Consider the following 72,089-nt stretch of genomic DNA (forward strand, 5'->3'; position numbering starts at 1 on the left):
AGTCTTTTATCATATCATTTAACCCTTTCTCTAAATATGAACAGGCACTACACCTAAATCACCAAGCTTTTGTTTCATCAGCATCCAGTAAAATCAAAACTTGATCTTGGTAAAAATTTAGCAAGCTCACTCAGGCATAGCAATGAGTCTTGAGGTCCAACAGAATGGCCATGGGGACACAACAGGGATAAGGGAATTAGGTAATCCCTTCTCATTGACAGTTATCAGGTGGTTTACAGACATCTACAATGTACAAGTACACGTATGTCAATCAGCAATCAGAGTGCTCCGAGTCTGTGCCAATCAGTGGAAAAAAAAAAAAAACTTAACTAAAAAAACAGTAAGGGATAAGCAACTTGGTCATAGATTCACACACTGAAGTTACACAGTCTGATACACAAACATGCAAAAATTATGCTTAGGTCTTACAGAGCTGTGAGCATTATACACTGGTACAGTTATCAGACATTTGAGACCATAAGAGCTTCTTACACTCTTTAGGTTGCATCAGGTTTTTGTACATGTACTTGTACTTGCCTGACAACTAACAACCTCATTTGATACTCATACACGGGACCCTCATTATGAGGAGAACCTAAAACCATGACAATTACTTGTACCTTGTTATATCAGGTCTCTAACTATCTAAGGGTACAAAAACAAAGCAATAAGGAGTTGGGCCTTACAAAATCACAATTCTATAGGAGGGCTCTGTTAAATCAGACCTCTCTTTAATGAAGTTTCGCTTTAAAATGCACGCAACTTTGCTTAAATTTTGCATTTCCCTCAGAAATGTTTTGTCAATAATTTATGTTCAGTAGAATGATCTTCCCATTCCTCCAAGTGAAATAAAAAGTGCAGCAGATCCTTCCAGCACCAGTCTTCAAAGAGTTCCATCTTGGATGAATACTTCTGCCAAACTCTCCGGGCTCCCAGTAGCAACAAACAGGGAACACTGGGGTTACACTCAAACAACCAAGGTCTGGATTGGTTACTGGTTGATCAGAATACAGGCATGTTTACAGCTGATCTGACAGGGGGCTGAGGCACTACTCATCTTGTGTTTGTGGGGTTGCAGGAAAGCAAACCAGAAGGTACAGCCATAAATAAACTTGAGGTTGGGGAGTGTCATACAGACACTGTATCCTCAAAACACCACACAGAGCTTTCACAACACAGTAGAGACATGACATACGATGTGAGTGCTTCACACAGTTGCATTCGGGCTGGTCACAGTTAGTGGCTTACTATAACTCAGATCTCAGTTGAACATTTGGTGTGGTGCATACGAAAGAAGAATATTACAGGTCATTAAATGATGACAGTGATGACAGTCTCTGTCACGCAGCCAAGCAAGTTACTCTCTCACCGAACGTCTGAAGTCACGAGCAGAGTCACACTGAATGTCGCTGCCATGCCGGAGTGCCGGAGACTCCCCCGCCCGCGGGATCAGCAGGAGAGTTCGCATTCACACTTGCATTGATCAGCATGCATTTTCATATGAGTAATGATAATCTGCAATTAATCAATGAGACCATCATGATTCACTTCCTCGAAACTCCCCGATTCGATGCGATGTAGTCGGAACTGGTCTCGGATCAAATCCAATCCTCGCTCTGATTCTCTCATCCCGGGCGCGTGGATCAGCGATTTCTCCAGCGGGCACCACGGTTTCCTGCCCGGCTGCGGCCCCGTTGGATGTGTTCGACTGTGCTCCCTTTTCCGTGGGACTCAACCCGACGACTTGCTCCACTCTCCGTTTCTGTTCGAGTTCTTTTTTGATATTATCAAACTCCTCCAAGTCCTCTAACTTTAGCACGATCCTCGTAGGTCCTCGCTTGATCATTGTCCCCAGGTAGTCGACAATCCTAGTCCCGGATTCTGTGACAATTAGATATTTGCTTACCCAGCTAACTGCCGACAGTGACACTTTGAAATCGCGCCTCACGTGTAAAGTACGCGAAGGTAGCAGAGTGACTGATGAAGAGGTCGAGTAGATATCAAAATCTATAGTGTCTGTCTTGAATTGGTTGGGTACGGGCTAAAGAACTTTATTTATTTTTCCTTTTTTAGATAATAAACTAAAAAAGTGTAAAATAAAATCAATTCTTTAAAAAATTTTAAGTTTAAAATATTAAATGATGGATTCTAAAATGTTTATTTATAATATACCTATCTTATTAGTATGGTAATTCCAAGAGTTAAATGAGTTTTACAATGAAAAATTGCCTCCTCGTTTCAGTTCTATAATGCGAAATGTTGTGTGCTGCATGCCGCATTGTGTTTCGTGTGGTGACACTGCAAATCTAGGTATTCAATGGATATCAACAAAATGACTGAACTTTGGCGCCATCTATTTTGAGGTAAATACGTATATAATCGGCAGTATTTGGTGGAGTGAGTGTCCAGTCACGTAATCAGACAAAAGTGTTCATGTTCTAGTTGTTGATCGCCTTGACCCTTGTGGTCCCATATGTTGATTTTTGTGCTGTGCCAGGCCATGACACTACTATTCATCTCAGTGCGCGATCTGTTAGTATTGCTGTATAGTGAGGTGCCCGCACCTCGTCAGGGGCCCGAATACCGTCACCCCGCTTAAAATTGTTTTAAGCGCACTAAACAAAAATTTATGCCCAGGACTGTGTTCAATACGCTTGAAACTTGGCAGGGCTACCACAACCAAGCAAATTTTGGTGAAAACCGAACAGTTTTTCGCGAAAATCTGAAATTTTAATCGGAATAGGACACTACGTGTAAAGTATCACCACTGTCCCCGCACGCATCTTTTACGTGTATGTCTATGGGAGCATCACGGTCACCCGCACACGTCTTTCACGTGCTTTGTCTATGGGAGCGCAGGTGACGAGTTGCGGGCCCCTCCCCTAGCGCGCAACTTTTTCGCATCGTTCGCGTTTGAGGACGATAGCTGCAAATTTTCGATATCGATCAGTGAGCTTGTGATTCCATTGGAAATTTCAGCATTTTTCCTGTATGTGAGATGAATTTCAAAGAATTTCAGTGGCGAAATGTGATTCAAATATGCGCAAACATTAACTATGACGAGGTGCGGGTCACCCAAGTATACTGTAACGTAGTCGGTAGTACTAAGATTTACTGTGGTTCTAACGTTGCAGCGACAGGGCTGAGGTCTATGTGCGATCTAATTCCCCCTTTTAAAAAAAATCAGTCTGTATTGCATAAAGACAATAACTTGAATAAGTTTAGTTATGTGCAGGATGTGACAGCATGCAGCAATCAAGTAAATTTATCAATTCTTAAATGATCAAGAGTACAAGACAACAATGGTATATAAGGTCTAGACCTCTCGAACATCACAGAATATGAATACAATGAAATAAAGATAGACTTCTAACAATTGGGTCTAATAAGAGAAAGAAAAAAAGAGCAGCATGATACTTTCATACATAATGTATGATTCCAGAAGATAACCCTAATTAACCATTCACATGATTCACAAGAAAATTACAACTCAAATCTCTATTTGTGGAAATGAACAGACTGTAGTTTACCTTGTTTTTTTTTTTTGCTTGTTTTTGTTTGTTTGTTTTTTTTTTTTGCAATCCTAAACTCTGTTTCTTTATTTACCTTAACTTCAGGTACTTTTTAAAGGCTTGGTCTTGGTAGGTGGGAGAGTTATTTTGAAATCTAAAAATATATTATCAATAAAATATTTAAGTAAATTTACTGAGGGCACTGACATGGTCAGCCGTAGATGATATTTTCGTGGTACCACCATTAAACCAGGGCTGCCAACACTGGAAACTAGTTGAGAGTGAGACTCCTGATCCCATAGGCCAATGCTGAGTGAGTAAATGCATGCAAATGAAATAAAGTTTTAGAGTGAGAAAGGACCAAAGTGCGTGAGTCTCACGCTCAATGCGTGAGAGTTGGCAGCCCTGTTAAACCGTTCTTTTACTAGAAGAATTGGGTAGAAATATAATTCTCTCTCTCTCTCAAAAAAAAAGGAGATGCCCACAAGGAGCATGCATTGCACATGGTTTGAAAGATGTTGTTACAATTTGTGATGTATAGACCCTATACCTATTAATTAGCTTGCTACAGCCCCTCATGCCTCATGGACCATTCTGGTTTACATACTGAGATAAGTGTATATAAGTGCCAAGGGTAACCATATTGTCAACCTTTCTCCATATATGCCACAGGAGAAATCTGTTATGAGCCTGCAAGATGTCTGCCAGTAGCAAAGGGTTCCAGCATGCACACAAGGCATGGCAGGCTCTCAATGGCATGTTTGCTGTCTACAAGCCAGCAGGTCACACTATCAAAGGAGTGAGAAACAAAATCAAGACAACTCTCCTAGAAGGTACATTGTAATCCAGCCACCACTGATGTCTGTTTGTGTGACAGATTCCACCAACTTTTCACCATGTTTTGAAACTTCCAGACTCTCAGATTAATTTTGAGGACACCCAAAATAAATATGATGTGTTGTATCACACATATGTAATGTTCAAGGTTTAAACTTTTATTTTTCTACTCTTCTCCAGGGGATATTTCAGAAGTGCAATCAAACTTTTTTTGTGTGTCTTGACCACAAGGTTTCTGATCAATACCATTCAATTGTTTTGTTGTGGGATGAATTTGCTTAAAATACCGGTACATTGCGAATGTAATGATGATGCCTGAAATACTGAGGCATTAGAGTCCCACACATGTGACACTATATCTTTGTATTTTTTTTTTTTTTACTTTTTGAGTTTGTTTTATTTTGTTTTTTCTCTGTCATCAGAGCTGAATAGCCTCAAGCAAAGGCCACAAAAGACCCTTGTCAAATTCGTGCCAGAGGGTGAGTCTGAAGTAGCCGCCATGGCTACAAGTCCAGGCGCGCTGAAGGTGGTGGAAGTGCCTAGCTTTGCTGACCACCCCCTAGTGAAGGGTCTATCATACAGCAACATCAGTGTGTCTGTTGTGTCCCGTGGCCTTGACTGGAAGTCCTGTGGAGTTATGGGTGAGAGTACTGTTTTTTGGTGCTTGTTGTAGATCAGCAACGTTGATACAGTTCAATCTCTGTCACCCTGCCATGTCGGTAGATAGCGTACACCGCAACTGTTTTAAGTCTACGCTAGCCTACCTAAAATTATCGTCAATTTTAGTTACAGAAATTGAAACATTCAGTGTAAAATTCAGAATATGTTTTTGTTGGGAATATTATAGGTAAATCTTGTGAGTTTTCAAGGGGTTTAAGTGAGTTTGAAATCATTTTCATCTTCACAGTGTGAATGCACCCTGTTGATAGAGAATTCCAGATAAGAGAGGGCTGGAAAATCGTGGTCGGACTGTGTTATCAATGTTAAGAGCCACCTCTAATTTAATTATTTCAGCATTCCTATGTAATTTCACAGAAAAAAAAAGGAAAAAACACAATGAGATATTAAAGTTTATTGTGTGTAACATTGAATTAGTTTGATAATGTCCTCTTTTCTTTTCTTTTTTATCTTGATGATATGGACATTGGACTCTGCATGACACTAAACTCTTTCTCATGATATTCTAAATAAGACCTTGTGTGAGATGAATGAATATTTATTCATTCTTGTCTCCAGGTTACATAACTGTAGCATTCATCAGTACGTGTGTGTGTCCGTGTGTGTGTCCGTCCGTGTGTCCGTCCATGTGTCCGTGTGTGCGTCCGTGTGTGATCAAAATCTTCAATTTGCTACTTGTCTGTCATTTATGAGCCAATTTTGATTCTGTTTGCTTTATATGATAGCACTATGTGGGAGCTTTGAAACTTCTACACAGAATTGTACAGTACAAAATGTGACCTTTCGACGTTTGCTTTATTGACACTTTGAGGGACCTATATTGTACATTTTTTTGACATACACTACAAAATGCTACTCCTTCGCCATTTCTAACCCGATTTCGATTCCGTTTGCTTTATGTGATGGCACTAGTTGAGGGCTTCAAAACTTCTACACAGAATTTTGACCTTTGACTTCTTTGACCTTTGACCTTGATTTTTGACCTATATTGTACATTGGCTACAAAATGCTACTCCTTCACCATTTCTAACCCGATTTTCATTCTGTTTGCTTTATGTGATGGCAATAGGTAAGGGCTTCAAAACTTCTTTACAGAATTTTGACCTTTGACTTCTTTGACCTTTGACCTTGATTTTTGACCTGTATTGTACATTTTGCTACAAAATGCTACTCCTTCGCCATTTCTAACCCGATTTCGATTCTGTTTGCTTTATGTGATGGCACTAGGTGAGGGCTTCAAAACATCTACATAGAATTTTGACCTTTGACTTCTTTGACCTTTGACCTTGATTTTTGACCTATATTGTACAATGGCTACAAAATGCTACTCCTTCGCCATTTCTAACCCGATTTCGATTCCGTTTGCTTTATGTGATGGCAGCAGGTGAGGGCTTCAAAACTTCTACACAGAATTTTGACCTTTGATTTCTTTGACCTTTGACCTTGATTTGTGACCTGTATTGTACATTTTGCTACAAAATGCTACTTCCGGCGGGGACATATATTACGCACCGCGTAAATTCTACTTTTCCTTGTTCATCTTGAAATGTTTTACATATATTCCATATTGCTCAAAAATGTTCAACTTATCATAAAGTGAAGCTATTCCCTGAGGAAAAAATACAATACATTAGGATGCATTTCATTCAGAGCTTTTGCACAAATTTTATTAAATATCAAACCCTAAATAGTTTCCTGTCATTGCCTTTTCTGTTTGGACGGTTATTCTCCAAAGTTCTTGCTGTGAGAGATGGGAACAAGCTTGTCAGTCAGTACCAGGATGCCCGGTTACCACGGCAATACACAGTAAGAGGTTGCTTTGGAGTAGCTACAGATTCCCACGATGACAAGGGCAAGATTTGGCAGAAGACAACCTATGGTAAGTGACGCAAAAGTCACCAGGCATACCGGTATATACTTTTAATCTTTCCAGTCCATGATTATTATGTTTTCAAGATACATGTAATTTGGAAACATTCTTTGGATCCAGTTGTGCTGGCGAATGGTCTCTTTATTTGACCTATTTTTGTGTGAACCGTATATGCATGCGTTGTAATCAGCGACGTAAAAATCATCTTTTCTCATTATTTCATTTGCGCATGTGGTGCTCATCTGGGAGATAGGAAAAACAGAGAGTGAAATTCCACACATTGACTATTTCTGATGAGAAACCTGTTTTCAGTATATTAACCCGTTGAGGACGGACTGACTTTGCTACAACACATATTTCCCTCAGACCCCTGCCCGAGTATACTCAGTTCTCGTCCTCAACGGGTTAAATTTTGATACCATTGTACATCCTGTCTGTGGCTAGTGCCACTTGTTTGTCGAGATCAAAGATGTTTAATAGCTTGTTTCTTCATTTGCATGAGCATTCTAGAGGAGCGGTTGCTTCAACATTCTGTAGATGTGTATGTTACATTTGTCCCACCACAGACCACATCACTTTGGAGAGGCTGGACTGGGTCATATCCAACATCTGCCGCAGCTACCAGCGGGAGCTGATCAGGCATTCTGGGGTAGACATGCAGAGTCAGGAGGCCTACGAGCTGGCAGTGAGGGGCCTCTTACACCCTGTCGGGGAGACAAACCCTCTACTCACAGACATTAGTTGCACCATGTTTGAACCTCCCTACTTTGAGTTAGGTAAGCCCAAGCTGTGAATTAAGCCATCCGATCCTTAGGTGCCTTGTTCACTGTCTTTTGTGTGCAATTTTTTTTATATGCTTTGAAGATGGAAATTTTCATGGGATTATTATTTTTTTTTTTTGCTCATGATCTTGTTAGACGAAATTTGTGTGCTTTTAGATTTGCTGAATGATGGGGCTTTCTTTTGTACTGGCAATAATATACATTTATGTAGACATGTAATAATGAATTTAATGCTGTGATTTTTACATAGTTTTTATTTTGCAGTGGTATCTCACAAAGTGCAATGAAGATGAAAAGTCCCACACTGCAAAAATTTCCACAGGTAATGTAATTTTGAATTTTTTTCTTTCCTTTTATATTTTTGCCAGAAATACACAGCTATGCTGACTCTGCTCAGTACCTTCGGAAAGTTGTTCACGACATTGGCCAGGAGCTCAAGTCATCAGCCGTAGCACTCCAGGTCCGGAGGATACGCGACGGTCCATTCAGTCTCGACCACACCCTGCTGAAGAAGCATTGGAAACTTGACCACATTGCCGCGGCCATCGAGGCCTGCAAGCCCCTGGTGAGACCTTCGGAGCTAATACCGGTCAGCCAGGGGAGGGAGGCGGTCCGATTGATGCAGGAGGTGGACCCTAATTTACGCCTTTTACAGAGAGAATGAACTGGGGAATTTCTTTTCCATCTGTAGAAGCCGAGCGGACCACCCATCAGAATGCATGCAGGGTTGATTCCATCGCAAATGTCTGCTGCTAGTGGTTGATACCACTGACGAGTGCAGCATGAGAAGCACTGGCCAAAGAGAGGACCCGCAACTCATTTCTGTTGACCATCTCAATCTTTGAGGATGAGTTGTCACAAGCTTTCGAGCACAGCGTCATGTCCATCTAAGCATGGCATTGCATGTGAGTGGCGTAACATACTCTCGTGCTGTAACCATTAAGCTACAGGTGCAGTTTCAGAATGGCCTTCATGATTCATCCACACATGATGGTGTTCATCCACAGGAATGCAGTCAAGGGAGTCTCCCTTGATAGGCACAGAAAATCCTAAAGTGCAGAACATACTGTCCAAAGTCCCTGGCACAGAAAGGGTCAGTGTGAGGAGGGACTGAAGAATGGAGTCCAACAATGATGCAATTTTGTGTTGGAGCCGAGGATAGTGTAATGGTACAGTGGCCTAGTGCAATGGGAATGAACGAACTCCCCCACCTGTAGCGTACTCTAAACAAGATTCTGTACTCCTTGTGAGAGCTAAAGATTGCCGTGCAGTTTTTATGTACCGTGCAAGTTGATAATGTCAAAATGGCAAAAGTGGGGAGCACCAGGCAGTCAATATGTCTATTGACCCATGTTGCTTTGTACTTGTTGTTATACCACACAGCAAAATTTCTCTAGCTTGTGTATAGAATCAATCTCTCCTGTAGAGGGAAAAAAAAAAAAAAAAAAAAAAGCTCAAAGATGAATGAAGTGCTGTGTAATCCAACAAGTCAGAAATGGCATTTTTAAGGAACATAATGGAGCTTCTCATTGAAAACAATACTTCCTTTAAGAAATCGCAGGTTAAAAATGTTAACAAATTACCCTGTCTCGTAAACTTTTTACATGGAAGGTGAACTTGTGATACTTAGGTGTCTATTGTTCATTTGTTTATTTTGTATGCTTTACCCAGGGTAGCCCCTACAGGGGTCACTGTAAAAGTGGAAATTTTCGCGCAAACTAGCGCAAAAATAGAAGCACGCGAATATTTTTGCTTGCTATATGTTCCAGTAGTTGATATCTTGATTCCGCGGAATTAAAAACAAACGAAAATCTTCTTACCGCGCTGAGTGCGAAAAATTAGTCATGCGAAAATATCCACTTGTACAGTATTCTTTGATGTTCTAATGGGCCCTGCAACGTGGTAACAATTAATTCAACAAAGACAAAATAACAAATCAAAAATATCCAGACACTGGTATACATTGCATACAAGTAACCATACACCAATCATTGTGAAATTGTGTGTAAAAGTAATGCAAAGTAAGGAGCCATTGAAACTAAGAGAAAGTATGTTATCATGAAAAGAAGTGTGATACCCTAAGATGATGAAGGGATATAGATTTTACCAGCTTCATCTTTAAGAGTGATAGGTATCCTCTTATGAGTGTTTGAAGGCAGGTGGCATTTTGACTTTAGCAGAGAGCTGATTCCAAGGACATACAGTTTCGTGTGGGAACAATTTTTTCGTGCTTGAATTTGAGCTTGTGTAGGATGGTGTGGCCATTGATAGTTGTGCCTCACGTACATTTATATTTATAAGTGTGTATCACTTAGTACTGGTTGATATGATGTTAACCAGCTTCTTATGCTGTATTAGAGAGAAATTAGTATCCTCTTATGAATATTTGAAGGGAAGTGGCATTTCAGCTTAAGCAAGGAGTTGATTCTTAAGACATGCAGCATAGTATGAAAACATTTTTCTTTTCATGCTTAAATTTTAGATTGTGGGATTATGAAACAAGTTTGTTGTGGTTACTGTATGATGTGTTCTTGGACCTATGCAGACATGCTGCCATGAAGTGTCTTATACAACTAGATTTACATAAAATCGTCTTCAAAGGCCACCTCTCTTCAAGCATCATCCATTGTAGACTTCCAAGCACCTGGTTGGTTGGCACTAAGTCATCCGATCTTAAAACCACTCTAGCAGGTTTCTTATGCTCTTTAACAGTTTCAAGGCTTTGTGAAATATTTACCATGTTCAAAAATAGTAGTCAAATTACAGTAGGATGAGTGAATTTGCCCTGGATTTGGCACTGCTTAGTACCACATTAATTGTCTCAGCAATGCAATTCGTGTGGCAATATCACTGTTAAGTTTTTGAACTTGTTTATGGCATTTCATAGTCTCATCCATCCAAACACTTAAGTGTGCTTTTGTGTTTATATCCCTTTATCCCTGTCATCTGCATTTATATTACATTGCTTATTCATTTACACTTGCTTACTGCATGGGGCAGATCATTCATGCAGGGTTACTCCATGTATTTGCAAAAATATTAGACGAATAGTAATCTTTATTAGTGTAAACTGAAAGATGTACTGTATTGTGGTTGCTTCATGAATAATAGCATTTTAGACATTCAGACAGCCCACTAATGTTCTCTTTTCTGCTTCAAAATGTGAAGCTGATATGTACCCAGTATTCATTCTTAACAATGTGTATTTATTCCTCTCATTCCATTGTAACAAAAGGAGCATGCTTGTTACAAAGCGTCTGTTTCCGTAAAGTTTCATTGCCGGTCCATATCATTCTGTTAATCAAAACAATCTCCTAGTATGTAGGAATTTCAAAGTTCTTGTTAAGAAAGTTTTTGCATCAAATCATTCAAAGGAATAAAAATTTGCCATTTTTTACTGGTTTGGGGGCTAATAACAGCTTCCATACAACGTACGCCAAATTATGTTTGCAAAAAGCCTCGGACATAGTATTTTGCCCACAAATGTTGTTTGATGTGTTTGTTGATGCAGTAGCAGTCAAGCTCTTACTGGTCTCTGTTACTCTCATGGGTTCTTCTATGACCTATTTTAAATCAGGAGTTAGACGATGCTTCCGTACAAACCAGCATTTTGTTTTACAAAGCATGTCATAGTTTATATTCCTACGACATACCGTTCTTTTCAAACAGACAGCGCTCTCGAGACTGAGTCTTCAATCAATATTTGACAGTGTACATCCGAAATGGGAGAGGGTTGCAACAATACTGAGTCGGAGAGCGAGGTAGTTAACCCGTTGAGGACGAGTCCCGAGTATACACGGGCAGGTGTCTATGGGAAATGCGTGTTGTAGCAAAATCAAACCGTCCTCAACGGGTTAAATTTCAGTCGATATTGCCTCTAGTCCATTAAGTTTTATGTGTAGGTCTTATCTTACCGTGCTCATACATCCAAGAGTTTGAGATGTATCCTGCCATGCCTCTTCCATGTCTATTTCAGTCATGTCTTTTTTGGTCACGCCTCTCTTCTGACAAGCCAATAAATCAAATCTCAACATCAATATTGGTGTCATCCGAGAGTGTTTCTGACTGAATGAAAATAGCAGATGATGTCTTAATTAGCTTGTCATCAGATCATAATTATATATTTACCTTTTGCAATACCATACCTATTTACGTATGTTCAAATGTGCAAGTTTCAGTCCCTTCCCATTCTAACATCAGCAGGGCTAATGTTATATGTATGTATCACGGAGGGTCTCATCCTGTTGGCTGAATGTAGTCTTCCTCCAAGTCTGCACCTTGCCAAAACTGAGTAATCCTCCTGGTCCAACCCCCCCCCCCTTGCCCCTTGGATCTGTTCCCTTCAGCAAGTGATCCCCAAGTTGGCAATCCTTTGCCTCACCGTCTGTAGAAGCTCCTAATGTACTCACGAGGGGGGTGGTGGTGAGTGCAGAATTTTGTCCTTCCATATGGCAATACAGCATTATGTTAATAGGTGTCTGATGTAAGACTACCACTGTGCAGGTCTGCAACTCCCTTACCTGGGCCGTGATTTGAGTTTATCTCCAGCGCAAAGAAGCAGAGATTGAAAGGAATCAAGAGTTCAGACAGTAACAAATCCTTCCTCCGTAATACACATTGTACGTACTTCCATCCAATGTCCTTGAAAATAAACTGGTAAGGTGCAGTGTTCAAGAGGTATGTGACAAGTCTATAGCAGGGCTGCCAACTCTCACGCATTGAGCGTGAGACTCACGCAATTCAACAAATTTTGATTGTCTCACTCTGATAAACGAAATCTCACGCTAAACCCCCAAAATGGAATGTACATGACTACAAAAATACATATATCTCTAAATTCTCTGATATTCCGAATATCGATATGCCCAAGCCCAAAATTTCGAAATTTTCCCGCGCGGGTGTAAAGCTTAACCAATCATAATAATTTTCAGTTCATGCGCAAAGACGAGCTATTGGATTACGATTCGTTTCTACCTACACCACGTGAGCGTAGCTTGTACTTTTGGCAAATTACAGTACATGTATGGCTATGACGTGTGCTTTACATCGCTTTACATACACTGACTGTACGTACGGCCGCACAGCAGGCCGTCAGGCGCTAGCCAGGAGGTCGCTCCGCTCCCTCGCAGTGTCTCACGCCAAACTCTCACTCAAGGTTGGCAGCCCTGCTATCGCCAAAACATGTCCCCGCGCTGCATAGAATTGCTATGAAGAAGATCATACACTCATTTGCCTGAAGAGTCCATTGTGATTGACAGATGTTTAACATTCACAACAAAAAGATGACCATTATCTTGGTTCAAGGATGAGTGGTTGCAGTAGCCTGGATGACCGTGCCATGTGTATGTTCAAGTGTCCAATTAATGATTGGCTTTGAGTCATGACAAAATCTGTGCGCAAGTCATAAGGCATACTTGCTCACTGTTTAGCCATTTTTCTTTCCGTACATGAAACATTTAAGTGTAGCTTACTTTTCTTTTTCTTTTTTTTTTCTTTTTTTTTTTGGGGGGGGTGGGGGGAGTCCCGATCACTATGTCTTGATCATACAATCATGAAGCAGTTAATTTCCAGCGGAATCATGTTTGATTGTTTTTCTGTGATCCTCTTCACTAAATTTAGACGATAATTATAATGTGAAGTTGGAGGAAGTATTTGTAAGACTCAGCTCTTACTGAGGCCCTGGCTCATATTGTATTATTTTTGTCAAAACATTTAAAGATGTAAAGTGCATTGTTGTTATTTGAACCTTGGAGTACACTGCAGTGAATTCACAACAATAATAGAGGTAGTATTAACTTGCAAGAACACTGCAATTTTGGAGAAAAACAAATGGCCAAACAGTGCACCTGTTACTACATGTGTATTAAGTATCAAATACCTCCTTTCTTAAAACTGATTTATACATAGCAGCAGGTAATAAACTGTAGACAGAAACCCGCACTTCAGACTGGGCTATTTAGCTTGGATTTGGCAGGTTCTCATTACATTTGAGTTTGTTATGTTGAGAGTTTAACAATGACATGGTTTCACTCGTCATTCAAAATATCGCTCCCCATTAGCAGGCACTTTCATATTTACTTTCACAGACTGATAAAACATTTCTCCTATTTCTATCTGTCTTCTTCCTGTTTCAATTGAAATTGTTCCCATTCCACCATCCTTGTTTCTTTTGGCCCTTTCTGATATTGACTAGTGAGATAGTGTTGTGATTTCAAATCATATAGTTGCATGGCAACACTGTATGAGAATGTATCATTTTTTTTGATGGATGCAACTGTACCCTGTCACTTCCAACAAACTATCTGAAGCAAGGTTTAGTTGCGTAATCTCGGTTTTTAAAGGGGAATTCCATTCTGATATGTTGCTTTGTATGAAAACAAAAATCATTGAAGTAGATCAGTGAAAATTTGAGAATAAAAAATAGACACAGTCAAAAAAAGTTTTTAAATGTTAAGTCTAGAGAGAGCAGGGCATATTGGCAACTCTGTGTGATGTAGACATTGAGCAGCTCTGTTTTCCATTTGTACATGAAAAATCACAAATGATTCACAGAGAAATATTTTCTTCATGTCTGTTCTTGGTATATAATAAGAATAATTATAAATTTTTGCATGTCCTAAGTGGACAAATACTGTCTGTGCCAAATATTTGAGGAAATTAAAACTTAGTAAAATTTTGTGTGAAAAACAAATGTGTAGAATTGAATAAAGTGTATACTAGTTGAAGACGGAGTCTCCCTGAAATAAACGTTATTTGGATTTGGTGAATGCAGAAAGATTTGTAAACATTTGTTAGATATACAGTGGACTGCCGTTATAACAAAGTGCTCGGGACCGGCAGTTTTCTTTTGTTATATCGAAATTTTGTTATAACTAAACAAATAAACAATAGAAATACATAGAGCGGATAATGTTGCAGCCTGAATTTTTACTTTGTTGTAATCGGAATTTCTTTAAAACCGTGTTCATTTTAACGGGAGTGCACTGTAGCTGTGACCAATATGCAGTATGTCATGAGGAAAGTAAGGCAGTTTTGTAAGTCATAATTTCCTTATTTAAGTCCAATTTTAACTTTCTGCCATTCTATTTGATTAGTTTATACATAACTCTAGGTCAAATCGAAACTTCAATGGCATTTCACTTCCACTTTCCATTTTCATATACCAGTACATTTAGTAGCACACGTCATCAGAGACTCCAACTCTCCCACTTGAGATTTAATTTCTCCCGCCCTGCATCTGTGTCCCCCGCTTGAAATGATTTCTTAATACTTGGTGCCATCGTATGTTGAAAAATAAGCCTTAGATAGCTGGAGAGAGCATCTGATCTAGAACCCTAGAGCTTTCAGGGCCCTTAAGCGGGCCCTGGACCCCGGCCACAAGGAACTTCGCGCGAGTGATGTGCGCTTCATGCACATCAAGTTGGAGTTTCCCGTTGCTAGGGGTTTCAGGCGGGAGGATTTCCAGATCAGAAGGTGCTTTGGGTTGAGAGTCTCTGCATCATACTGGTCTATACAAAACATTGGACAAGATGATATCAATCAAAATCTTTAAGTGAATAAGACTTTATTGCAATCCCCAATATTATTCTTTTAAAAATGATGATAATTGGCAGATGATTAAAAATGTAGTACAAATAAAGTACAAAGGTGACTAAACTGCACATTGAAGAGTATAAAATCTTGCATGAAAGACTATCATACAGTCAACATTATCATGTAATATTCACAGAAAACAATTGCATCCATCAACAGGAAAATTATACCAGTACAGTGTAATAATATCTGATGTCTTGATAGTTAATCACCTCTGGCCCACTGAGTGTCGATTCTAGGAACATAAAATCAAAATCACATTTGATATGTTTCTGACATGTACCCTTCTTCTTGAACTCAAAGCCTTTCATAGTGTGACACAGATATTTCATTCATGATTCCAGTACAAATAGAACAGACACACACTACAAACTCCCAAGCAGATTATTTTCAGGCATGCTTAAAATTTGTACAGATTTTGCAGAGCTGTAGAGATGATTTGTTAAAATGGTCGCTTTGTATAATGCTCAGAGAAAATTAACAGTTTATCTCGAAATCCTGGGAAATAAAGATGAACATACCACTGTACACAGTGAGCGCTTTAATCGGTGTAAACACCATTACAAGACTGGAATGATCTTGACCAAGCACACAACAGGGAGCTTGTATTACAGCATACTCATTATGACAAACTCTTTGCACTGTAATCTTTAAGGTGGTTTACATTCAAAATCCATGGTTAATGCAAATTTCTTGTATGTACAATGAATGCATGTGGCAGGTCACTTATGCCAACAGGCATTAAATGTAATATTAAACCACATTCTGACACTCGCCTGTTTTTTCGTGCTTATTTTGGTTAGCTCATAGACTAAAATTTAAACCATGGTTTTCACTTAAATCACCTTTGTGAATATGGGCCACTGTGAGGAAGAAGCATGTATGCCATACAGGGTATCATGTTATAACGAGGTTGCTGGAACCACTGATTTTACCTCATTATAAATGGTACTTCATTGTAAATGTACTAAAAAGAGAGTTCAGCTAAATACAGTACAATAGAAACTTAGACTGCTGAATTCACCTTGTTAAAAGCGGTACTTCGTAAGCGAGCTCATTTTGAACAGGTTTCCCTGTATCAAGACCTTGTATTACCAGAGTGGCCAAAACAATTAAACAGAAAATCATTCATCGCAGAACAAGATAAATAAAACTAGACACAATTATGTCACATATTTTTTGTTCTCATCCATCAATGTTCTTCTATTCAGCATAAGTTTAGTGGAAGATGGTGCCAAATAACATGTACACTATTAACCCTGTTTTCAACTAGATTTTGTATCCCAGTACAAGTGTACACTGCATTTGACCCATTTTACTACAGAATCTCTTCTCTGTCTGAGTTGCTTAATACTGTTTATCTTTCATCTAGTGCAAGAAAATAGAGCATTTTTGAAATAAAAAAGATAAGGTGTTGTTTTCTTCTGAATATCTAATATAAAATGCCTAGGTATATGTACACTTCCCATCTTTGATCCAAAGTATGATTTTTGCCTTCAAAAAGCATTTTTTTTTTTTGACTGTGCATCTGTATGTCTTTTGGTATGCTATGTACCAAGGTACAGAGATTGGCCACCTTGCTCTGTATCACTCACTATGTATAATGTGCCTTCCAAAGCCTTGCGCAACATTGAAAGTGCCTGCGATGCTGTACTACATGCATGACTGCATTGCAGATATTTAAAAGGTATTTTGTGATAGTGCTATAAGGCAAGGGATGTTTATAAAAATAATCATGATGAATTCAAATTCAAAGGAACTGTGACGTTGTGAAGGGAATTAAGGGATGCATTCACCCATCAACAGCTGCATGTACCTAGAAGCAAAATGCACCCTTATCAGAGTTGAATTCACGCAGCAAAGGAACAAAGCTTCTTGTCCAGCATTCAGTGAAACGGATACATCAAAGCAACAAATGAAACACATTCATGTTGTGGTAGGCCTATAATTATACAGGTTGGATACTGGTCCATAACATGGCCAACAACAGAGTCTGTGGATGAATGTCTTTTCCCATTCTATGTGCACTCGTTTGTCAATGTCGCTGACTTTTGTACAACTCTTAACCCTAACTGTGCCTGGGACTTTGGACAATGTGTTTAAAGGCATAATTTATCATTTGCAGATAAAACAAAAACCCAGCATTAGTGCTTTAAAATAGTTCTAAAATGTGAGTTTGGGATAGAAACAACCACTGTAAAAATTTGAATCCGTATAATCGATATTAAGTATCGTTAAATACACAAAATGTGAACAACAATTATATAAAAGTGTCTCAAGACTAAATCGTCTACAGTTATGGTTTGATGAGAAAAATACTGATATTTCCTTTTCTTTTAGACTTTATTGTGAAAATTTTAATATGGTAGGATGTTTTGTGATACAACAGACCTACACATACATGTATGCATCAAATGTGATATCTTGAACATTTTTTAAATCACTGTTTCCAAAGGTAAACAGGACCTTTAATGCTACATAGTTTTTGTGCCAGTGGACTTTCGAAACACACAAAGGGTTACGCAACATACTGGATTGCAAAACGGCTTTCTTCTCTACTGCTCTAAAGCTATGAAACAGGCTCCCTCCTCATCTGTAATCTTCACCAACAGTCAAAGAAGTCTAGAACAATTTCAAGACATATGTATCTAATCTGATCCTAATGAACTCACTGAACTTGTACTGTAACTGTTTGGTAGTTTGTTCATACAATAATACATTTGTATTTTGATTCCAATGCTGACCAAGGGATAACATAGCAAATGCTTCATACCCGGTGGAAAAGACACAACATAAATATCAACTGTTATCACTCTTTTTCTTTCATTCATATTTCAAATATTTTGCCCGCAAATTTTATAAAATTGACAGTTTATTGAAATACTTATGTTTTGCTGTTTTATTTTGGTGGGAATCAATCTCTCTTTTTTCCTCAGAGCACAAAACATTTTAAACATAAAGAATCAGGTTTAAAAAAAAATTAATGTGCAAACTGAGAGCAGGCTCTATAAACTGCACACAAAGGATATTCTGGTACATGTTTTATGTCATGACATCTTTAAAATTGAATAATTCTGCAGCTTCAAACAGTACTTTTACCACAAAATATTCCTAGTGCACATATTTTGTATATTTTGTAATGTATATACAGTTTGTACTCTTCAGTCAGAGACAGATTTGAAAGAATTCCTGCTTAGGAATGAATGTGAAGGGTTGAAATCAGTAAAATATACTTATATAAATATACAACAAAAATAACATTTAAACGGTCATTGTATGAAAATAATAACAACAACAAATCAAACTGAGGGAAAACATGAGATCATGGGGTGTTTCATAAAGCTGTTCTTAAAGATATGAATGACTTAAGAACGACTGGTGATCAGTTCTTGTGCCGAATTACTGAAATTCTGATAAGTACAGCACATCAGAACTGATCACCAGTCATTCTTAAGTCGTTCTTAACTTTAAGAACAGCTTTATGAAACACCCCCAGGTCAGTCTACAGTAGATATACCCTCACAATGATGCATGAGCTGTGGTAATTATTTACATGTAAATGAAGCCAGTTTGGCAAAGCAAAGAAAACAGCTGGAGTTGAAGTGGAGAAAACAAGCAATTAACAAAACAGAACACACCTGAGGCTTACATTTTCTAGACATGAAGGGCAAAATGAATCCTTGGTGAACATAACATAGAGTAAACGACAGATGAAAAAGATTCAGACAATTACACACAAACACGAATATTACACAGAATTTGGTCTGTCAGTTGTTTTCTTTACATTGCAATGCTTGGATGTAATGACACATAATTCTTGCTGGCCTGGCCAGTCACATAATAAAATGTAGCATTTTACTTCTACAACACAAAAAAAACTGCATGAGGAAAGAGTAAAATAAAATCTTTGTTCTTTTCAACTGTGAGCAAACACTACACACACATATTGAAAGACTAGAATATTCTACATATATTTGGTCATCCTTGGGACTTCTATGAGTTTTGCTCAATAAGTAAAATATGCAAATTGTAAAAAGTGTACATGCTAATAACAAATCAAATAATTGTTTTTCTCTAAAATCTTGAATGGATGTGTGCTTGTAATCCAGTGCAAAAAACAAAAACAAAAACACAAATTGAACAGAACTGTTACGTGTAGTACTCTTTAGATTGAAAAACAAAATCATAAATGGTTATCTTGCCACAATTTGTTTTCCACTATTAAAGAGGAGGAGATCGATACACAACTGCTAAAAATCCAGCAGAGCATGTTGGTTCTACAGTACGGAATATCACTAGTAATCTGAGCAGCATCTGAACCAGACTGGTGCTAGGATTGCCTGGCTAGAAAATATCACAAATTGAAAGTTGCTCTTCTTCGTAATCATCTTCTCCACTGGACAAGGCACAAGAGGATACGAATCAATGTCCAAGTGCGTCAATCGATCATAAAATATGTAAGACTAATTTAGTGTACAAGATATTACACACACATAATACATTTTTTGTCTCCTGGGTCTTGCTTACGGACAGGGTGAACACAATTCTGGCACAATGAATTCACATATATGACTACGAAAGTGAAGATGGGGAATTTGTGCCATTAGAGGTTTAAGCTTGGCTTGTGGAAACCTTTGACACAGGACTTTGGCAGACGACCAGAATGACCCTTGATCTCCACCTTCAGCCAGTCCCCATCTGCAAAACAAAAACAAATACGATCAAGAAATAGGACCTCATCACTTTCCGGAACTAACTGCTAAAAATGTGTGGAGGATATGAACGAATGTAACAGCATTTATCTGCTGTAGTTACCTAAACTGTTTTTCAAGTTATCACACCTTTATGAGTAATGACGCTGCGGCCCTAAACATACTGCTTGGTGATTTCTGATTGGCTGCTAAACTGGGCAACCACTCGGTTGGTTCAGTTCACTTTCTTTCCCAAGCATGCGTGTGGGTGCAGCCATTTTCAATGATTATTCTATCACCCCACTGATACTGTCTGTTTCTGCGTCTGTGATAATAAAGAGCAGAGTACTTTTTTTTCCCCTCTCATCACAACAGCTTGTATGTCAAAACATCATTTGGAATACAGACCTTAAATTGTCGTCCACACTGCTAGCACAGGTCAAGGGATTACTTGTTTGGGAAGCTCCACTTTTGGAGAGAAAGCGACATAGTGCATTTGTTTTCACAGGTCACCCCTTGACGGAGCTGTTCCGCAAAAGTTGATCAACCTACCTTCATTTAATACTGTGACTAAATCTCCCTCGGAGACAGAAATTTCTCCTTCCACATCGCTATCGTAGCTCTGAATCACCAGCGCCGTCTTCCTGTGCCCTTTGGGGCCCGATCCGCCGCCCGGGGCCTGGTTGGACTTGATGTCGGGACGGAAGGCCAGAATGGGCGGCTTGCCACCAAGGCCAGAGTTGGAGGAGGGTTTACCATTGCCCTCTGGTCTCTTTGGCAAGGACGGTTTCTCCTGAAACACAGTTAGTCAATGAAGGTAATCACATGGTGCTCAAGAGTATAAAGTAGTCAAGAGAGTCAAACAAGATCACAGAGCAATACTTCATTGTGACAAAACATTATTGTATGTCAAAGGAGCCGCCTGAATGTGTCACTGAGCACCAAAAGTGATATCCAGTGCATAATAGTTTAGCAGGTACTCATCTTTTTTTCTTCCAATTGTCATTTTTAAATACATTTCCCCTTATTTCAAGCACTTATCTATCTCTTCTCTTTTTCTTTGTTTCCTTTTTTTTATCAACCTGGGGCCCGTTGCATAAAACTTACCGTTGAATTTCAATGGTAACTGCCGTCAAAAATAGGTGTCACGGCCAATCAGCATCAAGGATTATAAAATTTACCGCTAATTTGAAGACTTACCGCTAGAAAGGAGCGGTAAGTCCAGCGGTAAGGGTTTTATGCAATAGGGCCCAGAGCAGACATATCTAAACACTGCAAATTTAGTCATTCAAAAACCTGTGTTGGCCTCCAACAGCACAAAGGAAAGCCTACAATGCAGCAAAAGGGTTTATCTCCCATACCTACACATTAGGTATCAATACTGTGTCTGGAATATACCATGGGGGATCAAATCACTTAGTATTGGGACAAGTCCTTCAAATATGAAATCAAATTGCTGATACTGCATAATACAGCAGCAAATGCAGGTTACACATATTAACACAACACACATGATCGTGTGCATGCAAATGGCAATCAATGTAAGTATGTGCTGAAAATGTGCACTCAGCAGATACTTCTGCAGGACCAAAGGTGGGTAGCATGATATTCTGCACATTTGTACTTACTTCTTTTTGCACATTCACAGCTGCAGCACGCCTCACAACAGGTGGACTGTCCTGTTCTATTTTCACCAGCTTGGCTTTGAACCCCACTGGTTTGCTGTCATTGGAGTTGTTGGTGTTGCTGGCACCACCTCTCCTCTGCGGGAGTGGAGAAGGCACCTTCTGAGGAACGGGCGGAGGTGGCAGATCAGGTAGTCCAGGACTGGCCAACCGTCTCCCCTCTTTGAAGTTGTTATTGTCTTTAGGGAGGGATGGAACTCTCCTTTCAGGAGCTGGACTACCTCTGCTCGGTAGGCCTGGGAGGGGCTTTGACGGAGGACCTGACGAGCTTGTCTTGGTGGTGAGGAAACTTGGCCTCTCAGGAAGTTCAGGTTCACTAGACTTAGGCACTGGTGGTGGAGGAACTGCTCTTGTGGGAAGATCATCAGGCAATCCCGATCCACTGGCTTTCTTTGGTAATGGCCTGGCTGGTAGCTTGGGTGATGTTGGAACAGGAGGTGGCCTCGCTGGTAGTTCTAGACTGCCAGAACTTGCCCTCGGAACAGGTGGAACTGGTCTAGATGGCAAGTCCTCTTGACCAGCACTCTTTGGAGAAGGTGGCACTGGTCTATTCGCCAAGTCTGATGCACTAAGCTTGGATGTCGGGAGGCCAACCCTAGAGGGCAGGCTAGGGGGCGTATCGTTTGGCGAGAGTGGGAGAGGCCGAGAGGAGAGGTCTACTGAACCATTCCTGGGAGCTGGTGGTGTTGGCCTGGATGGAAGGTCTGGTTCATCTGTGGGCACAGGAGGAATGGCTCTACTCTGAATGTCTGATGCAAGCGGTCTTGGAGGCACGGGCCGATTTCCAAGATCTGCTCTCCCCACCTTCGGCGACGGTGGCACGGGTCGGTTTGGAATATCTGAGACGCCCAGCTTCTGGGGCACTTGAGGTACAGGTCTGTCTGGCAAGTCCGGACTACTTGTTTTGCGTGGGGGAGGTGGAAGTGCTCTATCTGGAACAGGGCTTGTGCGAGGTGGTTGCGGGACAGGCCTGTCTGGAATAGGACTGGTTCGTGGTGCCTGCGGAACTGGTCTATCTGGTACAGGACTTGAACGACTCGGTGAGGGCAGTGGCCGGCTGGGAGGGACATCTGCACTAAGCTGTCGATCAAAGCTTGGAGAGCTAGAATCGTTGGATGGTGGCGGTGCCGGCAAGGGCTTGTCAAAATTGAATCCCCCAGACATCTTCCTCTCCTCCTGCTTCTTTGAAGGTAGTGGCCTGTTTGGAGGTCCAGGACTAGCTGAGCGGGGAGCCTGTATCGTAGGAACTGGAAGACTCAGCCTTGGAGGCTGTGAAGGGATGGGCCGGGATGGTAAGACCGGGGCTGAGGCATTCTGCGTCCTGCTGATGGGGGGTGGTTTAGATGGTGGTGGACTGGTCTTAGCACTACTTGGGGTTGGAGTCTTACTTCGAGGGGGTAAAGCTGACACACCCAGGCTGCTGGAGCTCTTGGGTGGTGGGGTGGAAGAACCCTACAAGAAATAAGAAAAAGCACAAAACTGTGTCAACTCCACAATGCACTTTGGATTACATTTGACACTCACGGCATCTTCATTGTTTGTACAAATCAGGAAGTCTTGCTACAGAATAACCACTCAGAAATACCAGTATTTCTATTATGTAACAGTTATTTGATAATGGAATCTGCAGAATAATATCCTAATCACATAGCTGAAAAGGAATGACAGATCTTTTTTCGATAAAATTGCTTGGATGTAATGAAGCAGAGTAGTAATTGAAAGAGAAAATTTATGAGCATTTGTACAATCATGGGAGCTGGATCATACTATGTCAGATGAAAAATTTGTCAAAATTTGAGAAAAACTATAAACAAAGCACCTTTTTGTTACCTACAAAAATGCTATAAATCCATCTGTGGTTTCAACTGCTTTCCTTTATACATGTACAGTGTATATATTCCATAATTTCCCATGTTCTGTCGTTTGCACTGCTTCAGTCTGATATTTTTCTCTCCTGTTTGAATTGCCATCTGTGCATGATATATCATAGAAATTAAGTGAAATAAATATGTGGAAATACACTGAAATGTAGGGATGAGTAATGACTATTATAATCATGGGAATTAAAGTTAAGATTCACAGTGAAAAGAATGCCATGTACCTGTCTCTGACTGGGTAATTTTGCAACAATCTTAGCTTTGCCGAGGTAATCCTTCCTTTCCAGATTGTCAATCTTGGACTTCGGAGGCTTGAACAGCAAGGCCTTGGGTGGCTCCAGCAGCTTGAATGAATGACCATTCTAGGGAGAAAACATCAAGCTTTAAAATTAAGGGTTTAATTTACCATTTGCAGATGAAACAAAAACAAAGCTTTAGTGCTTCAAAATAGTTCTAAAATGTGAATAAGGGATAGAAACAACCAATGTGACAATTTGAATTAGTATAATCAATATCAAATATTGTTAGATATACAAAATGTGAACAATAATTACATGCAGTTATGGTCTATTGAGAAAATAGTGATATCTCCTTATATTTGGGCTTTATTGCAAATTTCTTTATGGTAGGATGTTTTGTGATACAACTGACCCACATATAAGCATCAAATGTGATCTCGAACACTTTTTTAAATCACTGGTCCCAATAGCAAACAGTACCTTTAAGAAAGATTTTAAAAATGGATAGCTCAGCCCTACTCATGGAAACTAATGTAGTAAGAGCTAACCGGTGGGACCAGAAAAAACATTCATTCAGAAAGTATTTTGGGTTTCTCTGACTCCCTCCCTCCAAAAAAGGACAAATGTTTCATACAGCTGAAAATCATCACATTAATAGCTAACAATCCCCTACACCAGATGCAGAGTCACAACATGATGGGTTACACAGACAGAAAAGGAGTCAGTTCTTGTGCTTTTATGACACGGGTTCTTACAATTAACAGAGTGATATTTTTCGGATACAGAAAATGGTCCCAAGCAACAATAAGAAGCATGAGATTTGTAGCCTAATCTATTTCCTAGTCCAGTGACATCTAAGCAACGATATTCACCAAGAAATCTCGGTAGGAGTCATCAATCTTGTCATGTCTTGATTCACTCTTGCCTATCCTGGCTTCATCCAGGAGTTTCTGGGCCCAGTCTCTCTGGTCCAACTCATTATAGGTCCAGGCCTCGTTGTGAAGGATCTTGGCACAAGCAAAATTTAGTTCGCAAATGGATTAGACAAAGGTAATTATGTAATGTAAAAGTGGATATATTTGCGGAATGGAGATTTCTGCAGCGTGGAATGTTTTGCATATTTCACCCAACATAAACTAGTGCAAAAAAATAAGTGTGCAAATGTTGTGTTTTGTGTAATATCACTCCTTGTTTTTTAGCTCAAGGCATATTGTACAGATATAAAATAATTGTTATGTTAAGTTATTCATAACTTTCTTCACTGTCACCAGGCTTGCAGCGTGAGTAAATTTGCGGTCGTACAATGTAATGCAGACCAGATACCTTTTACTTTTGCCGTACACAATGCAAAAACCATTAACCACTTTGGCAGATGTATTAAAGCTGTTTCAAGCACTCACTCAACTGCTGTGAAATTCAGGACAAGCAAAATCATCTTACCCAGCTGGGCATGAACAATAACTTGTGTGAAAATATCCACTTTCACAGTAGTTGGTTTAACAAAAAAAAGTTAAGGAAGCCTATTCCGAATTATCTCTGTCTGACATGGAATTTAATGGGATCTACTCCCCTCATTCCCTCTAATAGAAATTACAGGCCTTCACTGAGATCAGCACTAAATGATAAAAGCCAAGTGAAATCCACACCAGCCAAATCTCAAATGTAATTTGAAATGCATTACAAGTGAAACTAATAAGTAATTAATTACCAATTAAAACTCACAATGAGTACTCATTAAAAATCATTATCTGCAAGGGCTGAAAGATCCTACTTTTCCAGAGGGAGGGGGGGGGGGGATCTTTCTACTAATACTGGGTTAGAGGGACACTTGAGTAATGGATCTGTATACATATTGCTGATGTTATCATGCAGCAGTATCAGAGAGGAGGGTATAGATAAACACACCCTCCCCTGCCTTCCCCCCACTTCTCCAAGGACTAAGAAACCCTACAAATGGAAGAGGAACCAAACAATAGACTTTGGATTCTTGATGTTCCAGAGGAGACAGGCAATACAAAACAGAATGCTGATGGCAGATAGTCCTTGTGATGCAAGTAATTCTTCTCCAAGGAAACATTTTACAGGCTTCCTCGATGGGGGAAAGAAAAAGCAGTGTTGAGTGTACTTATCTAAAGGCGTCAGAATTTGAACTCCTTTCCGCCCACACTGGAACCCTTTCTAATCATGGACTATATCCCAGGGACACATCCGCCATGTAAAGTTTTGATATCATGAAATCTAGTTTCTGGGCTCATCTCTCACATTTCATTATATTTGATATTGGTAGATTTTGGTGGAAACCACATCCGAAGGGCAAAGTGGGTGCGGAGTTACAAGTGAAACAAGAAACCAATTATACTTGGGGAAGTCAGCTAGATGATGTCAGCCTGATTACGTCATGAAAACAAAACTTTTACGAAAGAGTATTCACATGTAAATCACAAAAGTGATTTCTATTCCCCAAAAGACTGCTTAATCAACTTTCGTTTTGTTTGTTTTGGGTTTTTTTTTTTTTTTTAATCTGTGACCATTTCAAAATCCGGCTGTGCAAGGCTTATTCACATCCTGTCAAATGCTTACAAGAGTGAAAGTCACTTGGTAGTTTAATATGATAATACAGGAGTAATATGCACGAAGATACAAGCATCAAGATACCTCACACTTGTACAGCTTGTACTGCAGCCCAAGCTGCTTGTAGTCGATCTTTGGGTTGCCCCGCAGAGTCTCGTGCGTTTTCTCGAACGCGCGCCACGCCTCCTCGTGCCTCTGCAGGTGTCCCAGGACGATGCCCAGCAGGAAGTGACCGATGGCAAGATGGGGGTCCTTGGACACCACCTCCTGGAAGGTCTTTTGAGATGAATAGAAATAACGGTTTATTGCCACTTGATCTACTATCAAATGGTCCATTTCCCAGTCCGTCTATTACACCACTACAGCTAAACTCATTTAGTCTACTGTCAATTTCATCTAATGCCCGTTTGGTCTGATCCTCACTTGGTCTAATGCCAAGTTTGGCTAATTATCATTTCGTCTAACAACTAGACCGACTAATCGCAATTTTGTTTCCTCGGGATTTTTTCCCATTTGGTCTAATAAACTGTGGGTATTATATGAAATGGGCATAGCCCATCTGGAAGTAGGCACACTGGTAATGAGGCTATTGAAGTGAGAAGTGGACTAAATGGTCACTAGACGAACCGGGTGTAGACGAAATGGGATTAGACCATGTGGGTTGAGACTAAAATGGCTATTGGACGAAGTGGGAGTAGACCCAAGTGATAGATCACCGAAAGAACATCCGAGAGAAAAATCATGAGCCTGTAGTTGGTCACTCTTTATGCAATATCTATTCTTTTTCTCCACTCTGTGTGATATGCACATGGAGGTTGATCACATTGGGAGATGTCAAGACCTTACACCTGTATACAGGCTTGTGGCTTCCCAATATGAAAACAAATGTCTCGCATATGAATTCCCCTGATTTTCTTTGTGCGCTCAAGCCACCATTCAGTCCCTGTCTTTAGATCAATACACTAGAATGAGAAATTGTTCAATACATCGTATCAGGAGTACATCAAGTACAGAAAAAAGAATGATAATCACCTTTAGTTCATCATGCTTGTGGGGTATAAAATACATAATACCATAGGAGAAATTTCTGGGGTACAAAAAACAACAGGAATAAACAATGTAGTTCCCCATCCCACCCCCGGTCAATGGCTGTACGCATACACAGAAAGCATGAGTGTTTGTGCATACATGTACGTGTTTGTGAGTGTTAGTGCAGAGGAAACACTGCAGCTCATGAGAACTGTGGCTTACCGCGAGGGCATCTTCCGTCTGTCCCAGACTCTTTTGCAAGACACCGATGTTGTAGAGGATCTTGGCCGAAGGGTCGACGATCCCATTGTGCTGATTGAGGGCCTCCTCCAGGTCGCCCCGCTCAAAGGCAAGCACACCCTCGTGCCAGATGGCGATGGTGTCCTTGTGCGTCATGCGTGCCATCATGGAGGGCGTCGGGGAGCTGCCCCCATTGGTGGAGGAACCAAATTCGTCGTCGTCATCCGAGAAGTCATCGTCGATGGGGCGGAAGGTGTTGGAAGGAGCCTGAAAATTCTGGAGAGGAAACAAAAGAGTGGAGAAATGGCATAGACCAATGAATGCAAGTTTCAGCTGTAGAGTTTGGTGATGATCAGCTATCTTAAAACATGGCTGAAAATTCTGGATCAGCAATAGAAATTAAGCCAAAATGGAATATTCAGTATGCCTCACATAGCATGAATTACAGCTTTAACCCATCTAGGAAGAGCTGATTTTGCTTTAACACGCATTTCCCGTAGACACCTGCCCAAACATACACCATACTCGGGACCAGTCTTCAACAGGTTAAAATGCTATGCACCCTAATGCAGGAAGGGGAGAGGAACAACCCTTTCCCACACCCTTCTCCCACTGACAAGCCATAAAATCTCTCAACTACCTGCTCTCTGGCCTTGGCATCACAACACCAACAAAAAGTCACCAGCCATGGTTTTATACTTAAAGGACGAGTTCACCTTCATAAACATAAGGATTGAGAAAATGTATTATATTAGTAGAACACATCATTGAAAGTTTGAGGAAAATCGGACAATCTGTTCAAAGGTTATGAATTTTTGAAGTTTTTGTGCAGTAACCGCTGGATGAGAAGACTACTGCAGTGTACGATGTCACATGCGTACAACAATATAAGGAAAATATAAAGAGAATTTCACAAAATTTCATCTTTTGAAAAAAGTACACATTCCCTTGACTCGTTTCCGACATATGTCATGGGTAATATTATCCCCCCTACCTTTACAAAGAGGCAAGTCAAATGCTCTTTTATTATGCAAAAAAAAAAATGAAAATATGTTGAATTTTCTTTACATTTTCTTTATACTTTTGTACTCATATGACATCACAAGCTGTAGTAGTCTCCTCGTCCAGCAGTTCCAACACAAAAACTTTAAAAATTCATAACTTTTGCATTGATTGTCCAATTTTCCTCAAACTTTCACTGATGTGTTCTACTAATATTGCTGCATTTTCTCAATCCTTATGTTTATGAAGGTGAACTTGTCCTTTAAGGGCAGATTCTGAAATCTCAAAGCACACTTTAAGCTGTAAATGATTACACAGAATTAAACTCTATACAAATGGACTTTCTTAAACCCATCTATATAATGGTATTAAAGAAAGCGAACACTCTGGAAAAGTATGCACTGAGAAAAGAGCTCTGAAGCACAAGATCTATTCAAGCACTTTACAAGACATGCCCTGTGCAATGAATTGGACAAAAACAGGATGTGAAACTCCAGGGCAACAACAATATGAATAAAGAGATTATCGGATTAAGCTGAAATTAAGCATGCTCTATCAGCACATTCTATACATGACTACTACCATCTTTCAAAACAGTAGCATCATTCTTTCATAATCTATTAGAGTTGAAAGTGAAGACTGTGTAAAGGGTCTTTAAGAAATGATTTGGGGCCTCTAAGATACCGCTGATCACATGATTCTACAAAGATAAAAGTGTTCTAGAAAAACTGCTGAAAACACAATTTCCCATTAGCTCTCTGATCCCAAACTTTAGAATGATATAGAAGAATTGCTCTTACAGAAAATAAGAAAAACTTAAAATTGTCTAGGTTGACCCGTCTCACCTATTTCGAATCCTTACGAAAAATCACGACATGCGAGTTTTTGTTTGTTTTGTGATGCACGGTCACATACAATGTATAATGCAAACAGTTTCTGAGTAGAATGGATGGGCAAACTTTCTGTTCAATAAGAAAAAGAGAGTCCTCGTTTGCAAACATGCACATTCTTCATGATAATAGATTGTGTATGCCGACACATGACTACAGAATGTTTACCCTGCTTATCTCAGGCCGTATCTAGATCTGCAGACGATTGTATTGCCCTAGACAGCTGGATGACTCAGTTACAAGTACCAATCGTAGACCACAAGATCAAGAGTTTACTCAGCCATGTCTGCACCAATTTTGCAAACACGCTATGCCTTTAAAAATGTCAAGATCATGTGTGCAAATACTCATTTGAATGGACAGCATTTTTTAGATCTGTAGATAGTTTTTGTTCTGAACTTGTCGCCTGTTAAAAAAAAAAAGTCATACAGCCGAAATAGAAATATCAGTGATTAAAAAAAAAAAAAAAATTATTAAACTATGAATACATTAACTATGAATATCAGCCCCTCTTTCCCCTAACCCCCCCCCCCCCCCCCCATAATGAAAGGATAGAAAGAAAAAATACGTGTATGAATGATAATAGTGCTATAGCAGGGCTGCACACTAACACATTTTCTACTGGTCCAACCTTACCTAATTAGGTGAGGTTGGTAACCTAGGTACCTATTTATTTCCCATTTTTTACTGGTCCATTCCTGAAAAAGTTCCTGGTCCGACAGTGATTTTCACTGGTCAGGGACCATCAGACCAGTGCCAGTGCACAGCATTGACTATAGGGGAAAACAAGCGTTTTAGCATCAGAGACAGGGTATCAACAACATCTTACAGTCATCTACAAATTTCGACCATACCAATTCTAAGATACTTTTACACACACACAATATGCAATAATTCTACCTCATTCAGTCTCCTGTACACACGGTATGCATGATACAGGCTTGTACATGTAATTGTATTTATGCATGACAGGCACGTCACATCCGCATTTGCTGAATAGAGAGACACACAGTACACACCCACTTGCAAACACAGAATCCCTATACACACACCGGGGTGTAACATACCGGACATGGGAATACTTAAAATTGGTCTTTGCCTTCCACTGTCCGATTGTGATCTATTAACCTGTTTACAGTGGTGACTCATTTGATCTAGGCCTTAATTGATTCAGTAATAGCTAACCACACAATATACTAAAAGAAAACAAATCCTCATCACATATATTTGCATTTGCATAGCATAGTCTTAGCAATATGACTATCCTTCACATATTATTTTACATATTTTCAGCAATTTCCTTTGGTAACAGCCTATGATGTCGCCATATACACTCAACATCCCTTCCTACTGAATACTCTTTTCTTCCTCACAATCATCGCACTTCCTCATTTCAACTGCATTTGAGAATGATACAGGGCAAGTCCAAGATAACACGCGCGTTACGTATGGGACATTCAGAGACTTTTATGACCTGAAAAATAGTGTTAATGGCTTTTGATCATATCAAACTTTATCATGGTGATTGATATCTAGGAGAAGTACAATCATGCAAAAAATGGAGAAAAATGACCTTCACAATTATATTCTAGAAGAGAAAATATGTGCCGTTACGTATGGGACCAGAAAGATTTTGTTTTTTTGAACATTTTTTTCAACCTCACAACTCTCTGAAAGTATTTCATTCTACAACTTGTAACTCACTGTGATGAAAGTCACAACACTCAAGATTATCATAGGTAAGTTTCTTGTCATTAGGTAAAAAGCTCTAATTACAGGTTCTAATTAAAGACAGACATGACGTGTTACGTATGGGACAGTTACGTATGGGACAGTTTGTCCCCCATTCATTTAGTGTGTGAAGAACCATGTTTATGGGTATTTTGCATAATCATTGAAGTAAAATCAGTTGAAACTACTCAAATACTGATCCAGATTGTCAAGGAAACAATATTCCCCAAATATTCACCATCCTAATCATATTCAATCATATTTTTATATTTTTATGACCAACTTTAGTATGCATGCCCTTTGTCCCCCATTCGTTTAGTGTGTGGAGAGACACATTTATGGGTATTTTGCAAAATAATTTTGCAAAATACCCATAAACAAATTTTTGCATAATTATTGAAATGGAATCAGTTGAAACTACTCAAATACTGATCCAGATTGACAAGGGAACAATATTCCCCAAATATTTACCATCATAATCATATTTAATCATATTCTATATTTTCATGACCAACCTGAGTATGGGGTATGCCCTATTTTTATCAGGATAGTTACTACTGAAAAATTGAATAGTTTAAAGTGTTTACTTCCATTGATGAAGGGCAGTTTGCCATTTCGTTTCAATAAAAAACAACTTGACACAAGAAATATTAATTTTTATAAATAAGCAATACCTGCTGCGTGGAACCCCAGTGATCGAGTATTAAATATATGATGTCTGTCTAGCAGTCCGGTCATTGATTTGAGTCACACCTCAGTATGTATACCCATGAATTTTGTCGTGGCTATTATTGAAACCTGAATAAGGACAATTTGTGTATCACTTGCAATAAAGAAGAAATCATTTTACTTTATATTCTTTTTAAATATTCATATCACAATCATTTCAAATTGGATCTCCATCACTAAACTTTGAATTCCTCTAGTCTTAGGATTGTATGCTCTTTAGTAATTCATATAATTGGTTTCCAATCATCTCATTAAATGTTGAAAACTGAATCCCCATTTCCACAAAAAACTATACCATCCCTTTAATGCTGTTTTTTCATTGTGTATTTTGCCATTTCCCCTTCCCCCTTTCTGAAAATTGTTCAGTCAAAAATGTATTGTTTAAAGTGTCTATAACTCAAAAAGTAGCGACAATGTTGGGATGCTTTCTTCAGGATGATTGACCATATGTGTACTGAGAGACCTTCCCAGCTAGCTACATGCATTCACATGCATTATGTATGAGGATGTCCCATACGTAACGCATTTGTCCCATACGTAACATTATTTCAATGCCTTATAAAAAATATTCCTTTTACTGTTTTTTCTTTTTTCTGTGGTATTTAATTTCTCTAAACAATAAATTAGAACTTTCCAAAAGGGCATTAATATAGCCTTAGCAATTTCAGAAAAAACCTAAAAAAATGACCTCAATTTGTTACGTATGGGACATCTCATGATAGGACACGAGCTAATTTCCATAATCATTTGCATAATCCCTAAATTTTCATACCAAGTTAAACTATTTGATGAACTTCTTATGTCCACATATTAATCAAATATCATTTGCTTTCCTTTGAATTAATATGAATTTTTATAAATGTCCCATACGTAACGCTGTGTTTCACATTTATGCAAATGAAGCCCTTGAAATTTGCATAAATTTACGTAATATAATTTTTTCCTCCATGAAAATCAAAACTTCAACTCATAAGCTTCAAAATGATACCAAACATGTCAATATTGAGCAAAGATGAAATTTTGCCTTCTGAGGGGACCTTATCTTGGACTTGCCCTACAAGGAAACGACGTATTAATGTGATACACTGTAACATGAATCACACACTGATAGTTTTTCCTCTTTTTTTTTTTTCATGTTTCCAAGGATCCTTTGGGTATCGAGATTATTACATGACCCTCTACTATAATGTAGCTAAATTGTAGCAAAACTTCAGAAAAACTATGGTACTGAAAGAAGTGGGGAAAAAAATAAGTTAATCCAACAGGGCATTGATTCCGAAACATCGTATAACTGCAGAAATGAGATTAAATTTCTTACAAGAAATGATGGCGATAGTAAACTTCTTTGGCCACGTCATTATAAGTATTACTATTCACAGTTTCATAAATGCAGTTAAAATAAAACAAATTGTGCATATATACATGAAAAATTCAGCATATTTCCTCCCAGGCATTCTCATGTCCTCATTTCTTTCAATCTAAGCATTGCACATGAATATATGTGTAGTCTCTCCATAAAAACAACTTGACAATCTGAAAATCATTACAATTCCCCAAACTGAAGGAAAAATAGCCCAGCCTATAAAATGCTAGAGTTGTGAAGAAGTGTCAAGTAAATGTTTCAGAATGAGGAAATAATAGCTGAAATCATGAAAAAATAACATTTCTCATGAATAATAAAGTCATGTTTTGACAGCACCCTGCACATGTACAGTGTAAGCATTGTTCATTAACTTAATTCCAATGCATACACTCGAACTGGGAATAAAGTGTGACAGCATTTGACTTGAGGAGGACTGCCACTTCTGGAAATCAAAAGAAAATATTGAGGCACGGGAGGATCACAGCTCGAAGGAACTATATTCAGTTCACAAACGGGAAATTTGTGCATAGGGCAATTCCACGATAACATGGACATGACCATCAAATTTTCGCAATGGTCAAATCTCAATCATTTTGGTATCAAATTAAAGCTTAAGGACGGAATTTTTCATATCTGACCATCTTGTTGGAAAATTACATAATCAACTTTGCTAAATATGTGCATAAAATCAGCATAATTAAATTTGAGATAAATATCTGAAAAAATATAATGAATTTAAATAGATGAAGCATGAGAAAAAAGTACAGTATATTTTACTGAAAGAGCAGTGTTCCTAACTGTAATGTGTACAAACGTATATGACATGTCATGGCGTTATGGTGCACAGTTTTTCTTTATTTTGTTGTTTTTGTTAATCTGCTATGATTTTAATAATGTCATGTTTTATTTGGAAGTGTTATACTGTGATGTCAAATATTCATTGTAAATGATCATTTCACACTACCTAAAGGAGAAATGTTAAGAGTTGTGAAGTGAGACAACAATTAATTACTAGTACTAGGCATTTAACTCATGTGGTAGAACATATTTTTTTCTTTCTTTTCTTTTCATTTCAAAGTTGCTTATGATGATATGCATAGATAAACAATTAAAGATTGTTCTTACGTGCTACATTTTGTTTGTTATTTACATTTGGTAAGTGAATTTATACTCAAAAGTGTCACAGTGTTTACATAACATAGAATTGCCCCATAGCTACAAATGTGGCAATGTATATCAAATTTGTTATAAGAGCAAATTCGTATTGAAAATTGAGTGTATTTGCTCACTTTTGAAAAAGGAAAAAGAACACACCTACAGCAAAGTCCAGATGGTACCTCTCCCTTTAGGTTCATGGTGTTCATCCCTATGACAAATAATTACTTAGTGTGTGAATGTGTGCTTTTTGTACATTACCCAATAGCATAAAACAGGAAGCAAATTAACCCATTGAGGACGAGTCCCGAGTATACTCGGGCAAGTGTCTATGGGAAATGCGTGTTGTAGCAAATTCAGTCCGTCCTCAACGGGTTAATACTGACTACTCACAGAACTACAAGAATATCAGTGTTGACTTAATTTGTGCATAAGTTGATGTCAACCACAGCAACAACATTAAGTGCTAATCAAGTTCGTTACTATCAAGTTTACATGTTGTAAGATAAAACTGAAAGTAGAATCGTGCATCCTGTCAGTCATCACGACAACACGTACAACCAGCTTCCAGGTCAGGTGGCATTCCCCGAATGTAGAGAAATAGCAATGAATCATATGAAATGAAAGAAAAATACTCTGCGAAACTGAATCTAGAAAGAAAGTTCTATTATAGACAGAGGAAATATAATATCATAAAATGGATAAATCTCACTCCACTCCATCCCACCACACGTATACAATACATGGCTAATAAGAGGTCAGTAGTCAGTTCCCTCGCAACCTACTTTGTATTGTATTACATCAAGGCAAACATCACAGTGCCTTTCCCTGACTTCCACCATCTACCTATTCTGATAGACTTTGTCCTGACCAACCTCAAATCCCAAGAAAGCACTACCAGTCACTGGCATAAGCCACAACCTCAATGAATAATCATAAATAAATGACTCATTGTAATGGATATTATCCCTGTCTCTCAGTTGTCTGTGAGGAAATGTCAAGGCACGTTGACATCGAAAGCAAATGTGATGAGAAAAAAAAAATAATACCAAAAATTAAGAGCCAGCATAGTAATACACACAAGCTTTTCCTTTGTAACTCTTGCTTCCAAACAAGAACAAATATGGCACTTAGAATTATTATCACTTGTATTGTCAAAAAAAGAGTCTGTGATATACTCAACCTATATGTACTTCACGTCCAGAGGCTGGTTCAACAAAAATTTTTGTCCCATCCATTCATCAAATAAGAAAAACTTAACCAACTTTTCACATCTGTCCTCTAATCAGTCTTAATCATTAGGAACTCATAGTTATTGTTTATATCATATCCATGATTTTATTGACTGGTACAGCAACGTCCATGTTCAAGCTACACTGGACGGCATCTTTCCAGCAGTTCACAATATTAACTGTACTATTCAATTGCATTCGAAAACTGCTCCATCCTTAATTGTAATCCCTGAAATTCACTGATTTTCCATCTACAATTTATGTAACAGTGGAAAATCTGTAACACAATCTTACATCCTTCCCAGTAGCTCTAGTCTACAATCAACTGCAAGTCACCAAATAACAGAGAACATTAACAATATAATGAAGTGACCATTTCAACTGTGTCTCTTTGATGAAATGAACTGATTGTTACTCAAGTTACTATTCATGTCTCCTCCCTTTCTAACATTTGTGAAATTTGTAGAACTCATATTGTTTCTTAAATTCCATTTGAATATATTCAGTACTCAGTTGTGAGATAATTTCAATAATTTGTTTTTGTCTGCTAGAGATGTGCAAATTAAATTCCCACTTCAGACAAGTGTTCATTCCATGATGCAATGACAGAAAGATCCAATAAATAGCCCTTCCTCATCCCTCAAAAAAAGGATTTAAAAAAAAGAATTCTGAGTATGACTGATGTTTTGTCATCTAGACTGACTGATTTCTTCCTGTTTTGTTTACTGTGCCCCAATGACAAATTGTCAATATGATATCAATTGATCACTCTCAAACCACAAACATTTCTGAATGTCCTCTTGCATTTAGGGTGCGGATGATACATCGCCCACTCCTATCATTGCACAGGAAACAAAGGTGAGATGTAATACACGTATCCCACATCGTCTATGGTTTCCTGTTGGTTATTTTTTTTCATGTCACATGTACATACACATGATAAAAAAAGCATGACAAATTTTACTGGGTATCAATTATTATTGATGACTGTGTCAAACTCTTCTGAGCTCTGAGATAGATGGACAAGAAAATATATTTTCTTTCACTCTTATACCTACACAAAGTTCAATAGAGTCTATAACATAAACAGTTATGTTTGAAGTTTCCAGTCATCATCATATGATACACCAATCCTCATCACATGAATAACTAGAAATGTCGCTTTGGCGACTGGTATGCCTCCGCCATAATGCATGATTTTCCCAATAGGTCTAGATAGTACATGTGGACACTGTGTGATCACATTTTCACAAAATTGGCAAAATATTTGAATGACAAGTTCATCACAAATGTGTTGAATGTTCACCTTCCTTGACGTAGGTTTAATTGGATGAATAGGAGAGCATGTATCTAGGGATTTAAGGACTTTAACTTGACTTTGACCCATTCATACATTTAGGCATTGAGTAATTTTCAAGGTACAGGTGTGGAGAAAAAGTGCAATTTCTGAATTGAATAGTAAATTGTTACCATTTTCATCTGGCCTTGACCCTAAAATTCATAAGATAATTACTTTCAGGTAGAACATGCATAATATGTACTAAGTTTCAAGGTAACTTGAGCCACTTCCGAGATATGGAGGAAAAAGTTAGTTCAGCACTTTCACTTGATCTTTGACCTTTTGACCTTTGAGGCAAAAAGAGAAAAAAAAAAACTTTCCAGAGAATTTCTATTACATGTAGGTTACACACGCATACACCAAGTGTAAAAAAACAACCCTGCTGGCATTGCATAAATATGAGGGTAATAGTAAAATTTTGAAGTCTTGCACTTGACCTTTGACCCCTGACCTTTGACCCCATGAACCCTACATTCTCTAGATAATCACTTCCAGTCAGTACGTATATACTTGTATACTATGTTCCATGAAGATACCTTGAACAATTTTCCAAGGTACGGAGAAAAAAAAGAAGTTTTGATATTTTTACTTGACCTTTTGACCTTTGACCTTTGACCTCATGACCCAAACTTTCACCAGAGAATCTTAATTGGGTAATACATGTATACACTAAGTTTCAAGAAAATCTCTTCAGGCATTCAATAGATATGGTGGAAATAGTGAAATTTTATGTATTTGACCCTGACCTTTTGACCTTTGACCTTTGACCTCATGACCCAAACTTTCACCAGAGAATCTTAATTGGGTAAAACATGTATACACTAAGTTTCAAGAAAATATCTTCAGGCATTCAATAGATATGGTGGAAATAGTGAAATTTTATGTATTTGACCTTGACCTTTTGACCTTTGACCTTGAGCATGTGCACCCAAAAGTTGATAGGCACAACTTCACCCCCTAATACACATACATGCCAAGTTTCATTAGGATACCTCAACAGGTTTCGATAGTTACCTTGTCCACAAAATTCATTACGGACGGACGGAAGGACGGACGGAAGGACGGACGGAAGGACGGACGGACGGACGGACGGAAGGACGGACGGACGGACGGACAACCCGAAAACATAATGCCTCCGGCACCACTTCGTGGCGGAGGCATAAAAAGAACTGAAACCACCTCTGGGGAAGCAATTTTCACTATATTCAAGATTGTTTTCATTATGTGTTTTAAAGTCAGAAAGTGGAAAGTTTTGTGCTTTTGATCTTTGTTCATCTTTTTGAGAAATGATGGAATATTTTGACTATCTATCTTCAGGTACAGGTTTTCTCATGATAATTTTTATCACTTTTTTTTTTTTTGGTCGATTTAGAAATTCATGCAATTAACTCCCTAACTGGCATTGGCATAGCTTTGATTATAAAGACATTGGTGACATTTCAATTTACAATCACTACACAGTCCATTTGCTATGAATGATGTTGTTCATTGTAATTTGACATTTTGTTGAGGAATTTGAGCCTCTAACATGACATAAAACATGCAACTACTATAAATGCAAAAAAAATCTCATAAAGATACTTTCACGAACAGCAATTGATCTAACGTTTTCTTGAGTAATTAATTTCATGCTTTGTGGTCATCTCAGTATCATGATAAAATGTTTGTAAACAAAAATAAGACAAACACTCTTATTGGAGAAAGTTTAACTTTTCAAACAAACCATTTAGTTAAAACATTGCCTAAAAAGCAATCAAATTTCTCAGTAAAAAAAAAAAAAAATCTAGAACATGTATTAGTAGTCACTTGACACTGCAATGCTAGCATGCTGGTCTTGGGCAGTGCATGCCGGGAATATTTCAGCTTCCGTTTTTTTTTTGTTTTTTTTTCCACAAAATTTGCACAAATAAAACCACTGCAAAAATGTAAGCATTTTCAGTCACACGGCAGTGCCTGTAGGCCGCAAAAACTTGATGAATCAATATAAAAGGCCATTTCAAAGTTATTACTCTGAACGCAATAATCTTGAATGATACTATAATGTTTTGCTATGCAAGATAATAAGTATCAGTAGAGCATGCTTTACAAAATCATACAAACTGAAGTTGCAGTTATCACCATTAATTTCATCACTTCCACAGCAGAGTCTAGGTGCAAAATAACAATCTCCATGAACTATGGCAGATTAACGCATTGAGAACGGGCAGAATTTGCTACAACACGCACAGAATTTGCTACAACACGCACTTTCCCATAGACACCTGCCCGAGTTGTAGTCGGGACTAGTCTTCAGCAGGTTAAAGGCTTCTTTATATAGGCCTACAGTGTAACTACAAGTACTACAAGTAACTATAAAGTACATAATTTGTACAGCAATCTCTATGAAAAAAAATCTATTTGGACTCAAAACAAACCAATATGATACAAATGAAAGGTAGACATTTCGACATCTTACCGCTTTGTTGTTATTGTTGCTGGAGTCAGACAATTCGCTGAGGACTTTGGCTTTGCCGAGATAGTCGATATTCTTCAAATTGGCAACTTTGCTCTGGGGCGGACGGAAGAGCTGGTTGGTGGGCAGCACTAGAGGTTCATACAGCTGGTTGCTCTGGGAAGAAAGATGCCACGGGAAAGAATTTTATCTCTCTTTCTCAACTCCAAAAAATAAAAGTAAGAACATCAAATTTGAGCAAGGAATAGTGGCCAAAACATAGAAGTTCCTGCTCTTTGGGAAGCCCTCTGCGTTTATCACCTTTTACCACTTCAGCTACTAATCTTCATGATCTGGCACTGTTTATTTACTCTCACATTTTGTTTATTATTGTAATCCTCATACCACCTATCAAGACAATGATGTAATCATTTTACCATGCACCAGAACCAATAAAATCAAAACAAATCTGTTGAGTATTATCATACCAAGCAAAAACAAACGACACCCCCCTCAAAAAAAAGAAACAAAAAAGTCAGCATAAACCATGTCACTCAAGACAATTTTGTTGTTGTCGTTGTTGTTTTGTTGTTGTTGTTGTTGTTGTTGCTGCTAAATGTTCTCCATCAAAACTTTCCAGTGTGCTGGGGGAAGGGTGTGTATGTTGACAGGACTACAGGGTTTTCCGTGTGTCACTGAGACTTGTCACAGCTACTCGGCATGTCATGTGCACTATCTCCATTGTTTGGCAGTGCCATACTGTGTTCAACCTTGATAACCCTGGCAGAAACTGTCATCGGTCAGCATCAACACACACTGGCTATTAAAATTCATTTGACTCTCATTCCACGACACCCGGAGTTTGGAAACCAAACACTGAATCAAACATATTTTGCGATTTGTATTCATTGGAGATGACCTGATTCAATTAATTCCTTTTCAGAGATTCCTGGATTGACTGGCAAATTTGGATTGTGTTTGAAATGTATAATACAATATCAATTACCCCCCCCCCCCTCCCCACCCCAGCTAAATACTGGTTTTAATAGTGACAAGGTGAAAAGTAAAGATTGGGATTAGGGTTAGGTTTAGTGTCATAGTTTGGGTTAGGGTTAGGATTACATTGTAGGTTCAAGATTAGGATTAGGGTTAGGGTCAGGGGAAGGGTCTGGGATAATTGTCCAGGGGTTAATTGCCCTAGAACTGTATTTCTTCATCTCTGCAAAGATTTTTAATCCTTGAATAAATTCTCATCTGTGCACTGCTCAGTCAAGCTGTTGATTATGGGCAAAAAGCAGAATACCAAGGCACACACCATCAGGAGTTTTTCCGCTTTCTCGATCATGGTGCCATGGCGGGCCTCAACGGTGACCTTGCTGGCTTGGTGGAGGAGCTCCAGAGCGTACTCTGAGCTGCTCATCATGGTGGCGTAGGTCAGCGCCAGGTTGTACAAGACCTGCCGGTCAAAACACAGAGGAACACCACAATGCGTGTGGCCAGTCATATATACATAGGGCCTATCTACATCTTATGTACATACTTTTGGTTAATAAATCAATCCAAAAATACGTTAAATGCAAACTGTGTTTGTAATGGAACTCAATAAAGAAAGTGCCCCTCTATAAATTTGAATTTAAATATCTTTCACTGAAAATTATACAAATTAGAGCTTACTTTTCACTAGCAAACACGGGCTATCACTATTTCCATAATCTAAGTGTGGCTTTTGTCAGGTATTTTTTGGACAAACTGTTATAAGCTACGGGAATACTTGGATCTGACTGGCTGAGAGTAAATTTGTAAGAAAAAAAAAATCTGACAAAACATTCAATATAAATGCCCACCTTCGCTTACAATTAAAAAAAGAAAAAGAATGTGAGATTGTGTTGTAGCAGTAGCATTCACAAATGAGATTCATGAAAAACTTGAACCAAAGGAAACCAAGACAATAGCAAAAACAAGCAAAAAAAACATCTTGAAGAATGTAAACTCACTCACCTCGCACTCATAGAGTTTGTGCACAAAACCCAGCTGCCTGTAGTCAATGAATTTGTTGCCACGTAGAGTGACCTTGGCTTGGTCATAGCTGTTCCTGGACTCATTGTAGCGTTGTAATCTGTAGTACACCATGCCCAGCTGAAAGTGGCCCAGGGCCATGTGTGGGTCCTTTGACACTGCAGCAGCAAAGTTCTGAAATTTGGTACAAACAAGGGCCTTGTAAAATTACAACAGAAAAATTATCAAAGGTCAGGGAAAGAAAGCATAAGAAGGAAATCCATTAAAAAAGGTGATTAATTGAACACTTACTAGGGGATTTCCCCTAAGTTGCATTAAATCTACTGCCGATGAATGAACTATTCATATTGCCACATCCATAATCGCCCATGATAAAAATAGTCCCTTTGTCTCATGTCCATCTAATGAGCATTATTTTTTCGTTTCTTGCACTTCATGTTTTCATAACAATATGGGCATCCCCTTCATTAATAAATATCATATCAAAACAAGGCTCTCATGTGACAGCCTGTTTCAGGTCAAAGTTTTCCACTCAATACAAATGTTCCACTGAGATTAATGTCCTGTCTGTACTTCCTCTATTAAAATGATGAATGGAGCAGAGCTACCAAGTCTCACGCATTCTGAGTGAGACTCAAGCATTTTTTAGGGGTTGTCTCACGATCTCACGCATGGCACCCATTTTTCTCACGCTTCGGGCAAAGTCTGCAATTTGGGCCCATAATAAGGAGCATAGCTCAAAGGATAGTTACAAGGACACTCAAAGTGATAGATACAATTGAAGGTATATTTTCCTTCTGTCTTTCAGAATAAGTAAAAAATAGTCACTTAAGTATGCACCTGATTGCACCATTAAGAGCTAAAAATTGAAAAAGCTCCATGCCGTGGGAGTCCGGTGGGGGGGGGGGGGGGGGGGGGGGGGGGGGGGGGGCTGCGCGCACATTCGCTCGCCGAGATGCAGAGTCATAAAAATCTCACACATAAATTTTGAATAGTTGCTGATCAACAGTGAATTTTACTCAGCAGATGCATGTCATGCTCTAAAGGTGCTTTTTAAAGGTAATATGAAGAATCATAATTTGCTAAAATTTAATTCCTGTCTGCAAAATGCCATCTTCATAGCTTTTACACCATCACCACAGCAGCTGATTGAGAACACTCATACAATGTTAAAACAGAACAACTCCATTTCTGAGAAAACCCATTGGCCACTCATACAAATTCGGTCAAGACCACGCCCCCTCTCATTGTGACATCATCAGCAAAATCAGCCCCACATAATGAGCATTTCTTCTCCTTCAAGAAGCAAACAAGGGCTTTCACTAATCCATAAACTTCCTGTTTTGTTTCAGGCCGACGTGCCAACTCTCACTGCACAGACAGGAGGATTGGTTCACGACCAATTAACGGAACGACATCACTTCACGGGATTACGTAAGGACGTCATCGCAATTGCGTAGGCGGTGTTCGTCACCATCCTGTTCAATACGATCACTATTACGCTTGCGGCGTAATTATTTTGACACAATCCTTTCGCTTGGCACGGGGACTTGCCTCTGAGCCACATGTGCTGTTCGTCTGTTGAGCTGACCTCATTCACGTATCAGAATTAGAACAGACATACGTCACAAGAAAAAGTGACTAACAACTTGTCAACTTGCGCCAGTTCAACAACAAATTGTACACGTAGACCATGAAAAGTTAATTTGCTACAGAGTCAGATGAATGTATCCATGAGGAAAGATAATTTGATTCCTGCTCAAAAGTGGTTTTCTTTTTGAATTTCTCTTTTCTGTCAAAAATTTCCTCCAAATGTGTGCACAAATTAAAGTTAGGATGTGATAGTTTATTTCCAGATCTCGTGTGTATTAGCCTTTGAGAGAAAATTGTGACTGTATTCAGAATACATGATGTACAGTATTTACACATTGAGTATTCTACATCACTTTAATAATGTATTAAAAACAGAACAGACCTATAAATGTTTAGGTCATGAAAACACAAATGCCTAAAATCATACATACAATCTCTTTGGGCTCCACTGAAAAAAAAAAAAGTATGTTCACAACTACAATGAAGTTGCAAGTATGGACTAACAAAACAAAACATCAAAGCAAAAATAAGAATAGTATTTAAATTCAATTTCAATATTGATTCAGGTTTTGACACACTTAACCTGTGATCTGGGAGCTCTCACAAGACTCTTGTGAAAATTTTGTGTTTGCAGTTACTCTTATCTTTTCAAAATATTGTATAAATGATGACATTTTGTGTGTGTGAAGCATTACTCTATTTTTTTTTCAATTCTTTACAAGTTTCCACACCAGAGTTTCATCAGACCAATTTGGTATCATTACACTTTATGAAGAACCTGAGAAAGCAGCTTACAGGAGACAGGTTGAAACCGCCTTCAATAAAATGCAGCTCAAGCCACAATTGTTAATCAAGAATAGTTCACCAAGGCCACAAAAAGTTGATTTATCATGCATTTTCAATTCAAATGAAACTCTTCTCAATCCAATTCATGGAGAAAACACTATCACACAGTCATCCAGTGAAGTTGAAGTTGACAGAGATACAATAGCAGCTTTAAACAACTAGGCCTGAGGGTGTCTGCATTCCTTACAAAGGATGCCATTGTCACCCCCAAACATCTTTCTGACGAGCTAATGACTTAACTGCCAGCTTCCCCAAGAAATGAGTGCAGCAATTCTGGGAAATCCCCTCCCCGTTGAGGACGGGCTGATTTTGCTTCAACACGCATTTCCCATACACACTTGCCCGAGTATACTCAGGACTCCTCCTCAACTGGTTTTATGTTTAAAAAAAAAAAATAAAATGCTGCTGCTGAAGGTGGAAATAGTAATATAATTTGAGTGTATGGAACTCCGAAATGATGAATAAAGTTTCAAATTTTCTTTGTTTGCTGCAACTCCACACCACGTTCAGGCTGACTTAAAATCATTAAAAAAAAAAAAAATTGAGTAGAATTAGATGTGACTGACAATATCCTGACATTAAGCTTTGAACATCAAAATTGGACATAAAAATGAGAAAGAATATTTAGGGTGCATATGTTTTTCATTGAATACATGGGTATTCGAATATTGGCAGGAGCAATGATATCATCACCTAACAACTCTCCTACAAATGTAATTGTTAATTCTAGTTTAAATGCAGAAAAAAGTTTTTGGTTAATGATTTGTCTGACTACATTCTTTTCCCCATAAAAGTCATCATTGCATTTTCCTTACAAGTCTTGATGACAATGTCACAATGATATGATACAAAGGATATACTTTCATGGATTAACTTAAAACGCATACACACACACACATAAACACACAAAAAAACAAGCCAATGCTCCTAAAAACCCAAAACAATTACACACAATCACATCAACTAAATGCACACAGTTAAATAGACCTGCAATAAGTATACACACACAAACACTAGACACAACCAGCTACGCGCTATACTTCTCCAACTTCTCACAATAAAAAAGAAAACTCTAAAGTACTTTATAGCCTATAAAGCACTCTCCTGGTACTAACATTATATTATATATCAAGCAGTCAAGCTGCACAGTGAGCTACCAACTGAACACATAAAAATGGAAAATTTTACATTAACATGCTCATAAATTGCCACAAAGTTATTTTGATGACCTACTACACAAGAATGTAATGAAGGCACTATCCTGCTCTATGACCTCTGTGTTGAAATGTCAGTGTGGTGGAGAGAAAATATTGTTGTTAGACCTTTGGAATGCACTAATTATCCATGCAACACACAGTACAATATGGATCTGTTTGCAGTTGGTAACCAAGTACTCCACGGCTGAGAGAGAGTGTTTTTGTTATTTTCTCCTGCTTGTTTTCCGTTATACCTTGTCATGGCACACAGAGGTACACTTGTACAGTATACAAATGATGCACAGGTCTGAGTGCGTCAGTCGGAATTGTGTGCATACAATTTGTAATGTAACTATACAATGCTTACCCCACAAGGCAACAAGGCAAAGCCAAGTGGGTTCAGGTTTTAAATTCCATGCTTGATACCACATGCACACTTCATCTGTGTATACTTCGACTCATGCACAAAGAGACATACAGTGCATCATCTGTGTTATAGACAATTTTCTTGCGAGAAATCCATTTTCGATGTTACCTGATGGCAAATTTACTGGATGTATTTCCTTTAGGCTTGCCATACATGAAAGCCCAACAGCCATGCATCCAGTACTTCAAAACAATGCATCTAGTAATTACTGGATGCATCAGTGTTTTAGCCAATAGGCAATCTCTTTATATTGAGTGCACGAACGCTCGCTTAGTGCATAAACCTTTGCAAGAAGTGCGCGTACTCCTGCTTCAAGTGCACGATAACATGTTTACCACTGCATGCGGCCAGTAAAAATCAACATACAGCTTTCGACCACTTAGATCGCAGGATTTTCGCTATCCATGCTATAATACATACAGAATCAGTGCCTAAGCTCTCCGATTCATAATGATAAAGCATTGAATGCATTGTGCATTCATACCCCCTTGAGAGGTTCACAGAAACAGTTTGCCTTCATTTGTTGAACACATTGTACATTTGTATCACTGATGTGCTTTACTTCAAGATCCGGTAATAGTAGGGTATGGAAGCAGCCATCTTTATCAAGAATGGTCTCTTCCATAAAATTTTACATAGTCCATAATAGTCAAGTCAGTTCTACAGAAATTTGTATCAAAGCTTTGTTTTAAAACCATCAAGTGCTCTGTAATAATAAGAGTTTGAAATGATATCAAAGTAAAGGGCCTATGCTGTTAAAAACCTGACAAAGGCTGCGTTTATCATCTTTCCCCTGTTTGAAACAGCTTTCAAAAGCCGTTTCCAAAGCCCTTTCCAAAGCCGTTTCCAAAGCCCTTTAGAAACGGCTTCCAAAATAGTTGCGCTTATCAACTCATCGCGAACAGGAAAACTGGCCTTGTCACTGCACAGCTGCATTGAGTATTTTGGTTCGTAACCGCAGTACAAAGCCGTTTCAAAACAGCTTTGCGTTTTATCTCGCTTCAAAGGGCTTCTAGAAACAGGTTTCTGGAAACCTGTTTCGGAAACCTGTTTCGGAAAGCACAAATTTGCGGTTTTCAAAAAGGCTTTCCAAACCCCATAATCAAAACAGCTTTGCGTTTATCATCTCGTAAAAATTCCCTGAAAGCCGTTTGGAAAACCTGTTTCTGCCGAGAAAGAGACTTGATAAACGCACCCAAAGACATGCCTTCTTATACATGGCCTAGTGTAAACCCTAAAAGTGGACAAATAGAATGAGTTTCACACCAGAAATTTCTTGAAGTACTGTACATGTATATCAATGATTGTCACTTCAACACACTGCAGGTGCCAGGGCGATTGTACCAGTCATAATCTTGATGACGGCAACGTTTCTAGCAAAATGGCAGAAAAGTTTTAATGTGCTCTAAAAGAGAACAAAATATGTTTTGTTTCACAGTTGTCAATTCTATTGCAGTATCTAGCCTGTGAACCTACACATACATTGAGAAAATACAATTGTGTACCAGGTACAAATGTATACACTTGACATAAATTTGTTCATTTCCTGATCTTCAAAGGCAAAAGTATCTATTTTGCAGAAGTTCTGTACAAATTCCATAAATATGTAGTATCTTGTTTCACACAATCCTGATGGAGGAAGAAATGCCATGAATGTGTATCTTGATGATTTCTTTACAGATTGCAAAATGGCATGAGTAAAATTGGTGAGTAAAAAGTATAAAGAAAAGTGATAAAGTAAGAGTAAATTCTTCCCTTCTTTCTATGCAGACTTCAAGAAAACAATACAGTGCATTTTATAAACATTCACATGTATATTTACATGTATGCACACGACAGGAATCAACACAATCAAGTGCTTGATCTAGTACTGTGTAGTCTTTGACCATCAAATCACTGAAGTATTTCGGCTTAAGAAAACAAAGTTTAGATTGAAATAAATCAACCTTTATACAATGTATCTGGCTGGTTAGTGGCCATCCACTAGAACTGTAGACCCTCTGTTGAAAGCAGATTGATTTTTTTATAGACCTTCGTATCAACCTGTCTCAGAGACTCCAACCCAAAGTACCTTCTGATCTGGAGATTCTCCCGACTGAAACCCCGAGCAAACGGGAGACTCAAAGTTGATGTGTGCGAAGCGCGAAATTCCTAGGGTTCTAGATGCTCTCTGGTGCTATGAAGGCTTATTTTTTCAACATACGATAGAAATATGCAAGAAATCCTTTCCAACGGGAGACAAAGAGCCAGGGCGGGAGAAATTAAATCTCAAACGGGAGAACGGGAGATTTTGCAAAAATGGGTTTTCGGCGGGAGATCTCCCGTCGAAAACGGGAGAGTTGGAGTCTCTGCTGTCTAGTGATGCTTTGAGATCACTGGAGCATACAGTAGATAGATCTGTGACAATTATATGGTAATGTGTACATGTATTTGGAGTCCTTATTCAAAATACCCAGGATATCAGTCTTGCTGATCCAGACTGCTTCTTTGACCTTCCTTGGCCAAAAGTATGTTTCAGAGTCAATTATGTGGGCATCATCCCACCCAATGTCATGACCAGTGTCAATGGCATGCTCTACACCTAAAGTGCTGATAGGGAATTTGTTGTGGGATGTATCTTCCCCTTGCCAATGAAAGTTTTCTGTATCTTTGCTTACTTTTAATTCTTAATGAATGTTTACAGCGATACTTGTTTTTCTTTCCTTTGTTTGTTTCTTATTTCAATGAATGTCCTACATCAAATAAAGTTGCCTGTATTTTACTCTTTTTTTTTTTAAATGCTTCACAAGTTACATACAACAAAGCTTACAAGTTTGTAAATAGTCCCAGAATCTCGGTCTTTATCTGGCAAATGTGTAAGAGAAATTTGCACTCAACTATGACATCTTGGCTTTGTGAAGGTCGTAAGAGATGAAATTTGGGCATTTGAAGTGTTGTGCATTTGTCATACTGTAATTACAAGAAGCACATAAATCTGGAAACTATATGAAGGTGAAAGCAAGCATCACATGAGCTACTAGGCATACTGAAATTGGTAACTGATTGAGTGTAAAAACCTGATACAATGTTGATCAGACGAGTACAAACAGTGTAGGTTACAGTATAGTAAGATGATAACATAATATTTTGTAAATAGATATGTGCACTCTGGATTCTAGTTGTTGAAAAGCCTTGATCATTTTGAGAATAATTTGGACCAAGTGTTATTTCAAGTTAAAGATTTATAACAAATCAAAGCTGACTGAATAGAAAAATACAGAAAATATGACTTTGTGCTTTGTAATTTAACAAAAAGCAAAAACTATTTGTGGAAGTTCATCCTCATTCATTCAACTGCATAACACATAGAACGAACCAATGTATTCGAAGCATGTAATGAAGGTTTAGACTATGCAGAAAGAGATCAAAAGCCTTGAAGTGAGCATTTCAAAGCTAATTTCTTCATAAGAAACCTAAACTTGTATGTTTCGATGCCCAATCGATTATGTTCAAATTACTTAAATGTAAACAACCCTGGGTTATTTCACGGTTGCTTAGTTTCAAATGGATACACTTTAAGTGCAGCGAAGTACTCTCAGAAACAAGCACTTCAGCTACATCAGTAGGGCAGTCCATCTATCACATTAATTCAATTCATTGTTCCACTGAAACTGGCTTCTGTCCCCCATTGTCTTGCTCACTCTCACCTTCCTAGTTTGTAGCAAACTGAAAGTACTATCTTGTGAATGATCTCTGATTATAGCTCTCATGAAAACTAAAGAATGAAGTGTAGCTTGAACAAAGTTATTTGAAGATACAGTACTTGAAATAAACTAGATATATCGCTACGGCTACTGATATGCCTCCGCCATAATGCATGGTTCTCCTAATAGGTCTATAGTACAATGTCTTGACAATGTGTGATGACAGTTTCACACAATTGGCAAAATATTAAAATGACAGGTTTGACACAAATGTGCTGAAAGTTCACTTTCCTAGAACTAGGTTCAATTGGATGAATGATTAAAATGTCAGAGTGCAGGTATTTGGGGAACTGATGATTTTTACTTGACTTTTGACCCTTTTATAAGTTTATGCATTGAGTAATTTTCAAGGTATTGAGAAAAAGTATAATTTCAGTATCAAATGGGAAAATAGCATTATCTAAACCTGGCCTTTGACCTTTGACCTCACAGTTCCAAAGAGAATCACTGTTAGGTTGAACATGCATAAATATGTAAGTTTCATGATGATACCTTGAGTTACTTTCGAGATATGGAGGAAAAAGTGCAATTTAGCACTTTCACTTGACCTTTTACCTTTTGACCTTTGACCTTTTGGCAAGAAACTTCCCCAAAAATATATATTGGGTAATACATGCCATACATCAAGTTTAAAAAAAAAAACCTTCAGGCATATTGCATTTTAAGGAAAGTAGTGATATTTTGAGGAGTTGACCTTGACCTTTGACCCCCCTGACCTTTGACCCATGACCCCCAACTTCCCTAGATAATCACTGCCCATCGGTACAAGCATATATACTAAGTTCCATGAAGATACCTTGAACCATTTGCGAGATATGGAGAAAAACATGAAATTTCAATTTTTTTTTCTTCACAAAATAACCTATGACCTTTGACCTTTGACCCTGTGACCCTAAAATCCACACAAAGTATTATCCCCCAAGGATATACCCTCATACCAAGTTTGATGTAAAACCACCTCACGGTTCTTGAGATATCGACAAAAACAAAACGGGACGGACGGACGTACGGACGGACGTACGGACGTACGGACGGACGGACGGACGGACGGACGACCCGAAAACATAATGCCTCCGGCCACTTCGTTGCGGAGGCATAAAAAGTGAAATACTTCAAATCTAGCCTATGTACAGTACGCATTAAAGTCTCCAACTTACACAATAGTTAACTACTCTAACCTACTTTTGATACTGTTATTTTTATGTCTGTGACACTGTTTTCCTGAAGTACAAGAAAATCATGCATTTAGATGACTGTGACATTTTAAAATGAGTTACAATTTACTACAAAATTAATCTGATCAGCTCTCTGCATACCTGAAAATGTGTATACACACCGTTACATCAATGAAGACAAATTCAAGTTTAAAGACAAAAAATCCTTTAATGGATGGCTCAAGGATGGGCCATTGATGATCTAACTTTTAGTTTTCAGTACTTTGTAGATTATAACTCTCCTAGACTGCATTAAGAATGCTCTAGGCCTATTTTAGTATTTATTAAACCAATGGCAGTTTACATGTACAGGTATACAGTATGTAATCTTAAAAACTTCCAAAAAAGTGGAACTTGTCTGCATTGTATGAATATGCATGCATCAAAAAGACAAATATTCATCAGTGTCAAACAAATAGCAAACCATGTACCATACCAAACATGATTTCTTTACTGTGTAAAAAAAAAAAATGAAATAAAGACTAACAAAAATCAAACAATAAAATCAATAAAATTGAGGTGAAATTCTGTATTCATTTTACATTTTGGGGCAAAAGAGAACTTTTTTATTCATGGTAATGACTTCAATCTCTTTTATTCTGAATTGTAATACATGTACTACTGGCACTTCTTATATTCAGGGAATCAGTCAGTCATTTTGCCATCAGGCATTAACAATTTTGAATATTGCTCCATATTGCTTCCTTTAATACAATATGCATGCATGGTCTGAGATTTTCCAAGAAGGTATCAATATTAAACTCCTTGGATTTCCTAAACAATAGGATCATGATAATTTTCACAGGATATCATATTACCTCTCGTGCTAGCTCTGGATTCTCCAGCATCCACGCAATCTGGCCTAAATTGAACCTGATTTTGGCAGAGTAGTCTTTGATCGTTTGAAGAGAATTGAAGGCATCCTGCCACAGTCCACACTTTCCCTTCTCCACACCTTGGTGCCATGTTACGATGATGTCTTTGAAAGTCAACCGAGGATTAGCGTTTCCTTCCATGTTTTGCCTGTTCTTTTCATTTTCATTTCCCACAAATCCGTGAACTGGGCAGTGCGGTAACCGCCGAACTGGAGATGGGTCTCCTCGCAAGAAGACGATTTTCGCAGAGCGCTTGCTGCGATGTCCCGTGATGCAACCAACTTCGTTTCCCTCTCTGTCGTGCACAAGTGGTCCTCTTCTACATTCGCAGCGTCTTTTGTAAGTTTTACCCGGGTGTTGAGGATACGACACTGACGAAGGAAACATTGGTCACAATTCGTTGGCAACCTCTTTCCTGAATCCTCAAGGTTTACCTTGTCCAAAACGTAATTCTGAGAAGGATGTGTTGAAACCACCTCTTCTTGAATATTAGTCATCAGATCAGGCAATGTTGTTTGTGGTAAAACAAGGCAAGCTGTTTGTTGTAAACAAAATTGGTGTATGTATGGGCTCTACCACAGTCCAAACAGAGTACCGGTAGGGAGGCTACTGGTAGATCTAGCAATATTTCAATTACAAGAGGGATTTTTAACCAATGTCCGTGACCCTAAAATAGAATATCCAATCGATGTTTCGTTTGCAATACATGAATTTGGTCAAGGTCTGTATTTTTTTTTTTTTTTTTTTTTTTAGTCTGTTTAGATAGGCAGCAGTGGCCACTCAATCAAATTTTCCTAGCAGGTATTCTCACCACTGCCACTGCACTGGTCTCATCAAAATTCTCAATCTCATGTGGCTCCACGGTGAGGTCCAAGGGGATTGCTGCGCAGTATAAAATGTACTTCGCTCGGACATCGACAAAAAGTTTGACCTTCGCTCCACGTCAGAGCAGACAGTCTACAAATACTTGCTAAAGTCAAACAGCTACAGAGCTAGGTTGAGCACTTCATAATTCTGAAGACATCATAATTCTGCAAGTGCTTTCACGAAGCAACGCCCAACGGTGTTTAGTATACTGCAGAGTGTAGTAGAATGAGGCAAGGCATATCTATGGCGCTGTCAAGCGGTAGCTACTACGGGCGAGCGGCCGACTAGGGCTGGGGGCAACAGCCGAGTCCGTCCGTCCAGTCTCGAGAGGTTGACGATGGGTGTGAATACGCATCTACCAGTCCTGTGTGGCTGTAGTCAGTAAGGCCGCACGACGTGATGTTTGACATCTACTCAAGTACTCTAATCTCTAGTGTCGACATCCACGATGCGGGATGATGTGGGTTTCGTCGCCGGTTGTTGTGTTGCAAACAGTGCAATGCCAGCAAACCTGACGACGGGCGAGTTTTCTGCACTCTCCTCTCCACAAAGTGCATGTAATTTTTCCCTGGCCCTCAGCTCCTGGATGGAGTGGCTTTTACTGACGCGATCGCGAAGGGATCTGGTTTGTACCTCCCCCACTGCCGCCGCGACATCGCGACGTTACGGTACGCCGGGCGACGGGGTTATCCCTGTTGATTAGGTCAGGAATATGTACGTACGCAATCCAAGTAATGTATGTAATACATCATCGTCGCTCAGATTGTCTTGGTGAGTATGAATATTCATTAGTGGGTTGAGGTGCTACCTTCACTTTCGACTCTCGAACTCTCCAGGAGCTAGCTGAGTGGTGGCCGTCTTGGGAAGCAGCTGGTGGGAAGTCCCTGCTCTCACTACCCGCTACGCAAACAAAGTTCATAGATGATCAATCTTTCGCTCACATCGATCATTTACAGTGTATAATTCATAAGCATCTGGCCAATCCGTGACTTGCATTGTCATGATTAAGAGTAACCATTGGTATTGCAGCTCATAGATAGTGCAGCAATAATGGGATGTTCGGAGCGTGCTTTACAGGGGCGTCCATCCGTTTTATTTTCATGATTGGGATGGGGATGGGTACTGTGGGCATAACTTGGAGAATTGAGTATATGAATATAAGAACGACCCAAGTCCATGGAAGATCATTTCGAGTAAACTAAAAAAAACTTCATATCTTTTTTATTTGTCCAATAATATTCTATTTAACTGTGATGGGAAGGCAACATTGTATATACAAATTAGAACATATATTATTATGACAATTAACATTTACATTAATTGTGGAGAGGCCATTTTGTGTGGTGGACTTGGGTCGTTCTTTGATTCATATGGACTTGGGTCGTTCTTTGATTCATATACATGATATTCTGCTATAGAGATGGGAGAAGGATGAGAGAGGGCGCTATTATATGAATGTAAGAATGACCCAAGTCCTTCATTCTTACATTAATATAAGATTTAACTCATTCATTTCAGGCACTTCCGGGGGTAATTAGGATTTATCATTTACACACAAGATGAGTCTATGCATAAGCTACAATTTCCCATGTGAAACTGAATTTGGCCAAAAATTGGACTTGGGTCGTTCTTATATTCATATACTCAATTATACATAAGCCTGCTGTGCGGGAGGTGTATCCCCCTCTCACACGAGGGAAATTTGAATTTTCATAATTGAAATTCAGCGATTTGGTGCATATTTTTTTGGTGAAATATTTTTGGGGTTTTCTGTCAAAAAAGTAAGAAAAAGAAATATGAATGGGAAATGTGAATGGCTAAATTGTGGTGATAATACCTGTACCTCTTGTTCCGCTTGTGCGTCATCACTGTGTACTAAGTCTGTGGAGGGGATACCCCCTCCCACACGGTGCATTTTTAGAATGGAAATAAAACGATGTGATGCACACTTTTGTGGAATACAATTGTACTCGCAAACTTGTCAATTCCCATACTATAGAGACCGGGACAGGGCAAGGGATGCGCCTGTGTGTGTGTGTGTGTGGGGGGGGGGGGGGGGGGGGTATTTCCCTCCCAAGAGGGAATTTTTACATTTTTACGCGCAGTTCCGATGATGATCTGGTGAACACCAAAAGTTTAACCATAGGCCCTCAGCTAGCCAATACAGGAGGGGAGCTCGGAGCATGAGGAGGGGTGAAAGAGGGGATTATCCCCCAACTCTTGTCACAAGAAAGCTTTTGCATTTTTAGAATTGAAATGAAATTACAGTGTGTATGTTGATGGAATTTTGATGGAATATTTCGAAAATTGTCAATCAAAAAAGTCTGCATAAAAAAGGACTACATCTATATAAAGGGGGATAGAGCTCGAGCGGGGGTAGATTTGAAGGGGATATCTACTCACACAATCCTGAAGCATTAAACTTTTTTGGAATTGAAATGATATTATTACAAATTCTGTGCATTGTTATTGTGACATATGTCTCACGTGAAATTATATAGTTCTGGTGTGAATTTACCCAAGTCTAGAAGTGTCAAGCAAGCGTCAATAGTCTAACAGCTTAGACCTCAGTTCCCCTAATCACCCTGTCAAGTTGGCTTATGTAATCACTCCCCGAGGCAGAGGCATTATGCAGCTGCCATTCAGGGTCAACTACCAGAGTTGGGCGGTCAGCCCCATTTCCATAAAAAAAAAAAGTCAAATGAGTGAATACAAAAAAGAGTGAATTTAGAGTGAAATTGGAGTGAATTTCGAGTGAAAATGTTCATATTCACTTATTTTGGAGTGACCTCAGGGATCACTCGAAGATTTTGGAGTGATCCCTGACGTCACTCTAAAACGAGTGAAACTGAACATTTTCACTCAAAATTCTAAACTCAAAACTCTAAATTCACTCTTTTTCGTATTCACTCGTTTAAGAGTGAAAATTTTCACTCGATTATTTTTAGAGAGTAAGAAAGCCTAATTAATTATCTTAAAGACGACACCTCACTTGCTATGATTGGGTGTTCTTGGACTGTGCAAAACAGCCGAGTATGGGGACAGATCAAAAGTGAAAAGTCGCAATAATTCTGCTATTGATAATGTACAGTTTAGATGAAAAAAGGCCACTAGAATAAGCAATGCTGAAATGAGAGCACTTTCAAAAACTCTCGGTTCCTAAACTTTATAGATGACTGTTTGGTCAACCTTTATGTTTGATTTTAATCTGCAGATACTACTTCAGTTTTTAATTCATGGATGAAGCCTGGAATCTAATAGTAATCTCAATCTAATAGTAATCTCACAATGCATTCTTTTCAAGCACATTCCTTCCCTGAAACGACAAAGCAAATGGGAATTATACTGTTTGACATAAAACGTTTGCTCCTTTTTGCAACATTTCACATTTGACCTTTCCCTAATATTCAGTCGTACTGTGCATTCCAGGAATGCATAATGTAAACAAGTGAGTTGCCGTTGTAAAGAAAATTAATCAGGCTTTCTTATGATGTCACATTTCAATGAATGGATGTAGATTTAAGAGAAACAAGATACATCAAATTGGAATTGCAGGACTTTTTTTGAGGAGTTTATTTTGGCAATGTTCAATAATAAGTAACTAAAAAAGCAAGAAAATCTCGGGAATCTTAGGGAGTAAAAAGTTCCCCCCACACACACAAACATTTTCGGGTCCGCAACTGCCAACATTTTCATGGGGGGGGGGGGGGGGGCAATAACCCACCTCCCCCCCCCCCCCCTCCCCCCTCCCCCCTCCCCCAAATATCTAGACGACGATCAGGTGGCGCATGTTCTGTGCAACACTCTCAGTCGGTATACGAGATCATCCGGCTCTCGTCACCGCTTTGAACTAACCGCTTTGTGGGAGGCGAGGTACCGTCTGCTACTGTAGAATTAGTTCTACTCATGGACCTAGTTACTAGGTCCATGGTCTACCGTACCCCGCATCGATGCATTTTCTTCGGGGGGGGGGGGGATGACAATCTGCCGACAAGCTTTGATACTGCCATGCAACGGGTGGATATAAATTGTCGACATATAATTGAGTGACATGTTCAGGGGAGAAAATGTGCTGATTTTTGTGACATATAAAGAAGGAAATGATACAGTAGAATGCCTGGCGAAAAGGGAATCATTTTCAAACATTGAACATTGTCTCCACACTTTATGCAAATATTCAGTAATCAGTAGGTAGTTGCGCGGCAACGGTGTATAAGCCGCACCCTGAATTTCGACCTGTTTCAGCGGGGAGGGGAAAAAAATGCGGTTAGTCAGGGAGGTGAGACGCAAATGTCCCTGGTTTACAGTACACATTTATTTACGGTATACCCATGTGTTCCCCTTACTGCACACATTTCTTCGATATCAAGTACTAATCGCATTCTTCTAAGAGAGAGATAACAATTAATGAAGAAAAAGTGAAATAATCTGTATGAAAGAAGGAAGAAAAACTAGAAGCACTCGCAATCGAGCACTTATATCCCCGAACCCGTCTCCCATACTCCATCTGGATTACTTTTATGGCAACTGTTTCAGGATACAATAAAATCCCAATAGCTGTTTGTGTATAGATTTGACTATGATACATTTACATGCCAAATTTGAAAAAAAAAATCGGTCAAGAAACAAGGCAGGGTCGCACACACAAGCAGACCCTGTAAAATTTACCTTTTCATGTATAAAGACGGAACAAGCGAGGGCGCTACCACCAAAAACAATATGGGCATCTTCATTTCACTACAATGCACCTTTTTACCAAATTTGAAGAAAATCTTATAAGAAATGTGGCTGATAGAGCACACACAAGAAATGAGCATTGGCATCCAAAGTCGGAACACTGAGGGCGCCGTCACCACAAACTGTTGTGTCCTTCATGTAGAATGATCACCCATACTCCTCCCTAGCAAGTCTGAATAAAATCTGTTGGGTAACAATCAAGTTATTGCATAAATAAGCACTTTTGCAAATTTTAACATGATCAAGATGACCTTTGACCCTGTAAAAGGTTGAACAGTGAGGGCAGCATTATCAATAGGTATAGATGTGTAGATTTGACTATGATATATTTACATACCATATTTGAAAAAAAAAAAATAGTCGAGAAACATGACCAGCGTCACGCACACAAGCAGACCCTTTAAAAGTTACCTTTTCATGTATAAAGACGGAACAAGCGAGGGCCCCATCACCAAAAACAATAGGCATCTTCGTCTTACCATAATACCTTCATGCCAAATTTGAAGATGATCGAAGAAAAACTGCAGCCAATAGAGCGCTCACAAGCAGACCCTCTTGAATTTACCTTTTCATGTATAAAGACGGAACAAGCGAGGGCGCCATCACCAAAAACAATAGGCATCTTCATCTTACCATAATACACCTTCATGCCAAATTTGAAGATGATCGAAGAAGAACTGCAGCCAGTGGAGCGCTCACAAGCAGACCCTATTGGATTTACCTTTTCATGTATAAAGACGGAACAAGCGAGGGCGCCATCACCAAGAACAATAGACGTCTTCATCTAACCATAATACACCTTCATGCCAAATTTGAAGATGATCGGAAAAGAAACGCAGCTGGTAGAGCGCTCAAAAGGAAATCTCTGCGGCGGCGGCGGCGGCGGCGGCGGCGGCGGCGGCGGACGCGGCACGACGAGGCCAAATCCATAGTATCTTCCGAACTCTGTTCGGGGGATACAATAAAAGTATAGACGATGATGACGATGATTTAGAGTAATTAGATGACAACGACGAAGAGGAGCTACAGAGGGAGGGGGTACGATTACCCCTGCCCATAGCCCCATCGGCCCGTCCTATGGGAGCAAAAACAAAAGAAAAACAACAAAAACCCGTTCTGTACGGCCCTTTTATTGCAATAGTTTGTAAGGATATTCAGAAGGCCCGTATACGCTACGCTTCGGAGCAAAGTCCTATTTATGAGCGAAGATTATAGTATGATACTGCAATACTCCTTCAGTGGTACCTTTTACAACTCTCATATTATATGAAGATAACTGACTCTACTTAAGATACTCCTGTATCCATGTAAAAAGAGAAGTATTTTTCCCCACTTTGAAGTTACACATCAAGGCATAATGATCAGCAAATGCTGAGAGAAACAAAGAAAATCCAAAGACTTGACCATCAGAAATATCCTGATGAAGGATCACACTTTATTGTATAATAATTTTTTAATAGTGACACATGGCAAAGCGATAACAACACCAACATCTGTTGAAAAGAAGGGATTATCAACAGAAACCATCCACTTCCCTGGGTTCACCACTAATACACTGACTTGTGCATGCTGTGTGTTTGAGAGTAGTACAGTATTGCCAACAGAGGGCGACGGTTCACTGGTTTTACCAGGCCTGAAACACAGAACTCTTCTGTGGCCTGAAATCATTACTCGGTACGTCCTTTAATACGTCGTACGAAGACAAAAACACGGTTTTAGTTGTGACCTCCGCCACAAGATCGGCCACAGACAATGAGTAGGAAAACGTCACCAAGCATTGAATCATTTACAGTAATCTATATAGACCCGTGAAGAAAATGCCCTTGAGCAGAATGGTGCAAAGCACGTATACCAATCTTCTAATTGATATAATGAAGGTAATCAAACGGACGTTTATTAATGTAGTTATTATTTTGTCCATATTGATACACGACACGCAGTCGTATAATAAATATAGTGAAAATGAAGTGGAAAATGAAAGCGAACTCCTCGGCCTTCGACAACTTAAATCGTTTTATCAACCATGATGTCATGAATTGCATGATTATTACGTATGTGTGTGTGGATGTGTCTTTGTGTCTGCGTGGTACTTTTTGTTTCTTTTTATGCCCTTTACTAACTGTCTAAGACTTCTGTGATGATATTTACGCAGCTACAAAGGTCATCCCGTTATAGGGTATGTCAATTTGAATACGTCAAACAAACTCTTTATGTTCCGTTAATATGTGGGAGGGCCTATACCCCTCCCATCCCCGCCAACTTCGATCAGCCAATAATATATTTATCCTAATACAATACAATATTGCTTTGTTGTTAATATTGATTAACAATCAAACAATACATGACCACTATGACGAATCCCACAAATAAGTTTTCAGAAGCGGTTTCATTGTGTACCCGGTAGAAATTTGACGTAATGAAATTTGGAAGGTCACCCCAAAGCTTTTAATTGCTATGACACTATCATGACCCGTACCTGAAAATGAAATGACTGATTTCTGGCGCAAAGGTGTTACACACGGCATTGGAAACCACTTCCGAACGACTGCGTTATCAGTTTTTAATTTCCGACGGGGGATACCGCTCTATGCCAGATTTACACTTAAAATTTGTCGATTCATGCTGTGGGACGAGCGAGGGGATATGTCCGGAAGACCTACTGCGATCAATCTAGCACTTCACCGTGGTAACCAGCTCATTATTAACAGCTTCAATCGTGGCACTTACTATAATATTGTCAGCCATAACATCCGGGTCCGCGTGCATGTCTCGCACAGTCATCCTCTGGGCGAGTTCATGCACTACATTATTATAAAGATTGCCTCGGCGTGGTACCCTGGGCTCAATATACAATAAGCATCTGAACAAGTGAGACCATAGTTTGATAATCATTATTGTAGAACAAGGAAGAACGATATTCCTTTTCCTTGTAAATAGGATGCGTTTGCAAACAGAACAGGTATTCTACTCGCGAATATTTACAATCCTCGACACACGCAAGGATTTGGACGAACATATTATAAATGCGCGTTTGATATCAAATCAATTGAATTTTATTTTTAAAATCACCTTTATTATAGGCCCTGCTTCGAACTAATCCTGATATTTGACCTCCGACCTCCTTTTTTTTTCTTCACATGAGAAGTCCCTGTGCAAAAACTTACTAAACTTTACTCAGAATCATGGATTCATGAAACAATGGTGTTAATTATCTTTTTAAGCTTTGTGACACCTTATGCATCAAAGTGCGATTCTTTTTCATGTTCACATTGGCCTTTATAATTTGACCACTTAAAATACATGCTGCAAAATGAAGGTAAGGGGTCAAAGTTTCATTTCCTGAAATAGCATTCAATTGTTTATTTCTTTTTTTAAGTTATACCAATGAGGAAATTCAATTGTATTTTGTCTCTCTTTTTTTGTGGTGGGGGCATATTGTAATTTGTATAGCCATGAGGCAATGTCTTGGTTCTCATTGCCTATAGCCCTTTGGAGGCGACTTATAAGCATTGGTCCGGCGTTGGTCCCATTTATGGCTGCTTAAATGGCTTATTGGAAGCATTCGATACTAAACCTTTGCGAGGTCACAGTTATGCAAATCAATTTAATCAATAACATTACAGCAATTATGATTAGAATCAATTTTCACGAAAGGAAAAGTTATAGCAAGGAACAGGGCGATGAAGCTGAGACCAGGTATAAATTCCATATTTCAGCTGGAAAACGTCAAAAGAAACGAAAGGATCAACATAGAAATCAGTAGTTTCCGTCACTTGTACTCGATATTGGTATAGATCTTCTGATTGCTGATGTTGGTTCTATCAGGTGTCATTAAGACCTTGTAGCTTTGCCCCTCGCTTTTTTTTCTTAACTCGATTAACTTATCTACACTACAAATTACTTTTTTTAATGAATGTTACTCTTGACTACTCACCCGCGGAGTAATTTTCAAAGTGCCTGTGTGTTCACTATTTCTGTGGTCAGTATTATGGTTCACAATTTGTGCTCCAAACAAAAACGTGGCAAAAAAACTGTCTAATTTGAAACGCGCATTGTACAGTTCTGAGTAATCAACAATTAAGATTTTATTTTCGTCCCTCAGAGGTCAGTACTGTATACACTAGTATATCCGCCAAATAACAATGCTATAGATGGCCCTGTGAACGGCCTTGTGCACTGGCATAATTTGGTTTACCACCTCGACTCAAATCACTGATACAAGGCGGGTTATCCCTTCAGATGAATAAAAACACCATTTTACCCATTTTTACCCCTTTGGTTGTGTTATCATGCAAACAGAGTCTTCTGTGTTGTAAAGAATAACAATATTCTTTTCGGCAGTGACTTCGTTACAGTGAATGGTTGTTTGTTCACCGTATCAGCAAATTTTGAGTATGTTTTATGCAACATGTAACTGTGGACCCAAGGTAATAAGCCTTTTCTTTTTATCTTCAGTCTCCCCCCTTCCATTATACTTATGCAGCACACCAATAAATTAACACACTATATGATAGACGCAAATCTGGTGATAGAAAACTCGAAAGCGCTTATTTTTCTCAGTCGAGAATCTTTACATTTTGATAAACAAGCATTATTTTGGTGGTGGAAAGCTCAACACAAATCAACCGTGTAGCCCATTTCTTTATACACAATACAGCATCAAACACGACAAAAATCGTGAAGCATATAGTTGTACGCCGAAATAATGAACCTGGGTGACAGTCGTATTTCTTTAAAGGGATGGTACAGTATTGGTGGAGATGAAAATTGGGCTTTAACTTTTTTGCGAGATACCAAGAAAACATAATATGAAATAGTACAGGGCATACCATTTTACGAGGAATTCAAAGTTTATTTGATGAAAATCGGGTTTGGAGTAGCTGAAACATCCAAAAACAAAGTGAAACAAAACGATGGTAATAAAATGTGGGTCCCACACTCTATTAGGATCACTCTGTTCTGGATATCTCAGCCATTTCAAAATCAATTTTCATCAAATAAACATTGAAATCCTCATGGAATTATATGCTCTTTCATATTTCATGAGAGATTTCTCACTATCTCAACAACAAAAAAATGATGAAAACCTGAAGTTAAGTCTCAACCAAAACTATACGTTCCCTTTAAAGTTTATAAAGGTGTGGGGGATTGGGTACTGCAGTCCTGCCCGCCCCTCGCCCCCCCCCCCCACACACACACACACACGCACGCACACACACATACTTCCGATGGGTCTTTAAAAAGAAGCAAAAAACAATTTACAAGAATTGGATCGCATGAATTTCTAAAGTTTCACCCCGAAACTCCTTCAGAGAAAGGGGAGGGGAACTAGAGTCAGACATCGACCTTCTTTGATTACCCACGAGCACACCCCCCCCCCCCCCTAAAAATACAAAGGAAAAACGGTCCACCGGCCAATGTTATCGGGTTGTTGGGTTAAATCTGCATGGGTTTAATTTTGATTTATGATTATTATCCCTCCGTTGTATGACTCTTGACGTCCAACGAAATAATGATGAAAAGATAAAGAAAACAATGCTGACATTGAGAACACATCATTATACCGACACCAAATGCAAAAACACCTGAAATGATATAACGTCAAAAATAGATTGGAGGTTTGCAGACAGGGGCACTTGAAATGGCAGTGTTCTTTACAAATGTTTATAGAAAGAAAGCGGATTCTTGTCAATCTACCTTTTCTGCCTCTTCGAAGCGATACTGGGACATCTCGACATGCCCGATGTTGAAGAGGATCTTCGCTGATGGTTGGTCGATGCTGAGGAAGGACTGCAGGGCTCCCGATGTGTCTCCCTTGTCGTGCATCTGGACCCCTTCGTACCAAACCTGGATGGTGTCTTTGTGTGTCTGTTTCTCCATCTCTAGAAGAGACCAGAATATCCGTCTGTACGATCAAAGCTATGATAATCTCGTCAAAATACACAGCATGCACTAGTAAACAACTTGTCGGGCGATCTGTTTTGAAATGAACAGGTTAATCGGCAGTGGGGCGGCCCGAGCGAAACCTGTTCGCCGTATATTTACCAAACAAATCGTCGTTCACTTGCCTATTGGTTCAAAGTTTTCCCTTTACATTTTAAAACACGAAATCGTAGATGAACTGATCGAGACTCGGCATGAGCGTGTTCAATCACAGGCAGCTTCTGTGGTCTAAAATGTTGACGAGTTTGAAGCCCATGTGCTGCAGTAACTGCGATGGTCCTGTCTAGCACACACAGGTGAAACGGGCACGACTAGGACGAATCTGTGATGCACTTTGCAGCACTGGTTGGAACCAGGAAGTATAAGTCCTGGTGGTGGTGTCAGAGAGCACACATAGCTTTCGTTCTCACCTTCCGTGCTTTACCCAATGAAGGCCTATGCACAATAACCCAGCGTGGCATGGACCCCGAAAAGGAGAGCCTTTGTTCGGGTTTGTGTGTCACTCCGTCTCCCCTTTTTTCACTTCCTGGTGATTAGTTAACATGGCTCCAGTTGAGTGGGTCGCAGTCTAAAGCAGTCAGTCTTCGTCATTGTTGATATTTACGTGTTTTGATAGAATTGTCGTCGAGATAGGTATCTAAACACAACATAAATAGGTTCAATGGAGTAAAGAAGAACAACTACCCGTTAGAATAATCATCTCCACTTATCACTTGAGTTTGAAACTAATTATAACTTTGACAATGGAGGTGCGTCTAACATATCGGCCACTACCACTGAGATCAATAAATGATGATTAAAAAAACAACGACTGACCAATGGAATTTGATAAGGAACCGCAAGAACATTTTATAGTGTAAAGTTTAAAGACCCCTTGTTTCTTTTTTCGAGTAGGTATAAATACGGGAAATGACATCTGTAAAAGGTGTTACGCTATTCCTACTTGGCACGCTTCCGCCCCATTGATCCGACTTCGATAAAATCTTGCCTTTCATGATGTAAAACTCCACTCCACGTATAGATTGACTTTCACAAACAAATTCAGATCAAACAGTTTCAATGGAATTTTTCAAAAAGTGAAAGGGCTATGGGAAATTTAAAGGCATTATTTATACCTATTCAGATGAAATAAAATCCCAGCTTTAGTGCTTCAAAATAGTTCTAAAATATGAGTTAGGGATAGAAACAACCAATGTGAAAATGTTAATGAGTATAATCAATGTTGAGATTGTTAAATACAGTATACAAAATGTGAACAATAGTTGTGATAGAATTGTTTCTAGAACAAGCCATGAACAGTTATGGGTTTATTGAGAAAAATATAGTGATTATCTCCTTATATTTTAGGCTTTATTGCGAAATTGTATGGTTTATACTAATGTCTTGTGATACAACTGACATACATGTACACAATATGCATAGAATGTGACAACTCGAACATTTTTAAATCAGTGCTCCCAATGGTGATAAACAGTACCTTTCAAGTTTATCTTACTTTCACTACAAGTCCGTGATTAAACTATTCAAGTAGTTTTGACGAGAACTAAAGACATTGTCATGACCTCGCATGGTACTAGTATATAATTATGATGCTAACAAAATATTCTCTGACTTTTGCTTTTCTTTTCAATGAACTCAAACAGGATAACTTGCCGACTCCACACCAAATCAGTGAAGAGTTTGAAGAACCTAAAGCAATGACCATTTGAAAGGGAAAGGAGTTGTAGTTGCAAAAGTGAAGACCAAATCAGGATCATCACATTTTTTTAACAAAACGTTTATGAGAGCTGTGAGATGAGGTGATATCATCATTTCATGTATAACTTGCATAGAATATTGCTTGATGAGAACATGCAAAGTTTCAAAGGGCAACAACAAATATTTTATATTCGATTTCACACAACAATTCTCCGAGAGTTTGGGCTTATTCTTTTATTCTTTTTCTTCATTTATTGCATTTTATTTATTTATTCATTCAATCATTTATTTATTTATTCATTCATTCATTCATTTTATTGATTTACTTATTTACTTCTTGCTCTTCATTTAAGAGTTCTTGAACATGGAACCCATCACATAAATTTTGCATAATTATTTACACGTTGTCGGTCAATATTGCTCATAAACATTTTCGTTAAAGACATGCAAGAGGGGAGATATTTCACCTAATAATGCTATCGCGCAGTATACATTGCACTAATATGCTTATAGTGCAGTGTAAGTGTGTAAACAAGTGCATTGTCTCTTTCAGGATGGTCTCTTTACAATCCTTCCGTGTAATATACTGACATTTTTTCGTCTTCTCTGATTCGCTTTTGTGCTAGGTCGTCAGGAGGCCACGTGCTCACTGATGCTGGAACCTGCCTGCGGCAACTGCAGGGCTACACCATTATGAAATTGTTTGTACGGAATGTTTTTCTTCTAAATTTGAGTTTATGTTGTTTTGCTGTAGCATGGGGGCATAAATCCTGCTCTAGACTCTTGAATCGGAAATCCTGTCAACAAAAGTATCGGCAAAATAACTTTATAGTAAGTATAATGTAGGGGGTATATAGTAGAAGTATATAGTTTTATAGAAGTACTTTATCATATTACATGTATAATAGTATAGTAGTAGTAATAATAATAATGATAATAATGATATCGGTGACATCAATATTAACAATGATGACAAGGAAAACACGATAACAGTAACACACAAACACACACACACACACACACATATATATATATATACATATATATATATATATATATATATATATATATATTGTAATAACATCAAGACTATCTTTATCAATCAATATCGTCGTCATTATCATTATCATTATCATTCATCACAGATTATTCAACCATTAGTCAATTCCACAAGGACATTTAGCTACTTTAGACCATTGAACCACTTATCATCAATGCAGTTCAATGTCATGGTCTGATAAATAGTTGCCGACACAAAATAACAGAAGAAGACTACACCAGAAAGCGTGAAAATTTGGAAGAGTAGGGAAACTGGATGAGCACATCTGTACAGTTTACTTTCTACAGAAAGCAAGCACGTCTAATACTACTATAATTATAACCAAAGACAAAATTTGACGTGCATTCCTGTTCGTCTCATGTATATGTGACGTCACTGGCCAAACAAAGACTGTTTGTAGCACTTGACAAAGAAAGAATGTTAGGAATCTGATGTGTATTATGAACCTGTTTCAGTGTGCACGGACCAAAGATAAATGAACTTCATGATGAATTGTCATGCTAGCAGTAAACAGAGAATGTCGATGACCTATTCATGATATTATACACTCTTTCGATCGTTATCAGTGGTTGTTCTACCATGATATTTTGATGTCTTTCATAGAAACAAAGTACTGGCCCATGGAATGTGGAATAATAGGCCTGCATGGCGCGCTAATTTCATAGGGCTAGCTTGTCATGGATTCTAAACGGAAGAGCCGATTAACGAGTTCGATCGCGAACATGATGTTCAATAGTTCAATAGTTATTTATTTCCATCATCAAAAAAGAAAAGAACTAGAAATGTCGCTATGGCGACGGGTATACCTCCGCCATAATGCATGATTCTCCTAATAGGTCTAGATAGTACATGTGGACAATGTGTGATTACATTTTCACAAAATTGGCAAAATATTAATATGGCAAGTTTGTCACAAATGTGTTGAATGTTCACCTTCCTTGACCTAGGTTTAATTGGATGAATAGGAGAGCATGTATTTGGGATTTAAGGACTTTAACTTGACTTTGACCCATTCATATGTTTATGCATTGAGCAATTTCTAGGTATGGAGAAAAAGTGCAATTTCTGTATTGAATAGTAGATTGTTACCATTTTCACCTGGCCTTTGACCCTAAAATTCATAAGATAATCACTGTCAGGCAGAACATGCATAAATATGTAGTACGTTTCAAGATAACTTGAGCCACTGAAAAATTAGTTCAGCACTTTCACTTGATCTTTGACCTTTTGACCTTTGAGACAAAAACAAAAGAAAAAAACTTTCTAGAGAATCTCTATTAGGTTATACATGCATACACCAAGTGTAAAAAAAATAATCCTGCTGGCATTGCATAAAAATGAGGGAAATAGTAAAATTTTGAAGTGTTGCCATTGACATTTGACCCCTGACCTTTGACCCCATGAACCCTAAATTCTCTAGATAATCACTGCCAGTCAGTACATGTATATATACTATGTGCCATAAAGATATCTTGAACAATTTCCAAGGTACAGAGAAAAAAGGTAAAGTTTTAACATTTTCACTTGACCTTTTGACCTTTGACCTTTTACCTCATGACCCAAACTTTCACCAGAGAATCTTAATTGAATAATACATGTATACACTAAGTTTCAAGAAAATATCTTCAGGCATTGCGTTGATATGGTGGAAATAGTAAGATTTTATGTATTTGACCTTGACCTTTTTTACCTTTGACCTTGAGCATGTGCGCCCAAAAGTTGATAGGCACAACTTCACCCCCTAAATACACATACATGCCAAGTTTCATTAGGATACCTCAAAAGGTTTTGATAGTTACCCTGTCCATAAAATTCATTACGGACGGACGGACAACCAGAAAACATAATGCCTCCGGCACCACTTCGTGGCGGAGGCATAAAAAGGGAACATGATCCAAAGCGGTACAAGTTTTCGATTTGTCTTTCGTTCGTCTGATAAGGGCATTTTCTTTTTCAAATACAATATAAAGTATATGCACGAATGGTGTCATAAAAAAGGAACAATGCACTTTGTCATGGCAACAAAAATAGTAAATAATCACAACGATGGAAAACAGCGTTCCACTAAAAAGCCAAGCTTGTAAGACATGGAACTAACAAAACAACGACAGCACCAATTTGTTATACCAACAAAACATTCATATTAAATTCTTCTATATACTATTGTGTACATTTACTCATTGATATAAATTATGATGTTGATACTATGATTTTAGAATGCAAACATATAAACTATATAACATATTCATGTAACCATATAACATATTCATGTAACCATAACATATTCCGTTGGTATTGTACACCAAAGAACATTATGTTCCCAAATTCGTTGATCATATAAATGTTCCAGTTAATCATACGCATAATGTTCCTGAACACGTTAATCATTATGTTTATTATTGTTCTTTTCAAATCTGTCTATAGGGTGCTGGAAAATAGACAATACCTGCGTGAGATGATCCATGCAGGTAAAAGATCAAAGGTCAAGATTATGGTCAGACTACGTTTTCCCAAAATGTCACTTTTATGAGCTATTTTCTATATACAGCTTGAATGTCCAGTGGTGATGTCGTTTTGGAGTTGATGTACAATGTAACTATTTTGCACGAACATTATTCATAGTGGCGATAGGTTAAAATTTTCAATATTATTGTTGGCACAACTTCAGCAAAGAGTATCCAGTGGTAGGCCTAAATACTGTCTGAAAAGATATATACACTAAGTAAAATAAACAGATAATTTCATGAAATAAAAGGGATGACAGGTCAAAGGTCACGTTAAAGGAAACCAAAACCAAAGAGAAATGTGGATTGAGTGAAAGCAGCAACCTTAGTATCTCTCTAAAAAATATCGAGTGAAAATATTCACTCCTAAAAGAGTGAATACAAAAAAGAGTGAATTTAGAGTGAAATTATAGTGAATTTGAGTGAAAATGTTCATTTTCACTCGTTTTAGAGTGACCTCAGGGATCACTCCAAAATCTTCGAGTGATCCCTGACGCATTCCAAAATGAGTGAAAATGAGCATTTTCACTCAAAATTCACTCCAATTTCACTCGAAATTCACTCTTTTTTGTATTCACTCTTTTTAGAGTGAAAATTTTCACTCGATTTTTTTAGAGACCCTTGGTGTCTGAAAGCGGTTAGTCAAGTGCTCTTTCATTATGCCAGAAAAGTGAAAGCATGTTAAATTTTGTTTATATTTTCTTTATAATGTTGTCCACACAATACATGATGCCATACACTCAAGTAGTCTCCTCATCCAGCGGTTCCAACACCAAAACTTCAAAAATTCATAACTTTTGCATCGATTGTCCGATTTTCCTAAAAATTTCACTGATGTACTCTACTAATATTGTTGCTTTCACTCAATTCACGTTTCTCTTAGGCTTTGGTTTCCTTTAAATGTCATCAAGACAACAAGCTAAATTGTCCTTTTTTTATTATCTGGTGTTTGAGGTTTTCTTTTATTTATTCATTTTTTTATTTTTTTATTTTTGCCACAGATGTCAGATATCAGTAATTCTTATTGCTCTCTTTTATAGAGAAACGGATTAAAATGAATATGATAATATTTTCTTTTTGCAGCGAGGGGTAAAGGTCAGTAATAGTGACCAGGTGAGGTAAAACGACTTATTGCATTTTAGACCTGCAATATTTTAACGAAACTTCTATCATTTTGCTATGTTATGTTATGTTGTGTTGTGTTGTGTTGTGTTGTGTTGTGTTGCGTTGCGTTGTGTTGTGTTATGTTATTGAACTATGTTATGTTATGTTATGTTATGTTATGTTATGTTATGTTATGTTATGTTATGTTATGTTATGTTATGTTATGTTATGTTATGTTATGTTATGTTATGGTTATGATGTTATGTTATGTTATGTTATGTTATGTTATGTTATGTTATGTTATGTTATGTTATGTTATGTTATGTTATGTTATGTTATGTTGTGTTTTTAATTTTGTCTAGAGTCACTTCATTTGAGTCAACTCGAACATTGACTGGCTGAATGCATGCTGGCATCGTCCAGACTGAATGATCTCTATGACATAGAGATAATAAATTACAGTGGGCAGCACTCAAAGAGAGTTTTTAAAATTATAAAAAATATAATATGAATGTCTGCGTCATGCATGTCGCCAAGATGCAAGTTCTTTCGTAACTGCCACTGTGTTGGCGCCCTTTCATAAATGGGCAGGTCTGTCTGCACCACCGAACTAGTAAGTGGTCACGTCTCCGTGGTACGGCGTCTGGGTGGTGCTTGTACCAAGTCGGCCACAAACAATTCGGTCTCAGGCTCGGTTTGAAAACTGAGTCGTATACAGAGACAGTAGTTTTGATTTGATTTGAAACGACCATCGATCTCATTCAAACGACAGATCGTTCATTCTATCAAATTATAGTTCATTTTTGTCACATTATTGCTTCCTCATCAACCTATAAATATATATACATATACATATAATGTATATGTATATATTCACATATATATGTACATATGATAGTAGAAAGTATAAAAGGACAAGATCGGTTCACAACATCAATTTTTGGTAACAGTTAATGTAAATAACAAGTACGCATATATAAAATTATGAACATAGGTAAAAACACATGAATCCCGGTTACATTCATCGCCTCTTTGTTCCAGCACTACTCGTCAAGTACTTATACAAATTTCCTTTACTGTGTATATAAAGTACCATACCTAAAACTTTTTTAAAACACTGGTATCATACCAATAATAAAAGTCATGAGACTCTATTTATGACACTTTTTTGATATATCTGATTAATCATCTATCAAAATGGTGATCAATTTCTTATTTATTTTATTTATTTATTTGTTCAAGATTTCATGCGTGTTCACAAAATGTATGCAAGTACATCTCATATAGCCAAGACAGAATATATACGATAAGTATACATTGATAAGAAGCAGTTACAGAAATAGTATACAACTCTAAGAGAGCTACGTTATTCAAGGTAACGAACACGCAAAGGAATTGCAACATAAGCTTAAAGCTTGAAAATCGTTGCAACCCCCATGCACACATTCTATATGCTTACAAATAGTTTAAATGATGAGTTGGGGGGGGGGGTATTTACAAAGAGAGGAACATGAGGGGGGGAAGAAGAAATGCATGTGTGGTGCCTATTTGTCCTGTCGGACATTGACAAGAGAGAACAAAAAGAAAAGTTTAAAGTGTCAAATTATTATAAGCAAATTATACTGATTAAATTTCTCATAAATCCCATTCAAATGTCGATTTCAGGGGAAATATATGATCACAGCAAGATTAATAGTTAATAGTACCCAGGAGTTATTTTCACCCATGTCTCAATTAATAGTGTCATCCATGAAAGGTGTTTCCAGAAATATTTCTCAAACCCATGCGACTCACGAGGCGTAACAAGGCCGAGTTATGCATTAGCCGAGTTTATTGCCATTACTCTCATCTTCGTTCTGTACTGTGTGAGGCTCGCGCCCATATATCTGTATACTGTATGTACACGTACACCATGTATCGACCACGTACGTACAGTAATAACAGCATAATAGCGTACGGGTCGTACCTACACACACACGGTCATCACATTTGCTCTTACACTAAACTGTTGAAATACTGATGGTGTGAGAGACTGAGAGTGCTTTAGTTTCAGTTGTTTAAGAGTGAAAACTCATCATGGCAGAAGCAGACTGGGACGAAGTCACTTATTTGAGGAAGAAAACGCCTAGAGCCGCACAGTTGAGGTCTCAGCAGGTAAGCTGCGCCTTTGCATATCAATCAGGTCTAAAACAGAAGTCAAAACCTCAGTAAGATTTTAAGAAAACGTTCTGCCTGGGTGGCCATGAGAGACATTCACTATTCGTGTTGTTACAGAAAGACAGAGTGACGGTGCGGTGTGCAATCGAGAAATTTCTGACTTGGAATATAATAATCCAGGCTACACGCCACACGTTGGAGACTTTACCACTTTACTGTAAGAGCTCCAGATTCTATTAATTTAAGTCTAACGTTACACTACACAGATCGCTTCAAAGCTGACAAAAGTTCAAGCTAAATTTTATGATGATGTAATTTCCTGTACTTCTATAAGTTCTTAGCCTAACTAGTCTAACGCTAGTTATAGAAGCTAGATTAGAACCTCTCATCCATAAAGTGGAAATGGCCATGGCCCGGGAGAGAGAAGAGCTGCAAGATTCACTCTGAATCTTCTTCTTCTTCCAGGTAGAGTGCAGCTTCAAGTTTTGAAGATTATCGCACTGTGAAATGCGTGTGAGTGTGTGGACCCTCACACACGTCTAAGACAGGATAGCTTTTGTGCAAGTGCGTACATGTATATGCATACAACGTGTAAGTAAAAATTTGTGTCCTCTGGAGACAAAACTATTTCTT

The 72,089-nt window shown here is 38.5% G+C and overlaps 4 protein-coding genes across 4 annotated transcripts in view; 2 read left to right on the forward strand and 2 right to left on the reverse strand.

The window, feature by feature from the left end:
- Window positions 1-1,537: 1,537 nt before the first annotated feature.
- Window positions 1,538-1,846, reverse strand: LOC139708452 (anaphase-promoting complex subunit CDC26-like). Its single transcript, XM_071620403.1, has one exon. The coding sequence runs from the start codon at window positions 1,844-1,846 to the stop codon at window positions 1,538-1,540; it is 309 nt and encodes a 102-aa protein (XP_071476504.1).
- Window positions 1,847-2,258: 412 nt separating this feature from the next.
- On the forward strand, window positions 2,259-8,347 carry LOC139708441 (pseudouridylate synthase TRUB2, mitochondrial-like). The gene is made up of 6 exons (XM_071620392.1): window positions 2,259-2,363; window positions 4,185-4,345; window positions 4,772-4,990; window positions 6,763-6,906; window positions 7,464-7,673; window positions 8,048-8,347. Exons 2-6 carry the CDS (start codon window positions 4,210-4,212, stop codon window positions 8,341-8,343), a joined length of 1,005 nt encoding a protein of 334 aa, XP_071476493.1. The 5' UTR covers window positions 2,259-2,363; window positions 4,185-4,209; the 3' UTR covers window positions 8,344-8,347.
- A 10,369-nt stretch (window positions 8,348-18,716) lies between these two features.
- LOC139708453 (uncharacterized) lies at window positions 18,717-51,782 on the reverse strand. Its single transcript, XM_071620404.1, has 11 exons — window positions 51,330-51,782; window positions 41,475-41,666; window positions 40,792-40,932; window positions 39,501-39,653; window positions 27,587-27,880; window positions 26,420-26,611; window positions 24,637-24,771; window positions 23,750-23,887; window positions 21,592-23,100; window positions 20,516-20,756; window positions 18,717-19,970 (listed from the first exon to the last, which is right to left on the reverse strand). Exons 1-11 carry the CDS (start codon window positions 51,771-51,773, stop codon window positions 19,876-19,878), a joined length of 3,534 nt encoding a protein of 1,177 aa, XP_071476505.1. The 5' UTR covers window positions 51,774-51,782; the 3' UTR covers window positions 18,717-19,875.
- A 19,539-nt stretch (window positions 51,783-71,321) lies between these two features.
- LOC139708442 (endothelial differentiation-related factor 1 homolog) overlaps window positions 71,322-72,089 on the forward strand; it is a 9,191-nt gene continuing 8,423 nt past the window's right edge. Inside the window, exon 1 of the mRNA XM_071620393.1 lies at window positions 71,322-71,453. Coding sequence (XP_071476494.1) covers window positions 71,376-71,453 — 78 coding nt within the window. The 5' untranslated portion in view covers window positions 71,322-71,375. The remainder of the gene's footprint in view (window positions 71,454-72,089) is intronic.

The sequence above is a fragment of the Diadema antillarum genome, unplaced genomic scaffold (assembly GCF_040938485.1).
Source record: "Diadema antillarum isolate AM-2024a unplaced genomic scaffold, OU_Dant_1.0 seq00001337_RagTag, whole genome shotgun sequence".
Lineage (NCBI taxonomy): Eukaryota > Metazoa > Echinodermata > Echinoidea > Diadematoida > Diadematidae > Diadema > Diadema antillarum.

What these genes read in the sequence shown, in the direction of transcription:
- LOC139708452 (XM_071620403.1), bottom strand. Translation starts at nt 1,846, where the DNA reads ATGATCAAGCGAGGACCTACGAGGATCGTGCTAAAGTTAGAGGACTTG.
- LOC139708441 (XM_071620392.1), top strand. Translation starts at nt 4,210, where the DNA reads ATGTCTGCCAGTAGCAAAGGGTTCCAGCATGCACACAAGGCATGGCAG. An exon ending in CAAGACAACTCTCCTAGAAG is followed by an intron (nt 4,346 to 4,771) that starts GTACATTGTAAT and finishes CTCTGTCATCAG; the next exon opens with AGCTGAATAGCCTCAAGCAA. An exon ending in TTGGCAGAAGACAACCTATG is followed by an intron (nt 6,907 to 7,463) that starts GTAAGTGACGCA and finishes GTCCCACCACAG; the next exon opens with ACCACATCACTTTGGAGAGG.
- LOC139708453 (XM_071620404.1), bottom strand. Translation starts at nt 51,773, where the DNA reads ATGTTTCCTTCGTCAGTGTCGTATCCTCAACACCCGGGTAAAACTTAC. An exon ending in ACTCCTACCGAGATTTCTTG is followed by an intron (nt 23,888 to 24,636) that starts GTGAATATCGTT and finishes TTTTCTCCCTAG; the next exon opens with AATGGTCATTCATTCAAGCT. An exon ending in AATTACCCAGTCAGAGACAG is followed by an intron (nt 23,101 to 23,749) that starts GTACATGGCATT and finishes TATTTCTTGTAG; the next exon opens with GGTTCTTCCACCCCACCACC.